This window comes from Vigna angularis, chromosome 1, assembly GCF_016808095.1.
Source record: "Vigna angularis cultivar LongXiaoDou No.4 chromosome 1, ASM1680809v1, whole genome shotgun sequence".
Lineage (NCBI taxonomy): Eukaryota > Viridiplantae > Streptophyta > Magnoliopsida > Fabales > Fabaceae > Vigna > Vigna angularis.
Window position 1 is genome coordinate 17,431,368 of NC_068970.1, and position 72,089 is coordinate 17,503,456.

Here is a 72,089-nt window from a genome sequence, read left to right on the forward strand (position 1 = left end):
CTCTTGCAGTAGATTTTAACAAAAACTATTAAATCACAAGTGGAGTTATTAAATAAGTAGAAACAATAAACTTTAGTAAATTTTAATCGACAATGTTTCTTTAATGTTAATTACTTTATCGTTGATTCAATGGAAATAGATTGCTTTCTTATTACAATATATGAGAAGAAGACCTATAATTTACTTTTTTTTATTTTTCTTTTTGTTAACATGTTATCTTGAGTAAAAGAGAATACTTCTAATGATTACTTTTTATTAGACTTACAAAAAATAACTCTTACAGATCATTTGAAGTAATTGAAATTTTTGTAATAATAAAATATTTTCTTGACAATTTTATTTTATTTTTCATTTAAGTCTCTAAAAAAGAAAAGAGAGACAAAAAGTTAAAAAGTCAGAGAAAAGCGATAAAAAAAATCTAAATATAGAGAAACCTCAGAAACAAAAAACGATCTCAAAAAATTTATTACATTAAATTTCCATTTTTTTATAACTTTCATTATTGTGTTACGGAATTGAATACTTACTTTAGAATTCAAAGTTTGTAGGATGTAGTAAAAAATGGTAGAATTCAAACTCCATAACATAATTTTTTTTTAGCATAACTCAAAAGTTACAATAAAGAAATGATAAAAAAAAAAAAACTTACCATTATACAAGCAACTTTAAATGATGATGTTTTCATCAAAATCGCTAATATGGAAACTATTAAGAAAGTTTGATATAAATTGAAAGAAAAGTTTCAAGGCAAAACTTAATCACAAAAAACAAATTGAATTATTTTTAAGGATACAATAAAAAAATTCAAGCAAATACACAACCTTTATATGCATAAGATCCTTATCGATAGATCTTAAATTTGAGGTGTTATCCAAGAAAATTTTGGATTAAATACAAATAAAAAACCACATGATAAATTATTAAATAATTTTAACAATATACTAAATGTTAAGGAACAAATGTTAAAGGTTTATATGATAGTATATTAGACAATGATTTTGAAGTTCATGTTAAAAATGTCAGTTCAATAAAAGATGCCCATGACATATGTAACAAAGCTTCAAAGCTTCAAAGTTTCATTAGAGTATTATCTTGACTATGCTAAAATCATCAAAGATTGTGATGTAGGAGAAGATACAAAAGATTCAAAAGATTAAAAAATGACAAGTTAGGGACAAACACACTTATAAAAAAGTGATTGGTGTGGGTTTAAAAAACCAAACTAAACTCTTATAATAGGTAGACAAAGTCAAAGCCATATTGGTATTTAAAGTGTATTTTCAATGACATGGAATATATTATTATGATATGTTTACTCTACTTGTCAAGCATGATACTATGAGGTGGATGACAACCTCTACAAGAATTTTTTTTCCATTTTAATGTCAAGTTAGTCTTTATATATGGACTAATTGAAAAATATTTTTTTTTGAACAACCAAAGAGATTTCAGATCAATCATGAAAATGTTTTCAAGCTTCACAAAGTTTTATATGATTTGAAGGACACTCCAAGAAAAGAATGTAACAAAATTGATGCTAACCTATTGTAGTAAGGCTTTACACAAAAATGAGAATTAAATCACTGTATATGTTAAACGGAAAAATCATAAGATAAAACTCATCATCTCTCTTTACGTTAATGATTGACTAGTTTTAGAGAGCAAGTTTGACACTTTAAACTAGTTTGAAATGAATATGGAGTAAGAATTTAAAATGACATATACCTTAGCTTAAGGTAATATTTTCTTAGGATAAAAATAATCAAATCATCCGAATAAATTTTCATTTCTCCAAATATGTAAGTGAATGAGATTTTGAAAAATTACGAATGTGTCGTCATTCCATTTAGGGTAACTCAAAGGTTGCGTCCAGATAAAAATGAAATTAGATGAGATGCATTTGTTATAGAAATATAATTGAAGGTTTGTTATATCTATTTATAACCACGCTAGATTTCATCTTTTTTGCAAGCTTGTTATCAAAATTCATTCTTCAAGCAAGTTCACATGGGTACACAAAAAGTGTCTTGAATTATATCAAATGTTCAATCCACCTTGACCTTTGGTTACTGAAGAAGAAGAATAAAAATCTTCAAGGTTACTCTGCTAGTAATTGGGCATGAAGCTCATGTGATATAGAAAGTACAACAATGTATGAATTTTTGTTTTAAAATTGATTCTTTTGTTGGTACTCAAAAAACAATATGTTATTGAAGTTAAATATTTTTCAGTAGTTGCTAGAACAAATCAAATTATTTGACTTTGAAAGAAAATTGTCGAACGTTGACCACAACCAAGATGAAAAAACTATTTTAAGATTTGATAACAAGTTTGTCATTACAATAGCAAAAAACCTTAGTTCAAATCAAAGTTAATATCATGTAATCACAACAACAATAAAGAAATCAAATGAATAATTACAATTTTGAAGATTAATTGATAAATATATTAAAGAAAAAACATATTTAACCTATTAAAATCAAGACTTGGAATATGAAGAAACATTTTGAGAAAAAAATTATAAAATTTCATAATATGAGATATAATATTTATTTTACCAAATTATTGCCTATTAAGTAAAAAAATAGCACTTGCAAAGAGAACATCGTGGGGATGGAGGCGTTTGAAAAACACATGTCCTTTGTCACCATGATCAGTGATGACAATATTAAAAAATGACACTTTGAACAAAGAGAAAATCATCGTCGTCTTCGTGGATGGAAATATTTCATGTCTTGACTGTCTTTCTCTTAATGAAATAGTATATGAATATGAAGATTATCATTGAAACAACAATGAGTAGAACAATCGAGGTAATTGTTCACTATTTTCTTTTTCTTTTTCCTTTAAGAAGTGGTGGAGAAGAATTACCCTGAGGTGAAGGTGTTACTCTTGAATGTTGGGTTGCTTCCAAGTAGCTTGGACCAAACTTTGAGTGCAATCAAAGAAGAGATCTACTAATAGAAAATTGTTCAATATTTAAGTCAATAATAGAGTAATATGTATCATAATAATAGTAAGTTATAAATATTAGTACAAGAGTTAACTGAGATTGAATCTTCACTCCATGTGTTAAAATGCTATATCGTAGACTTCCTAGACTATAACTAAATAGATATATCAAACAAATTATGTTACTTAAAAACAATCAAGTATTATATGTTGGAAGGTATATTAGATAAGTAATTATTATATCATGAAATATTATATTATAATATCTTAAAGATATTATAAAATTTGATAATAAATTATTATATCACAAAATATTATCTTTAAATATCTTGAAGATATTTATGACTATGTAAACTCCTAAAATAAATTCTTGAAATTCATTTGAACTATTAAAATTTATGTAACTATAAAAACATCCCATTTATGATAAAATATTTCTTCTCTGTTTTACTCTCATATTTGTGCCACTAAAAGTTCTGTATAAAGACACACCGTTCATAGATCAGGATGCTGTTAAGGGCCAATCTAATTATTAGAGTTAGAGTGCTTATAAAATAATAAAAGAAAGACATGAAAAGTTTTCCAACTATGTGGCTTTCCTTAAGGCAGCAGACAAATTGTAATAAGATATACATGGCATTAAGTCATCAATCAGATAACATAAAGTCATTCAGAAGGAATCTAATTTTGCACCCACTGCCTTTTGTTTGAATTAGGTAAGGGAATATCTGCTGCCTTTAGACAAAGTTAAGCAAGAAAAGGTGGGAGTAATGATGACCCTGGACGTGGAGAATCAGTAGCAATGACGTGATCAACAGGATCATTACGGTCAAAGGGATGGATATCAAAGGCCCAGTCATGCTTAATTGGGTCATGTACTTAGGACGACCACCAATGTTCAAACTAATGATGTCTGGTGTCTCCCCCCATATTGCCTTAATAATTTCACCTTCTCAATCATAACCTTTTTATACCCTTCTCCTCCATTTCTATCCATGTGTCCACAAAATCTCGCCACAACGATATCAAAATCAAAATTCAGGAGTTCTTTACTAGGACAATGTTAAAGTTTAAACTTGCGGATAATATTTAAACCCTCAATTTTACTTGCTACAAATCCTTCTATTGTATTGTCCAGGCATGCAAAATGACAATAAAAGGATTGAAATTTTACTTGAGAGAACAAAAATAAAAGGACTGTGAAACTATGAACTATGCATCTGTCCAAGCAGCAAAAACTGGCATCTGAGGCAAAGAAAGGGCAGGCCTCAAATGGGGTGAAGGATCCCAAGAATTCACGTTGTTTGGATTGGTAGACAACAATTTTGACGCAGTGGAAGGCATTCCAGAGAGCATTGGCAAGCTTGTCCTATCAGGGCTACCTTCTCTTGAGCTATTCAAACTTGTGGCCAGTGAAGAAGGATTTGACACATGCGTTCTCACCTTTCTTGATTCCTCTACTTCTTGATGAAACATGTTGTCCAAAGCCACTGAGAAGGATTGGTTAGTTCTGTCACTCTCAGTTCTAGGTGGATTCTGGTCAAGTTGTTGAGAGGATTGATAGGGAGCCATCTTCCACTGTTCATTTTGACTTTCACAGCTCTTCTGCATTAGAATAGCTTCTTGAGTATCATCATACGCAGAAGACTTATGATTATGATCAATATACTGAGTTCCACTGTCTGTCTCTCGGTTGCGCCTAGCTAGCTCACTGCTAAGAAGGTTGCTGCTTGCCATGATTTTCTCCACGTCATATCTTGTTATGTCAAAGTTGGTTACAGCATTCACTCCTCTGAATTTTATAGCAGCAATGTCATAGGCTTCAGCTGCTTCCTCTTGTGTACCTAGAGTTTGATTTCAATAAGACTAATTATTAGCTTTTTGTGCCAACATTGGAATTTTTTTTTTCTGTTCGGTCTAGTACAAACACTTTGGAAAGTGCTATTTGGTAAAAAGCTTGAGTTCAGTGTTCTCTATGCTACAGACATTGGATAAGATTTTACTTAAGTGAACAATTCAGATTAAAGTTGTTACTGTCTATCAGTAGCATTAATAAAAGCTGTCTCTCCGGGACTAACAGTCCTCTAAAATATTTATTAAAGTGACTCATGATCAGCTTTATCATGGCTGAAAAGATGGGTATCCTTAGAGAACATGAAAGAATAGGTTTTCAAGGTCATAAAGCGCCCTCTCTGTCGCATCCTACCATGGGAAACATGGTAATTGGTACATGAACACGTTTAGAGTTAAAAACGGACATTAATTCAGTGGAAGAAATGAGTTATTATGAAAGAACTTACTGAAGGTTCCAAGATATAGATCTTTGTTTCCAGCAACTCTACCAATTCGTGCTTGCCACCTTCCATGTTGGTGGTGTCTGCTACCAAGTGAACCAAGTTTGAAAAACTTCAGACATTTTAATTAAAGATATACAAAATTTATATTACTAATTAAATTGTAATTATATGTACTATAAGTAATTGTTAGCTAGGAGACCTTGTTACTCCTCTGTACATTGAAGCCCCCCTTGAGAATCCGCTGCTTTTTCTGAATTGATAAAGTTGATAGAAATTATGAACAAATAAAATAGATGTTTCCTGATGATAAATAGCCACAAGATATTACCTTCTTAAATGAGCAACATACTCCTGTCTCGTCATGTTCTTCATTTCCTCAAGTTCATTTTGATAATTTTCCAACTGTTAGAAGAGAATGCAAAAGAAAAAAGATGTTGTAAGACTATTATTTTATCCTCTGTTATGAACTAGACCACACAACTTGAGTGGAAACATGAAAGAGAAGGGAGAAATAAATTATTTTTTATTACAGGGAAGTTTATGTGAGTGGAGGGTCCCCAATACTTGAGTGCGGCCAGATCATAAGCTCTCGCAGCTTTTTCTTCCATATCATAACCCCCTAAAATCAAAAGTTTGGAATGACTTGAATAAACATAAATTTTCCTCTTTTGTTAAGGTCATAAGCAAAATATTAAATGATATCTATCTTTAACTGTCTCGCGAATCTAAGCTCTGGGAATTTCAAGAAGACTTACCTAGATAAACTGAGATTCATCGTATATTTGAGTGGCATTCCCCGGGAAGTAAAGATAGAAACCAAAAAGAATAGTGAGTGATATCTAAAAAATTGCAGATATTTGCTTCAAAGAACAGTGGAACTCAATAGATGGATATGTTGGACCCAACAAAATGCACAAGAAAAATACTAAAGATAAAGTGATGGGGGAATATAACCCCTTTCTTACCTTGTCTTCCTTTCCTGCTTTGGCCCTCTTTCTTGCAGCTGTTGTCCCATAGATGAGCTTCATACCTACCAGTCCACCTATGCCTGATACACATACACACTTTAGAAATAAAGAGAAACAATAAAACAAAAAACACAAAAAGGGACAGGAACTGTTAAATGTGTTGAGGATGCTCACGCATGATATTAAACAAACAATGAGAACAAACAACTGAAATATAGCTTTGTTCATTCAAAATACATAAACATATTAGTGCGATGTAGGCAGAAGAAAACAAACCTTGTCACACCTCTATATTGAGAGGTTCTTTGTCCAAAGGTGTCAATCGACTTCCTATGAATTATTTGCTTCTGGTCAACCTTTTCAGGTCCCCTTTTCTTTGTATCCATGGCAACAGAATCAATGACAGCAGGTGACGTGCGGTGCGAACTAGTCACACAACTGGATTGTGAGCTAGGACTCATGGACAAGCTTAAAGACTGCAAATCCCCATAAGCCATTGATCCAATGGACCCTGATTCACCTCCATTTTCCTCCACAGGAACAATCAACTTTGAGTCCTGTGCATGGCTAGTTTGGAAGTTCCTTACTCCCCAACTCTTAAGACCAGGAGCAGGAACTCCATCATCACCCATGTTTGGAAGCTGAAGATTGCTGTCTGAGGTTTGACTTTGCTTCGACCCTTCTAACATCATATCATGGTTTCTCAAGGTAGAGTAATATGATAAGTGTTGGGCTTGAAGGTCTTGCTGATGTTGTTGTTGAGTGGTAATGTGTTGGACATGGTTTTGGAAAGTTTGGTTATTTGGGTCACGGCGTGAGGATTGGTTGTAAAACACACTGTCTAGGCTCAGAGGAATTGTTTCTGTGACACTACATTCATAGTGAGGGGTCCCCATCGCTTCCCCACCAAAGAAATTCTCCAGTTTTGGAGTTGATGTGGTAGCCATTGCTTCAAAAAAATAGATAAAAACAGCGGTCAAGAGAGGCAACAATTAGTATAGTGCACACTAAAAAAAAGTCTCCGAAAACAAGAGAATGTAGAAAAAGTTTTGGACAAACCTTGTGTTTGTGACCTGCTCAGAGCTTCCATTCCATAGAGAGAGCCATCAGATTTGAGGGGCATGATAGGCAAAGCTGAATACAATCCAACATTTTCAGCTTCAAGTCCATAGTAGAAGCCGTAGTTATTAAGTGGTGCAGTGTGGTAAAAACTTGTAGGAACCACATCAGCAGCAGAGGAAGGTTGGGGGTGTGAAGCAACACCTACGTTCATTTGAGGAGAGAGTGAGAAACCCAACCAGTTATTTTGATTATTAAGGTCAACAGAGTCATCATTTTCCATGCTCTTCATTTTCTCTCAACCAACACTCACTTGCTCATTCACCAAACAGGAGAAATATATATCTGTCTAAATATTCAATGGGAAACAATATCCACTCTCTAGCCTCCCCACCCCACCTCTTGGACCAGTTTCTTTTCCTTCAGTTTTTTTTTGTAAATAAATAATTTTGTCACAAAACTGACTGGGCTAAATCTAACAAACAATGTAAACAAATCTATGCAGATCCTGCGAGCAACTGCATCCTCTATAAGCTCTTTCTCTCTCCTTTTCTATGCGAGTGTACTGGCGTGTATATAAGGGTGTCTCGGTGGACACATTTCTAAAGGGAACAAAGCAAGTTCCTTTAAACTAAACAAAAAGAATGTGTTCCAGCAAGCAATGCTAGGCATCCTTCCCGCATTCCATGGGGATCCGTGTATGAGAAAGACCTTTGCTTTTGCTTTATTCTACGCTCCCTCCTTTCCTTTTCTCTTTTATGTAACACTCCTTAGTCCATAGACCTTAGTCACTCTCGTATTAAAGTAATAATACCAATTAGTTATTGTTATCTAAAAAAGACCCTTGTGCTGCATCCAACAACACAAATGCAGAGGCCTCATTTTTGCACAATGGATGCAAATGCAACTTCAAACACTCAAACCAAGTCCATCTCAAATTTATTGGTCACGCTCACACAGTAACACACACACAGAGAAACTAACAGGGTGCACATTACTAATATATATTTTATGTTGTATACACACAAATAAAGGTTCATTTAATGTGATGGGGGTTGCTATTCGGCTTGGTTGGTTGGTTTTGGGGTGTGAATTGCTGAAGCTTGAATAGGGTTTCACGGGCCATGGACAACGTGTCCCTCCTTCCAGTCACTTCAAAACAGTTTGCAGATCCTGCTCTGCTATGGACCCCTACCACAACTTTGCAACTACAGGACAGGTATCTGCCACCCGAGAGTTATAGGGGTTGGCTCTTACGACGTCGTTTCTTTAAAGTCCAATTTTCTTGTCCTCCTCTGCAAATAACCTCTGCTGTGCTGTGGGCTACCTAGTCTCTCCTTTTTGCCCATGATTTTCAAACGCACATTTACCACTTGCCCTTGCTGCAATGCACCCAATTACATTCATATTTCAAATTTCAACCACGGCCACTGACTTTCTTCGCCCATTTGGCTCTTTCTTCATCTCGATTTCCTGAATTACATACTGTGAATTTTTTTTTTCAGTAAGATTTTAATGAACACTTTGTAATATCAAGATTTTTTAAATTTCTCTGACCTCATTAAAATGCTAATTAATCGTTACTTCATCAATTACATTTATCTACAATCGTTTCATAACATTTTGTGACTCTGACACCATGTCTATAATGGATCAAATTACATCAAACAACTAAAGGACCCGAAAGCTGCAACACGTTTACGCGTTCAGTTCAAGTGGATCCACGTTTAATTGGAGTTAAACCGAACCGGAATAGCACAACTGTTACAGATATCAGAATGAAACCTGATCCGTGATCTAACCGCAATTTAAAATCCTACTTTATTAGTTATTAATGGTTGTAGTTCTATAAACAGCGATTATGGGAAAAAAGTGGGAGTAATTAATAGAGGGTTATTGATAATACTTGGTCTGAGAAGTTTTAGGCCACCTATAATTGTTGGCAATGAAGAACACAAAAGGTTCACTATGATCATGCTAGAGTAAGTTTCAGGAATGTTCACACTACTAATTAGGGCGAACGGTGCTTTATAAAGTCAAAGCGTGGGGAGGAATACGGAACAAAACACTAGAAAGGAAAATTGTGATATATACACGATGTGATCTAATTTGGCCCAATGCTACTTGGTTTACCATGATTGTCTACGCCACTCATCAAGCATCTAGAATAGAGAGTACTTTTGGTATAAATAAATAGAATAATAATCTAAAATTATTGAGGTGTAAGTTTCTTGATTGTAGTCAATGAATACATGCATGAAGACAAAAATGAGAGAGCTGAAATCACTAACATTATATATATACAGCACATTAATCATGACAACCACAAAAAACTTCCATTTCATGATCTTTCATTGTTATTTTCTCAAACTCAGAGTACAGCATTCCACATATATTTTGCACATTCCTGTTGAAATATACAGAGGGTGAATTTTATAGAGAGAATGTGCCATTTTCCGTGGAGCAAATCGAATTGCAAAGCTGAAGCATTAACGTGAAAAGTGTGCGTTGATTGCAATATGCGTTTTGGTGAGGCAAATAATAGCAGCAGCAATTCTAGAAGAAAAGATAAAAATAGGGTAAAGAAACTTGTGATAAAGCATGCAGTCTTGAAGTACATATATTCCTCATATGATGGAGTGATGGCCCTTAATAAAGATAATAGGATTTAAATTTATTCTATGTAGTGGAAGTGTGGGACAATCAACTTCCCATCAATAAACTTACTTTCATGTGATGCATACATTAATTAAAGTCCTACCAGACATTTTTGGTACAATCCTCGGCAGACATTTAACCAATTGGTTAATTCCACTAATAAAGTCTGGCTTTGCCAAACTAGAGTAATTTCACATGAATCACAACAGCTCCTTAAAATAACAGGTAACGACTCATATGTGAGTGTTTCTTTTTTATCAATTAACATGAGAATGTAGAAGCATTTATTGGATTTGCGTTTATAAATTGTTGGTTTACATTTTACTTTGCTAATTAAAAATTGGATTTATCAGCAACAAGTATATCTGAAAGTGAAACCATATAATTATATTCGTTAAATAAACAAATACTATGAAAAAGCCGTAATAAAATATTTACAGACACTATACACCTAAGAAAGAAGACATTTTAATTTTAATTTTTAAAGTTAAAAGCGTAAGTTGCTTAGTTTGACTTTATGACATTTCTGTACTGGTTATTGATTTTTGAAAACACCACTTTAACATATTTATATAGAAGAATAAAAAGTAAAATATAAAAGAACAAGTGGAATAACTTTTTATAAAACTAAAAATTAAAATGAAGATTTTATAGGTAGACAGTAAAGTGATTCAGACTTACACCCCCAACAAAAGAAGAGTTTACTTCTTGTCTAATATTCCAAGATCCAAAACCATGAGAAAGGTATCAAGTTTGAACAAAATTAAACTCCTTTCTCAATCTTTTTTTACGTAAACCACGATCACGTTTCATTAAAAACCCACATGAGACGCAACTCTTGTCCTAGTTACTGGTGCAATATGCATACTTAGTTTCATTTTGGTCTCAGTTTTAAGTGTTTGTTTTAGTTTAGTGTTGGTCTTCGTCTGGCTCTTTTAAAGATAATGAATGATTTTGTGACATTTTTTTATATTATCTCTAATGGTTGTTTGGCGGTGCACCCTAGAAATGAGGTGTATGTACGTCATTTTTGATATAATATGTAGATAGAGAGAGGAGGGGGCCTGTTAAAAAGGTAGGTTTACATACAGATTCCATTTGATGGATGAGTATAATGATTAGTTTGCATGCAAATTTGCGTGACCAAATTCATGGAGACAGGAATTCTTTCAGGCATGATGGTGTTGTGAGAGAAAAGAGATGTGAAACGGAGTTAGGCAGAGACCAGGAGGAATGTTGAGAAATAGAAAGAGGGCCTCTTTTTGATTGTGCTAATCATGAGTCACTGTTATCCACCCCACCAACCACTACACATCTATTCACATTTTGCCCCTATTTCAACATACTGGGTGAATCGCAGATAAAGGGAATACCAATTTTGCTTTCTTTCCATTTCACCATCCTTCTCATGTTGCTGCATCTCCTTTTCTTTTTCTCCTGCTTTCTTTCCTTTCTGGCCATCCACATAATGCTACTTATTGGTATATCGGTTAATCGAATTATATGATGTCAATTCTATTAAAATCATTGCAATCACACTAATTGGTTTAGAATTTGGTGAACAACAATTATGGGGACAAGGTTGTACGGTGTAGAATGGTTCTTGATAGATTTTTTCTTTTCTTTTCTCTTTCTTCTTTGTTTTTTTTATATGGATCTATTATTCCTATTAATATATGTATTCTGGCGGATAAAAAAAGAAAGAAAAGAAACAATAATTGGTACGAAGGGATATAAAAATTTGATCTAATTTACTTTAAACTCAAAGAACATGAAACTTTGTATCAATTATTTTAAATCATACATAACTTAAAAGCCTAGGGTAGAAAGCAAATAGATTTCACCATTGATATTCAAATGAATATATTATTCCCGTCAATTATAATATCAGTTAATATAAAAAATAATAATTACAAATTAACCTTTCCGTTGTGAGACTTGTATTCAACATAGATAATAAACATATCTCATATACCATGTAAAAAGAATCATATAGATAATTTTTTTATTGCAATCAATGTAGTATGTGATTCCTTTTTAAAGAAAATGGTTTTGATTTAAACATTTCTACATATAACTGGCAAAATTATTTTACAAACACAAACTGCTATCACATACATAGGTATAGATACAAAACTGACACTTGTATATATAATTACGAAAACGTTTCTTTAACAACGTATATTTGTAACGATTTGACAACATCACGTGGCGGTTGTGGATTGGCCGAATTTTTTTAAAAAAAATAGAAATACAATTGATCAGACGAGGGTAAAATCGGAAGGGAAATTTATGAAATTTCTTTCGCGCTTTTCCTATTCTTCTTTCATTCGCAGTTACGCTCTCTCATCTCTCGCGTTCTGTCATCTCTCTCGTTCTCTCATCTCTCTGGTTCTGTCATCTTTCTCGTGTTCAAACCCTACTGCCGTCTTGTGCCTTATCGCTGTTTTGGACCTCCATCTTGTGCCTTCTCGTTGTCGTGGTGTTTTTTGATAAGTAGAACTACGCGAACCCTAACCATGATTTCCAACATTGGCATTTTCGTGTTTCGGTAACCCTAACCATCTTCTCATTGTGCATTGTTATTTTGTTTATCTTATAACTACAGGTCCAATGACAACCCAAAAAGGAAATGTAAGATGAAATTTAATTTTTTTTATAGATGATGTGTTATCCTCTGAATTTTAGTTAATAATAATGTTTTGTTAATTTTGTGTAGTGGCACCTTCGTACCTCGATGGATTCATCCACCATTGTTGAAATGAATCGCTTACTAGGAAAGGGTCATGTAGAGCGCATTAGGATGACTCCATTTAGGTGTTGTTTGCATATTCTAAGCCCTTTGGAGGTCAATTTGAAATTATTGAAGGTGATGGTCTGCCGTTGGGCTGAGCACAATGTTAGTTTTAGAGTTAGTCAACAATTGGTCCCATTTACTATTTTTGATGTGAGCATAGGTTTAGAAAAATGCGATTTAGACATACCTTTTGATAAATCAGTAGTTGGATTGGTTGGTCAAATATTTAATCCAAAAACCACTACTTTGAAAGAGCTGATTGACATGTTTAATGTGATTGTCCAAGATAAAAACATTGAGATTGATATAGTATGTAGGTTATATATATTAGTGTATTTGGTTGCATTTTATTTAAGAAAATTAATATATGTTTACAGTGAAAAATAAGTCTTCCATAATGCAATGTAAAGATGGATAAACAAAAATCGTAGTTTTAAAAGTACGATAATATACTGATAAATAAAATGGATTTAATAACAACGATTAAGAGGTTAAAGTTGTAAATAAAATGATGATGGTTAATAGGTGGAACCATAGTTAAAATGATGATGGTAAATAAAATTATTTTTATTAAATTTAATCTAATAAGGTATAAACCATGGTTATAATAAGGAGCAAGTACTTTAATCTAATAAGGAGGTTAAGGTATAAACTATGGTTATATTATTTTTATTAAATTCCTTTATCTTTCTTGAATTAACATTTGTTAACAGTTGTGAAAACCGTTGTTGTTTTGTGTACACATTTCACAACAGTTTCTATAAATTTCGTTATTTATGTCATACTTTTAACAATAACAGTTTCAACGATGATGTGAAAGTCTTAGTAAAAAAATCTATTTTAACCGTCGTCTAATGACTTATCTACAGTAATAATAATTATTACATTTGCAATAATTTTTAATACCTACAAGAGAACTATGGTTCATGTTCAATGCCATATATAATTGGTCACATTCAAAGTGTTGATGTAGATTTAAAAAAAATCCATTTAAATAGGTTAAAATTAATATATATATATATATATATATATATATATTTATATTTATATTTTTTTTGTATCATTACAAATTAGATTTTCTGACCTCTAATTTTCACATTTACATGTTCACTTTTAAAGAATGGATCTGATGCATGAAAAAGTATCACTTAACTAAAACAGTTTCAGCTCATTTTGTCTCGTTATAATTTATTACAAATTGGATTTATTTATTTTTATTTAAGCGAACATTTGGTCCATTTAAGCAAACGTATTTTTTCAAATTTTAAGCTCTTTATATTCTAACTTAAGTAAAATTACTGATTTCATTTAAGTGAAAAATATATTTTCACCTAATATGTAATAAAGTTAAATTATACATTTTCCCAAATAAATTATTAAAGACTTTTTTTACTTAATTTTTGTTAAATAATTAAGCTTAAAAAGTGTAAAATATGTATTCAACAAATCGTATTAATAATACCATTACAAATAGAGCCTTAAATTTTGTTTTATAAAATTTATGGTGGGTATCCTATATATAATTTGACATCTATGGCAACACTTCAACAGTAACGAATCTTCAGAAAAATATTTTGAGGATTAAGTTAAATGTATATAAATTTTTGAAAATGTCAAATATATAACATATACTAAAATAAAAAAGTATTATGAAAATTATTAAAAAAATTAAATAAAGAAAACATAGAAGACCAAGTCAAATGCTTGTTAAAAATACAAAGTAAACTTCTAAAAAATTTATACAATTCTGAACATAAGAAGTTGAAAACTATTGTGAAAAGAAAAATCTAAATTTATTAAAGAGGTAAAAACACAGTACCATTTAAAATCTTCTCTATTTTTCAAATCCAAAGCCATCAATTTATCTGCATAAACTTTTTTCTTCTGAAAAATATGAAAAATTCTAAATTTCATGTCTTTAAATAACTCCAAACATTTTCTTCATCTCCCATCGAAGGAACAATAAAAGAAAAAGCTAAACAAACTAGTGAAGAGTTGCAATGAATCCAAAGTATTTTAAAATTTGCATTCAAAACATATTCCAACACATGTATAAGACATGTGAGCTCAATACGTAAATAGAAATTATGAACTCCAAATAAAAAGAAAAAGCTATCAACATACTTTCTTACATTTGTTTATATAATAAAATACAAGTAATAACAGTGCCTCGAGATTATTAGTTCCATTAGTGTTAACTTTAATCTAATTAATCATCAAATGTTTCCAGAATAGTAGAAGAAACTTTACCCCGAGTGTCAATATCAAAGAATTTTAACACAGCAAAATTAGCCATGATATCATGCATAGATTTAATAATATGAATATATGCTGCTGAAATCTAGCTTAATCCCTTGTTTGCCAATCCAAACAGAAAAGCTAATCGCAGCTAATATAAGAATTTCACTACAATTACATATATTTGAATTATTTTAAATATTATTCTGAACTTTTGATTAATGGTACATGTGCATACCTTTGAATTGAGAAAATAAGATGTAAGATATGCTTACAACATCAAATCGTCCATTTAACGAAACTTTATTAACACAGGGAGAGGAGATAAATATGATACAATCAATACATGATAAAAAAAAAATAGTAAAAGACAATAGATGTTGATGAAGTGTTTAATATCTAAAGATGTGTAACATGATCACTATTACTTGAACCAAAACCTTAAACTTTTTTGGTTAGGCCAAAACGGGTTGCGAAAAATTGATCTCTGACCCAAAGGGGAGACCATGAGAGGAAGGCAAATAAAGCAGTCATGTGACCAAAAACAATTTGTTTTGGTGGTTTAGGGCGTAAAACCCTTTTAGCCACATGTCTAGCAAAAACTCTACCATCCGTTGCTTTGTTACCCTGAGAAGCTCTAGCTCGCTCTTCAATCACCTCTTTAAAGTCCTTATAAAGCTTCCACTCATAATTACCCAATCTCTCCGTATTGGCCCTCCCAAAGTTTGATCTCACAGAGGCTGGCAAAACTAGAACTACGTTGATCCCAAAAGGCCTAAGTTCTAGGCGCAAACTGTTTGACATGGCATGCACTGCAGCCTTGCTAGCACAATAAGACCCTGCCCAAGGGGTTGAAACTTGGCCTACCACACTTCCAACATTTACTATACTCCCACTTCTTCTCATAGCCATGTGAGGCACCACATGCTGCACCATTCTTAGTTGCCCTAGTGTGTTGATTTCCCAAGCCTTTCTAATTGTATCTAGTGGCAACTCAGCCAATGGTCCAGTGCTACCTATTCCAGCATTATTAATCAATATATCTATGCGACCATGTTTTGATATAACATTCGCCACAGCTGAAGACACGCTTTCATCACAAGACACATCAAGCTCCAATGTCTCTATGTTATCTGACTGCAACTCTGACATGTCTTGCATCCGTTCTGAGATGTCAGAGGCAAAAACGTGGCATTTTTTCTCAGCAAATGCCTTACAGTATTCGTAGCCGATGCCACCTTTCGCACAGCCAGTCACTAGAACTACTTTGCGGTCACTCATTTTGGCTGTACTTTCTTGTTCAATATTTGGCTTCCAATCCCCTTATATAGATGGAATCAGATCTAATAATAATAAGGACACTAATTTTAATATCAAATTATCCTATCTTGTTAGCTTATTTTTTGTCACATCATCTCAGGATAAAGAATATTCTTTGCAACATATGCTGTTATGCTTTGTTGTATCTGGTTGGATTGGCCGTCTGCCGGCTACGTACACGTTGGACTTGTTTTCTTTACGTCTGCAGTATGTGTTGGAGGGGTTACATAAACATCAGATTAATAAGTTTTTTACCTTTATATACAACTTTACTTTTTCATTTTTATTCAATAGGAGACTTAGACACGGATTCTAAGCGGGACAATGCAGATTTGTAATTTTTTCTTTATGGCTGCAGTGGTGGGCATGCATCCTGTCACTTTCTGATGCACATTTCGCCACAAACATACTTCCATATGCGCAAGACTTTTTCAGCTTTTAATGAGAGCCACGATGAATTAAAAAATGCAAGAAGCTCTAGTACGGAGTACAAATATGGTACGAAATAAACACATTTTAAGGTTTTCTTCCTTGCCCCTCTTCTGTGATTTATATTCCTTTCCAACTGTGTTTAAAAATGCTTGGAGGAGGTTGTATTCCGAAAATTTTATATACGAATTATTAATGTGCAGATTTGATTTCAAATACCAAATGAGGTTACAATTGTAAATACAATATTTTTATTCTCCATTGCCATGCTTTTTCTCTTGGAAAAGGCAGCAGTTACAAAGCTACACAATTTTTTAGCACAAGTTCATAAGAAATCCTGATTATTATTGATTTGGGCAATGACTAGCTATATGTTTGTGTTTCAGGAGCCACTTAAAGTACATGCACCATTTTTAGACTCCCTTTGGATGACATGCCAACGTAGACCTAGCACTTAGTAAGTTGTTATCAGTGACGGTGTCTGTCACAACGTAGATCTTGATTCTTGAAACCTACCACCATGGTATGCACCATTTTGGCATTCATGTTATCTGAGCATGTAATTTGCCAGTCTAAATATGGGTATATCGAGGAAAGAGATTCACCAACCATCGGTACTAGAGATGGATCTATTGAGGGAGGAGGCTCACTTAGAAAAACACAAAATCACTGAGATTTAAGGCCAATACTTAAGGATTGACACCACTCTAAATTTAAAACCTTAAAGCAATGGATTCTTCTTATATGATGTTTCACTCTTTATTTTTATCCAACGTGGATTCCTAACATAAATAAAAATGAACCTACACATTTGAAATGCTACAGCTTACGTTACGTCTTCTCTAATTGGCAAAGAAAACATGATTACATTATCAGCAATTCTAATTTCAACCCAGTGTTTTCTCATCTTCAACGGCCAAGATGCATGACCTAGAATCGAAGTACATAATTTCGATGTTTGGAGGATATCTTATCCTCCCTAGTTTCACGTTCCTTATTTCTGCAATATTTTTCTCTACTTAGATCCAAATAAGGCATTTCTGTGGTGCTTCTTCAATGCCATCACTTGGTCTTTCGGGATTACTTAGAGATACACTTTTTTGTGCATTATATCGTGCCTCACTCATTTTTATATTATATAATGTCTTTTTAGATATTAAATAAAAACAACAAGGTACCATAGTTATTAAGTGTGTCTAAAGGTAAGATGCCCATTAAAAAAAAAATAATCCATGGTATTGTGGACTTTACCATGAATTTTGTTGGTTTTTCTAATTGCTTTATTTGTCTAGGTCGGGAGGATATAGTTTTGGATATGACGAGGAATGATAAGTATTTTCTCCTTACATTTTAAACTGCAAGTTGCAAATTTTGGCAATGATGAAGATGGTTGTTGTTGAGTTTGTGAGAAGTAACGTGCATGTAATGTTTGTTTTAGTTGTGCTTAAAATTAATTTTGTTTTATTTGCCTTATCTTTGTCTTTTTGGAAGTGTTGAAGATAGAATTTGAATTTAAATTATTGTTACGCTTAGTTAGGAATCAATTTTAATTTTATAAGTTGTTTTTTGTTTTATAAAGTTGTTTTCTAATTTTATGTATAAGCGGTTAATAATGCTTATATATTTTGTATCTCATTTGAGAAGAAAAAATGAATGAAGAGAGTAACAATTATTCTCGAAATTGTTTTAACATGGTATAAGGTATAAGATGTTGTTTAATTTTGGGACCCCTGACTTCATTTCTGTATTGTTTTTCAATCCCTAAAATTCTTAATTTAAGCCATGGACAATGTTTCCACCTCTTCATCGTTTACCACCTCTACTCCGTCCTCCAATATTATCATTCAGCAAGACAATTCTTCCTTTCCCATCATTGTTATCCTTGATGACTCTAACTATCCTCTTTGGTCCCAGCTAATGGACATGCGTATTGGTGCTCAAAACAAATCGGGGTACCTTACTGGTGTAACGACGAAACCCTCCATTGATGACCCCACCTATGATAATTGGGTAACTTAGAATAAAAGGGTGAAAAGCTGGCTTATTGACTCCATGAGCCCCTCGTTGATGCAACGGTTTATCCGCCTTGAATTTGCCCACCAAATTTGGGACGCCACTCTCCGCACATTCTACGATGGATCCGATGAAACTTTCCTTTTCGAACTAAACCAGCGATTTTTCTCCACCAAACAACATGGTCGTCCCCTTTCTACTTATTATAAAGAACTACTCTCCATATTTCAAGAGATTGATCATCGTATGTCTTCTTCTGAAACCACCGTGAATGGCGTGGTCCAGATGCATTCTTTCATGGCTCGTCTACGCGTTCACATCTTTCTTAGCGGCTTAGACGCTGATTTTGACCAAGTTCGTGGAGAGATTCTTTGTAAAGACCCAAAATTGGACCTTGAGAGCACATATGCATATGTCCGTCGTGAACATCAGCAACGTATCACTATGGGTCGTCCTACCCCTACCTCGGATTCATCAGCAACGTATCTCAAGTTCCTTATTCTTCCACGGTCAATTATCCTCCTAAACACCGTAAGGATAATTCCTCTGGAAAACCCTTATTATGTTCTCATTGTGGTGATTCTGGTCACTCCAAGAATCGTTGCCATGAAATCATCGAGTATCCAACATGGTGGGACTTCACCAAACGTCCTCGCCGCAAAGTCTCCTCCAAAGTCCTCCTTTCCTCTTCTGATGGTGACTCCTCTCCCTCTCCTCAAGCTAATGTTGTGTATGAAGGTATCCTACTTGGATAATTGATACTGGCGCATCAGATCATATGATTCATGATGCCTCTATGTTAAACCATTGTTTCCCATGTAGTAAGTCCACTATAACCACTGCTAATGGTGGTTCTGTCTCAATTACTGGTCAGGGTACCATTACTCTATCAAAAACTCTCACTCTACATTCTGTTCTTGTTGTTCCTTCTCTTGATTTCAATTTGTTATCTGTCAGTCAGCTTACTTCACAACTTAACTGTAGTGTGCTTTTTTGACCCACATTTTGTGTCTTTCAAGACGTCCAGACCAAGGTGATTCTTGGCTATGGTGTTAGACGTGGAAATCTTTACTTTTTAGACATCTCTGATGGTGGTACTAACTTGCATTGCAGAGCATTTGCTACTAACACTCCAGATTCTTCCCATTCTGGTGCTTGGCTTTGGCATAAGAGACTCGGGCACCTTTCCTTTGGTTATCTTCAAAAATTATTTTCCCATTTATTTTCAAAGTATTATTCCTCTGAATTTCAATGTTCTACTTGTGAAGTGGCTAAAAGCTATCGTGTTCCTTTTTATCCCAGTTTGAATAAAAGTTGTATTCCCTTTAAAGTCATTCATTCTGATATTTGGGACCCTGCTAAAGTCCCTTCATTTTCTCATTCTTATTATTATGTACCTTTTATTGATGAGTGTACTCGAATGGTGTGGATCTCTTTGCTTAAACATAAAAGTGATGTCTTCCCTGTTTTTTAGAAATTTCACAGTATGGTTCAAACACAATTTAATACTTCCATCCAAATTTTTTAATCAGATAATGGCCTCGAGTATAAGAATGGATCCTTTTTTGAATTCTAACTTCTAAAGGGATAAAACATGAAACCTCTTGTATGTATATACCTCAACAAAATGGACTAGCTGAGAGAAAAAACAGACAATTGTTAGAGGTAGTACGGGCTTCATTATTTGACATGAATATCCCTTCCCATTATTGGGGTGAGGCAGTACTCTTTGCTCCCTATCTTATAAATCGCACCCCTTCGAGTGTTTTAGGTTTTCTCACCCCTTAACAGAAGCTTGAAATTTTTTTTTCTATTCCTCATGTTATGAATCTTGAACCTCGAGTTTTTGGCTGCACTGCCTATGTTCATGTTCCAAAAACACTACGCGGCAAGCTTGATCCTTGTGCTAAAAAATGCATCTTTGTTGGCTACTCCGACATCCAAAAAGGATATAGTTGCTTTGACCCTCAAACCCACAAAATGCTTCTTCTCCAGGGGAGATTCATCACATTGGAGAAGAAGAATTATGCTTACCTCTACCTATGACTCCTACTCCAACATCTCTTCTTGTTATGGACAGTCCACCAAATCAAAATCCTTCTCCTGAAGTTTCTATCGATCTTCCAGGTACAAATCTTATCAATGCAAGTCATCCTCCACAAAGTGAGACACCAAATCTACCTTACGTACCAGAATCACCTATTGTGGACAGTTCTGAAATACATCCCGAACCTACTACCGAGATAACTTCTGTCCCTATTGTAAACTCTTCCACCCCAACTTCTTCTAACAATCACAATATACAAATCAGAAGATCAGAACGACAAAATAAAGGTATACTAAAACCATTTTATGAACCACATCCGAGAGTGAAAGTAAAGTACCCTATTAGCAGTTATGTATCATCTCATAGATTATCTGAATCATATGCTCTAACAGTTGATCAATTATCCACTATATCTATTCCTAACAATGTGGATGAAGCATTAAAAGATCCTAGATGGAAGCAAGCAATGAACATAGAGATGGAAGCACTTCAGAAAAACGGAACTTGGAAAATAACTTCTTTACCAAGTGGAAAAAACACAATTGGATGCAAATTGGTATACACTGTGAAGTTAAAAGCAGATGGAAGTGTTGATAGATACAAGGCAAGACTCGTGGCAAAGGGATACACACAAAAATATGGGGTAGACTATCAAGATACATTTACTCTAGTGGCTAAACTTAACACAATCTGAATCCTAATTTCCATAGCAGTTAATAGAGATTGGCCCCTGAAGCAATTTGATGTAAAGAATGCTTTCCTGAATGGTGATTTAAAAGAGGAGGTCTACATGGAGGTTCCACCAGGAGTACAACTAGCACCTTCAAAAGAGAGTGTAGTTTGCAAATTAAAAAAGGCTTTATATGGCCTTAAACAATCACCTAGGGCATGGTTTTGAAGAGTCATGTTAGCAATGAAGAAGTTTGGGTATAAACAATGTAATTCAGACCATACCTTGTTTATGAAGCATAACAAAGGAAAAGTGGCCATACTTATTGTCTATGTAGATGATATGGTGTTAACAGGAGATGATGTGGAAGAAATGAAATTACTTGAGAAGAGACTGGCTGCTGAATTTGAAATGAAGGATTTAGGACAACTAAAATACTTTCTTGGCATATAAATTGCAAGATCTGAACAAGGAATTTTTTTATCTCAAAGAAAATATATTCTAAACCTTCTATCTGAGACTGAAATGTTGGCTTGCAAGCCAGCTGATACTCCAATTGAAATGAATCATTCTCTTGTTGTATATCCAAACCAGATTGAGACGGACAAACACAGATACTAGAGGTTAGAAGGAAAGTTAATTTATTTGTCTCACACTAGACCTGACATTGCCTATTTTGTGAGCATTGTAAGTAGGTTCATGCATTCTCCTAGTGAAGAACATATGATAGTAGTATACCGTATCCTCAGATACCTCAAAGGTTCACCAGGGAAAGGTCTATTATTTTTAAAAAATGATAAAGCTTGCATAGAAGGATACACAGATTCAGACTGGGCTGGTGATAAAACTACAAGGCAATCAACTTCAGGGTATTTTACATTTGTAGAAGGTAACTTAGTCACATGGAGAAGCAAGAAGCAAAAGGTAGTTGAAAGATCTAGTGTTCAAGTTGAATTTAGAGGTATGACATATGGCATTTGTGAGTTACTATGGATTAGGAACATCCTAGCTGATTTGGAAATCAAATATGAACAACCAATGGATCTTTTATGTGACAACAAGATTGCAGTAGAAATTGCACATAACCCGGTTCAACATGATAGAACCAAACATGTTGAAGTGGATAAACATTTTATTAAGAAAAAGTTAGATAATCAAGAAATTTAAATTCCATATGTTCCGTCTGAAGATCAACTTACTTATGTATTAAGAAAGGCGGAATTGTTTTAACATGAAGTTTTTGTTACTCGATCTATAAAGCTATTAAAAGCTACGTGGAGGTTGGTGCATCGGAAATAATTAAAAAGAAAATAGAAGGAACCTGAATGAGTTCACAAACCCCGAAAAGGAGAGTATTGTGCTCCTGTAGTACAAATACTTTTATACTTTGTTTGTTGATTTTCTATTTAATAATAGGGAGTCACAAGGAGCAAGTTGCTATTGTCCAGAATGAAATTGGATTATGATATTATATTAAGAATTCATTCTTCATACAAAATACACCATAATAAATAAAAGGAAAAAAAAAAGAGAAAAAAGGAACAATTCTTGTTCTCTTATTAATTTTCATTAAGTCAAGAATATATTTATATACAAATACTAATAGTAAAAAAACTTAAATCGGACTATTAAGATTTTGCGACTGAAAGATCTTAGAGTGTTCTTACAAGTGACTGTTAAGAATTTTAAGATTTCTTCCTAGTTCTTTTTGTTAGATAGAATTAATTTTTGTACTTCTATGTTGTCCTAAGGAGATCTTTTCACTTCTTGTATTTATATTTTTTCTGAGATTTTATACTGTTTGTACTCTGAAAATGGGTTAGGTTTAATAAGTCAATTAACTTGATTTATGATTCAAATCAGACTTCAAAAATTGTAACATAATAAAAATAAGTTTTTCTTAGCCTCGTTTGGTTCGTTGTTCATATGTATTAATACCAAACTACCTCACTGGTTAATGACGTAATCCATTTATTCTTTTATATTAAATATTTTTGTTTATTTTTGTATTATGTCATGAAAGTAAGAAATTTTAACTTCTCTCTGCTCTTTACTCTCTGATGATTTTTTTTTCGCCGATGATAATGGACTATCTAATAACTTCCTTATACTGAAATAAGCATTTCTTTTTTCATCTCATATCTGCCAATTACAATCCATCATCAGGCAAAAGTAGAGTTTAAAGACTTTACATTTTATTCACAAAGTCGATAGGGTGAAATTTTGTTTGGGGATAAAAGCCAATAAAGCATATTCAAAGTTTTGTATATGTCGACAAAGTGCTAGCAAATTTTGATTATCAAGGTCTAAGATCAGCTACAAATCCCGATTTTAAAGTCATAAGCAAGTTTGAGAATTAATATAAGTAAAATCACAAACAACAAATAATAATATTGCACTGTACACAATTTAAATTTTTACTTACGGACACTTGCATTTTGGGAAGGAAAGAGAAAAAAAGACAAGAGTACCAAACATCCTTGTCCATCTCACCGTTGATTTCCAAAAATAGGCAATACGCAGAAGCTGGCATGATAAAGGCGAGTTTGAAAATAGGTTAATTCAGTTTACTTTTATATAATTTTGTTAGATTTTGGATTTTTAAAAACCAGAGGTTTCTTAAATAGCACGAGACCCACAAAAACATTATAATATAATAATAATTTTGTATATTTTTTTTATAACAAAAAATGTAAAAGCGCGTGAGCATAAACATGTATTTTTTCTGGTTTTTATAAAATAAATTACTCAATTTTAATTAATAATTAAAAATTGATGTATATTAATCTAAATTATAATATTATTATATGTATGAATATTTTTTAAGTAATATGATAAAAAAAGATTAATTCTTTAAATTAATTTTTTAATTTTAATTTTGCTTAAAGAAAAGCTGAGGGCACAGGATAAGTAAACTGACGAGCTTAAAATGCTAATTTTCTATTCATATTGGTTGTGGAACTGGTAACTTTGAAAGGAGGATTTATCAGGCCAATTTTACTTTTGCACACCACAAAATATGTCTGGAACTGTAACTAGTGAAAGATGGAGGATAAATTAGACTTTCAATGAGAGTGTAGAACTGCTCCAAAAATCATACCCAAAAAAAAAACCATCACAGGAACTTTTCATGGTGAATAAGGAAGGAAACATAAAACACAATTTTTTCTTATAACAGTGCATGAAATCCCATAATATCTACTACTGTTAGAACGTATTTGTGCCTCGTATCCGAAATAAATGGTAAAAGATAGAACGTGTATTTGTCTAAGAACAAGACCACTTAGTTAAATAGGTTGATATGGGAAGGTTGGAAATTCGAGTACGAGTATAAGTCCATGTTAAATAAAAATAAAGAAGTAGAATATTATATAAAAATGAAAAACTTGTTATTTAAAGTTTTAAATAAAAAATAATAAAAGATAGTTCGTGTTTTTGTCTAACAACAAGACCACTTAGTTAAATAGGTTGATATATGAAAGTTGATAATTCGAGTAGTTAAATAGGTTGATATGCGAAGATTGATAATTTAAGTATAAGTACAAGTCTAACATTAAATAAAAACGAAAACATTATATAAAAATTAAAGACTTGTTGTTTTAAAGTTTTAAATAAAAAATGGTGTTAATTTTTTATATAATTTGAGTTCAATTCTTATTAATATGGTATCTTTTTTGTGAACACTCTCTGGACTCGACAATGATCACCTAAACCAGAATCTAGTATTGGTTAGTTAGAACATGGTCGAGTTTAATAATGTGAACACAGGGAATTTACATTTTTGAATGACAGCTTTTTGAAAGATTGTAGATAAAGCAAAGGAATTGGGTTGTGTTGATTTGAACAGGAATCTAAAGAAAATTGCCTAAACGAGCGTAAGGATTGAACAGAAAAAAAGTGGAAATGGATAGCAACTAATCTGATTGGCAACACAGAACCCTGTGAATGATATAGTATGGCATGAGAAGAAAAGGTCTTTGTGCACTTTCTCTTTCTGAGGACATGTATTTAAGTAACCCTTTCATTGAACCCAATACCATTTTTCTCTGCATTTCTCTTCCTTGGTTAACTTTACCCTACGCCCAGTCCATTTCCTCTCTCTTTCTTCTCTCGGCATTAATGTTGCATGTCGTACTCTTTTATGAGAATCTCTTTTATGACTACTTTGCTGACCGCAACATTCAACATTTCCCTTTCCCTTTTACCCTCCTTATCCTTCAAATATCCAAAGAATTTGTACCTTCTATCATCTATAACTTACGGTATAAACCCACCACCACCCTTTTATCCTAGTTTTCACACAACACCACCACTACCTATTCTACATTACTTCTAGCCCTGCACACACCTACACCCTTTTTTCACACCAACAGTAAAAAACCAAACTCTCATTATATAGATCCCACGTATACTAACAACACATCCACCCTTAATTGAGATAATGTGATTTTAAGTCCAAGGAGAATAATCTAGCTATCATATCATACTTCTTTTAAGTCATTTTAACAAATATCAATCTTTCATCCTTTTAATTTTACCATGAAACATTAATTTAAAAAGTGGAAGGTTAAAATATTTCTTTTACGTTGCTTTTAGAATAACTTAATCCCTTTTCATATATATATATATATATATATATATATATCAGTTAGGTTTTATGGCTATACATAGATAAACAGTGGTGGAATAATATAATATTTTTTGAAGTGATGATGTGATGGGAAAGTAAGTTTTAATGTATGGTTGTATTGTGTGGTTGTTTAGAAACAGGAAAAGCCAAAGCTTTCGCCCAAGATTGGGGTGACTAACAGGTGCCTATCATATATATGAGCTGCAACAGGAAGGCACTGTTCAGTGGATACATTCTTTTATTTGTTATGTACTTTTACTTTATAATCAGAACCCCACAATACATGTCGACATTTCTGGCTTATGAGTGGATTGGACCAAAACAATGTAAAATGTCTCGAAAAGAATGGCCATCCCATCCCAATCAGGTTAGACCGGGTTACCTGCACCCCTGCCCTCGTTTTATCCTCAGATGCATTATTTAGGTTGTGTTTCTTTCAGCTTAAATACAGTAGCAACGGACGGAATTCTGTGTTTGTTTCTCCTTATTTACGGGAATGTAAGAGCCACAATTTGGGCAGTTAATCCACATCCATCTGTTGAGTAAAAAGATTACAAAGGATTAGAAAAGATGGTCAGATCACATTTTCATTTTACAATGTTTTTTTATATTTTTATTGTGTCGGTTCATTTTGTTCATTTTGTTAACGAAGAGCAATATATTGAATGCACTAAGAGATGTAGAAGGAGATCTCTTGGATACACCTATTAATAACTAATAATATTATTAATTTTTTAATTCAACAAACCATTAAAATAATTTTTCAATCAATCATATTTTATTTTAAATTTATTATATCTACTAAAATTTTATTCCAACTAAATAGATTATATTTTCTATTAATTCTAAATTATTTTTATGTAAATAAAATTGATTTTCTATTAATTTTAATTATAGGATAAAAGAGTAATATTATATTTTAATTTATTAAAATATTTTTTTATCTATCACATTCTTCAAATCATTCACAAAATTTAACAAACTTTACCTTCAAATCTTTCTATCTATTTCTTAAAGCAAACAATACTACTATCACTTATCTATTTTCTCAAATTCATTCACACATTTTCTCTCAAATCCTCCCCTTAATTCAAAAACACTTTTAGGAATGACGAATTTCCTCCGTAATATATAACTTAACAAAGTTGTAAGGGAATATACCTAATATTTTCTTACACCAACAAATGGAGCTATCTTCAACTCGCTAGCGCGAAAAGAATTGATAAGAGTCAAATCAAACATACGTTCCCTCACTATTCTATCAATTAACAGGATCTAAAAGTGAAAATATATGAATTCAATCATTGATCATGTATTTTCCTTAAAGATTTTACAACCACAAGAACTTACACGGACAAATACCCTCAAAGATTAATTACAATAAAAAGAATTTGGCCTAAAAATAATAAGCTCGTCTTGAGAAAATGTAGATGATGTAGGCCTAGAACCACACAACAAAGCCCGACATATTCGTCAACAAAGAAGAGTTTGAACTTTCCTAAACTCAATGAAAGGTTTTATCTTGAGTAGAGTTGTCAATTTGGTCAACTCCAAATCCTTGCCCAACGATCAAGATCCAAAAGTCTTCAATTGGAAAAGTTCACAAAGTCAAAATGATCACAAAACCATATAGACCAGGCCAACTCATGTTTAAACATGAAAAAAATATTATTATTTTAAATATATTATTAGACATAAAAAAATTAGTATGAGAGCCAAAACTTAAGCTCTAATTGACATTCGTTTTAGGTCACGTGTCCCAACCTTCATCGTGGGTCAACATATCTTGACTTTTTGGGTTAGTTTATCTCGACCTTTTGCTTGGATCCACTCGTCATGACCTTCATTCCAAGAAGGCCTATCTCGATATTCGATCAAGAACGACCTACCTCGACCATATACCCAAATCTACCCCTCACGACCAGTCTCAAATTTCAGCCCTCTAGACCTTTAGTCTAAGGTAACCTATCTAAACCTTCAACCTGGGATGCCTTATTCTAACCATCAACATGAGTCGGCTTGGCTCAACCATTAACACGAGTCGAACTTGTCTCGGCCTTTGGCCCGGGTCAGCGCGTCTCAACATTTAGTTTTGGCCAACGTGTCTTGACCTTTAACCCGGGTCGACCTGACTTGACTTTCGACCTAAGCCAACTTGTATCGACCTCCGGCCAAGGCTGACTTGTCTCGACATCCGTCCAGGTCTAGGCCAATTTGTCTTAACCTTCGGTCTGGGTCGATCAGTTTCGACCTTCGGCCCAAGCCAAGTTAGTTTGACCTTTGACCTAAATCGATCCATTTCGACCTTCGATTCGAGTCGACGAATCTCAACTTTCAACCCGAACCGACCCATCCTAACCTTCAGCCTGAATCGGCTAGTCTCAACATTTGGCCCAGATAGGCATGTCTCGACCTTCAGCTTGGACCGACCTGTCTCAACCTTTGACCTGGACCAACACGTTTTGACCTTATGCTCGAATCGGGTCGTCTCGACCTTCTATCCAATACGACTCAACCTTAACCTCTGACCTAGGCTAAATGTGTTGTTTTTAAGAGTTAATAAAAGTCTTTATAGTGAAGTCAAACTCATCTTACCCCTCACCTATCACCTAACTCACTTGAGATGGATTTTTGGAGATTGAAACTTTTTGTTGACTCCTTCGTTTGAGAGAAAAATAAAGCTTATTCAAAGGTGAACTATAGAACTGACTCATGGACCAAGACTGCTCTAGTAATTTGTATACACATACATTAAAAAATGCGAAAGAAAAGAAGAAAAATAAAACAGACACCAAAAGCACTAAATGACAGTTGAGAGGCAAAGAAAACATGTTTACAATCATATTATTCTTACCGCTATTTTGAATCTCTCGGTAGATAACACTTGGCACATACCTTTCGCTGTACATCTTTAGCCATATACCGATTGGCAACTAAATATAACCATTCATAATGATTCAAACATGAACGGAAAACGTAATTATAATCATCATTTCCAAATCAAGTTTGCACTATAAAATTGAATTCAGTGAACTATATATAGACAGCATATTTCTAGATTAGACTACAATATTTGTATATGATTTTTTAATCAAATCCACAACTTCCAATATGTTGTTGCCGATATGATTCAAGGAAATCTAATTTACTGAAACAAATCTTCTTAAATTGAACATTATTACAGTTATGAGAATTTAAAATTCTATAAAATACAGCATTAGGCAACAGGAACTTTGCAGCAGACCTCTAAAACATCATCTAATGGGGCATGATCACCTGTCCCTTCGTCTTTCCTTGCATATAATAGCTCCTTTCCTCTGAACACAAACATTCCTCCCTGAAAAAACAAAAACGAATCAATACTATAGGGAAACATGGTAGAACTATTTTTATCACTTTTGCTTCCAGATTAATGTATCAACCTGTTGCAATACACTGCTTATATCATTTGGAGTAGCTCCAATTGTATAGTTCTCCGCAGCTTTCTGCAGAGAATCATATCTTGAAAACACCTTTGCCTGTGTTATAAATTTTAAGGTTAAAAAGGTATATTAATCAGCATGCATAATTGTTAATCTCTCTCTCACTCACTCACACACATATATATTCTATTTGTCTATGTTTTTTTTTTATTTATTTATGGAGAAGTGGGAGGTCTAAGCTTACACTGGAAGGGTTGAGGAAAGTTCGGCCCAAACCATGGTATAGTTTCAAAACATTATATGCCTGAAAGAAGGGGATATTAGACCATATTGAACTAAAAGATATGTCAAGTAGGTGAATGTTGAGGTAGCTAACCACATCTTACCTTGCGCTCAGGATCAGCATAAAGGCAATCCATTGGGAATGGTAACTGTCAGTGCAAATATCAAGATAGAGAGAAAATATCAGTTTTGATATGAAGAACATGTTCATACCACTATTAATACATACAGGTAAGTTTGCATTAAAAGTCTTCCAATTTCAGATAGAGAAGCAAAACTAGGCCAGATCAAGGTAAAGATGACCATTATACTGCTATCGTCGCGCGAATTTAGGACACAAATGATGAACCTTCAATGAAATGGATTTAAAATTGAATCACAAACAGCTAAGCCAAAATATACCCAGGACTAATAACTAAAAGTAAACTTCACAAGTATGATACTTGATGGAACCAATGAATAGAATTTAGGCAGATTATAAACTGGAGTGTGTGCGTATGCGCATTTAAAAACATTACCTGTATTCAATTTCATACAAGAAAATAAATGTGAGAGATAAAGTAGAAATATATTACATATATGCTTGATTAAAAAAACAGAAAAATGTAAAATAGTTATTTGAATACTTTTATTTAGTGAACTATCAGTTATGTTGGTACCTAATTGATTAGGTTTATCTGTCATAGTTGATTATGATTCTCTGGTACCATATATGTTGCATTATAAACTGTAGACAATTATGTTTTCATCGTAATTGATTATTTACTTTGCATTTATTAGTTATTTTTGTTACTTTATAGAGAAATAAAAAATTATGGGATTTGTTAAGACGTGGACTTTAAGCCTAACTCAACTCTCACAAAATCAGTTTGTAAGGTGAGATTTGCACTCACTTATATACTCTAAATTGACCTTATTTCTAGTTGATGTAGGACTTCCAACATACCCCCTCACGCCGAGGTAATTGATTATTTACTTTGCATTTATTAGTTATTTTTGTTACTTTATAGAGAAATAAAAAATTATGAGATTTGTTAAGAAATGGATTTTAAGCCTAACTCAACTACATAAAACCGGTTTGTATGGTGTGGTTTGCACCCACTAATATTCTCTAAATTGGTCTTATCTTTAGTCAATGTGAGACTTCCAACACACCCTCTCACGTCGAGGTATATACATCTCGAGCGTGAGACTAGACATTAATGGGTGGTCCAATACCGGTCTGATAACGGGTGGAACAATATGTCCAACAAACAACAAATATCGTTAAGATAAACTCTAACCATAGCTCTGATACCATGTTAAGAAGTGGATTTTAAACATAACTCAACCCCACAAAACGGCTTTTAAGGTGAGGTTTAAACCCACTTATACACTTTAAATTGGTCTTATCTCTAGTTGATGTAGGACTTCCAATAGAATTCACACTTTTATCCTCCATCATTTTCCTATAACACAATTTATCTTCTTTTTTTATCATACATTTCTTCTGTCTTCATCTTATTTCTACAATGTTTGAGAGATATTAAACACTCTATTTTCACACTACTTAATAATAGGTATGAGAAATATTAATAGAAATACATTCTTTGAACTTAGCACTTAATTAAAAATTACAAATGTTTTGTGAGTCTCGTGCTATTTAATAAACCTCTCATGATATTGTAATTTTTAATAAATTTTAATCAAGTGAGCATATTGAAAATGAGTTGCTAGCACTCGCTCCATAGATATACAACATATATTAAACCCATTCTCTCAGTTTTATTGTAATGCAATATACTGTTTTTTTAATGTACTTTTTTTTGTTTATTTTTTTTGTACAAAGTGATAAAACAATAATAGTGTTTTAATATTAAAATTAATTGCACTTACATATTCGAAGTAATGCTAAATGACACTAACATCTTCTTTTATTTTTAAAATATATACACATCCCTTATATTTTTAATAAAATGAGACACACATCTACCTCCTCGTGTTTTTTTTTTTAAAAAGGCATTTACATTTTTAAGCTTTTAAGAAAGGAACAATCACATCCCTTATTTTTTATTTAAAATAGTATACTCACTAAAACTTAAATAAAAAAATATAAAAATTAAATATTAAAATTTTAAAATATGATAAATAAACACTATTTCAAAAAATAGATTAATTCAATTTAAGAAACATTGTTCTCATTTTTAAAGTCTCCTTAGATAAGTTTACATATTAATCTCTAACCCAATAGACCGAAGAAATTCCATTGCAAGACATAATAGTGATATCACACTCAAATTTAAAAACAAATCTTCTAATTCAACTTTTAATAAAGAGGTATGAATGTCATTTAATATTTATGAAAATAGTTTCCCAAAAATAAACTACAAAAGGCACTAATTTAAACTTCTTACAATCTAACTTATTTACAAAACAGTGAAAGATCTTTCATTCTAAGTGATTTTTATGATTATCAATGATTTGTCATCCAATCTAAAAACCTTCACCTAAATTAGCATTAGTCGATTCCAAGATTTTATAGGATTCTATCTCTCCATATCTAATGTCTCGCCTAAACTAATACGAACCTCGGATTACTTGTATGGCCTATGTCTAGCTTTGTTTTTATATTATATTTTAGAGCATACAACAAAATGACAAAGGTGGACAGAGAAATTACTCTTTCAGCAAGAACGCGGGCTTTATTGGGAGTACCAACACCCACGGCAATTAGCTTCACACCAGCTGAATCAAATCTTGCTTTCGATTCTCTCAAGGTCAATGCCAATTCCCAACTTTTAACAAGAACAGACAAGGCATAAATTAGAAATACTATCTCTCAAACAAATCTTGATTAGCTGAAGATCAGTTACCAGCAAATGCATCCAAAGTGCCTCAATAGTGCCACTACAGCCACTCCCTGCATGAATTAAGACTAATCTAATGCAACATACGAAATTAATCTAACATTAGCATAACAAGTTTATATCACAGAAGAGAAGTCATATTTTAAAATGGAGAAGAAATCATTATAGACATGATAAATTTCAAAAGATATCTAATTCTCACAGTATTATAATCGACATGTGAAACATCGAAGCAGTGCGTAAATGAATACCTATCCGAATATCCAATATACATTAAGCCTAGCATTAGAAGCATATTAATCACTCTTGCTCAAAAAGCCAACGGATAATTTCCGTTAGTTCACTTTCATGTTCACTTCACCAAATTAAAACACGCAATACAGACACACAATGCAAGAACCAATCAAACCAAATTAAACTAGTTATTTAGTTAAAAACCCCCGCATAAAGAACAAAACAAACAAGGATGGAGTAATAAAGGGGTATGATACGGGTAAAGATGAAAGCTTTTACACATAAATAGAAGGCATACTGACCTGGTACTGGTCCCAGAGATCACTGAACCTTACTGGCTCGCCGGAAGCGGTAAAAATGCTAACATCACCGAGAGTTTCCGTTATTTGGGGACTATACTGGGAATTGGAAACCCTTGGAGAAATTATAGAATGTCTGAGGCTGACACGGAGACCATTTGAGAATATGAATTTGGGGGAAGAATTAAAGAGAGTGGCTGCCGGAAAAGCGTGAGAATTTGGGGCTGGAATTGATGGACGGAAAGTAAGTGACAGAGATTGCAGAGTTGCCATAGTTTGCTAGGCGGAGTCTTGGAATTCAATAGCAACTCTAATTCCCAAGGTGGTGCAAACCGTGGACGAAGACGGATGATGTCAACGAACAGAGCCACAGAAATTTCCGTGGCGGGAGCGGCTCTCCACGCACATAACCTAACATCAGTTTTGTTAAGATTAATTATAATTTTAGGATTGAAATTTAATGTAAACTAGTTTAATATTTTTAAAATAATATTAATTTAAAATTATCAAATTATAATAAATTGTAAAAGTTTTTAATTTTTAAACGTAATATTATGCGTGGTATTAATGTTATTATTTTAGTTAATTTAATTTGTTGAAGCAAGAGCGGTGTCCAAATACTATTAGTGTCCAAATACTATTAGTATTATTATTTAATTATAATACTATTATTACTATTAGTAGTATTAGTATTGGTATTATACAAATTTATAAAATACACCAATTTAATTTTTGTTATAAATTTAACTATTCATAAGGTATTATTAAATATTTAAATATATGTTGTAATAATATTGATTAATCATTTTATTTCAATCAATATAATCAAACTCTTTATTTAAATATTATATTTATAACACTTAAACATAATTATGTGAATAAATTACCTTTTAAATATAATAATAATTAATTAACTTTCCTAACACAAGTTGAAAAAAAAAACACCCGAAAAATTCATACACAAAATCAGTTACTGACAAAGTATCTTACATTATTATAATATGGTCCGTTTAATACAAAATCAACTTAAAGCAATCAAACATTACATTAATAATTAATTATAAAACTTAAATATACTTACATAAATAAATTATTTAAATATATTAATAATTATGTTAATTTTCTGAACACAAATTACAAAAAACAAAAAAAGGACCCGTGCATATGCCCGGGTTTCGGACTAGTATATTACAATCACTACTTCTATATCTACTTTTGCTACTGAAATTGAGTTTATGTGTAAATGACTTTTAATCATACCTTACATGCAATATGTTGTCACCGATAAGATTCAGGGAAATCTCGTCTACTATTTCCTAAACTATGCAAATTTTTACTTCTTTAGGCAACAGGAGCTTTGCAGCAGACATTAAAAACATCATCTAAGGGGGCATGGTCACCTGTCCCTTCGTCTTTCCTCGCATACAGCAGCTCTTTTCCTCTGAACACAAACATCCCTCCCTGAAAAATAGAAAAGATCAGTATTTCAGGGGATACAATATGCATAATATTGCTTTCATCTTTTTGCTGTCAGATTAATGTATCAACCTGCTGCAACACACCACTTCTATCATCTGGAGTGGCTTCAATTGTATAGTTCTTGACAGCTTTCTGCAGAGCATGAAATCTAGAAAACACCTTTGCCTGTGATATCAAATGTATGGTAAAAAAGTATAATCAGCAGTGCTGCATGCATAAATTACAAATGCTTCCAAAAAATAAATGTAACTTCAAAGATGTTAGAGGCTGAGCTTACACTGGCTGGATTGAAGAAAGTTCGACCAAAACCATAGTAAAGGTTCAAAACATCATATGCCTGAAGGAATGTCAAATTGGTTAATATTCAACTAAAAGATGAGTTATGTGGGTGAATGTTCCACTAGCCATCCCAAGCATATTTTACCTTGCGATCCGGATCAGCATAAAGACAATCCATTGGAAATGGTAACTAAAGAAAAAAACATCAAGACAAAAATATCAGTTCTGATATCACGAACATGTTCATATCAATATAATACAAATTGTTCATTTACATGAAGTCTTCAAAATTCAAACAGAGATTGAAACTCTGTGCCTGGTTAAGATAAAAATGACCATTCCACTGCTAAACTTGAGTCAATAAGCAACAGAAAGGGTGAACTTCAATAAAATGGATTTAAATTTGAATCGCAGACCACTCAACTGAAATACACTCAAGTTTTGAGACTGTCAACTGAAACTAAATCTCATTAGAATGATAGATACTTTAAGGGACGACGATCGATACTGTGGGTTTATATAGGGTATCTATTTTAGTGTCCATAGTTGATAGGTAATACAAACACGGGCATATGATATAAATCCATCATCTCCATTTTAGTTATATAGAATATACTTTCTTTTAAAATGTCCTTTTTCTACAAACTGGTGAAACAACAATATTATTTTAAATTAGCCATGAAAAACCAATAAAACAAAAAACATTAACTCAAAAGTTCAACATCCAACTCAACTACGAAAGATTGAAAGATCTTTCAAATCTTAATTATAAAATATAACAAATATAAACTCATGAGAGTGTGGGTAAAACGGGAGGTTGCCTACTGTGATGTCCAAACCCAGACCTTCAAAGTATCATTTAACTAGACCTAACTCTGGGCCGTTTAATAAACAAAACCTCATTCATTGGAAGTACTTTTTATAAGTATCAGTTGGGTTTAGGTTAAATTGTCATCCCAAATCCAAAACCTTAACTAAAAATTAGTCTTCGTTGACTTCAAAGTTTACCAGAATCATCCTTTCCTGATTTAATCACACCTAAACTAACAAGGGATGTCCTTTACTAATATAACGAACAATGATTGTCAAAAAATAACTCAAACAAATAACCCTAAAACAATGACTTATTTTTGTGTTACTTTCTAAAGCATGGACCTCGGCAGGAAAAGCCATAATGACAAAGGAAGCCTCACAACTTACTCGATTAGCAAGCATGCGAGCTTTATTGGGAGAACCAATACCCACTGCAATTAGTTTGACACCAGCTGAATCAAACCTTTCTTTGGATTCTTTCAAGGCTGAAGCCAATTCCCAGCTAATAACAAGATTCCACAAGGCATAAATTAGAAGAACTATCACATAAATATGTCTTAATTGATGACTAAGCGTGAGATCAGTTTACCAACACGGGCATCCAAAGTGCCTCAACAGTGCCACAACAGCCACTCCCTGAAAGAATTAAGACTAATTTAAGACTAATATAATACAACATACGGAATTAATCTAAAATCAATATAAAAAAGTTTATATCACAGATTCTCACAGTATTATAATCGACATTGGTATGAATATTTTAATAAAATAAAAGTAAGAAAATTATAAAAATGCAACCAAAACCATGGAAATATCGATGCAGTGCGTGATATGAAAACCTGTCGGAATATCCAATACACAGTAAGGCTAGCATTAGAAGCATATCAATCACCCTTGCTCATAAAACGAACGGATAATTTCCATTAGTTCACTACCATGTTGGATTCATCAAATTAAAACACGCAATAGAAAAGATCAAACATACGATGTAAGAACCAACCAGACCAAATTATACTAGTTATTTAGTTCAAACCCCCAGAGAAAGAACAAAACAAACAAGGATGGAGTAATGAACGGGTGTGAAAAGGTGATAAAGATGAAAGCCTTTACACACAAATAGAAGGTATACTGACCTGGTTCTGGTCCCAGAGATCACTGAACCTTACTGGCTCGCCGGAAGCGGTAAAAATGCTAACATCACCGAGAGTTTCCGCGATTTGGGGACTATACTCGGAATTAGAAAACCTTGTAGAAATTATGGAGTGTCTGCGGCTGATACTTAGGCCCTTTGAGCTAGTGAATTTGGGGGAAGAATTAAAGGGAGTGGCTGCCGGAAAAGCGTGAGAATTTGGGGCTGGAATTGATGGACGGAAAGTAGGTGACAGAGATTGCAAAGTTGCCATAGTTTGGTTGGCCAAGTTGTGGAATTCAATAGCAACCCTAATTCCCACGGTGGTGCAAACCGTGAAGAAGTTGGATGATGTCAACGAGCAGAGCCACAGAAATTTCCGTGGCGGGAGCGGCTCTCCACGCACATAACCTAACATCAGTTTTGTTAAGATTAATTATAATTTTAGGATTGAAATTTAATGTAAATTAGTTTAATATTTTTAAAATAATATTAACTTAAAATTATCAAATTAATATAATTTTTAAATGTAATATTATTCATCGTATTATGGTAATTATTTTCGTTAATTTAAACTCTATTATTGAGAAAAAAAAACTCATAAGATCCAAATTTAATATTTCTAGTTTACTCTTAATTATAGTGTAAAATTAAAAAATAAAAATAAATTATTGAAATATTACTGCAAAATTATTCATTATATTTTATGTAATCATTATTATTAATATTATTTTTTAAAATAAATAAAGATAAGAAATACATATTTTTCGCCAGTAAAGTTTATTGAAATTGTAAAATAAATTAAATTGTATTCAAAAATAAAATTTTGAAACAAGGAAACTAATCGTATAATTAGTATTGTAACAGTTTTTGATAAAATAATTAAATTAATTATATGAATAGTTATTATTATTTATCACGTTGGGTTTACATATAATTATTTGATAAAATAATCAAGCTAATTATAGTATCTTAAAATATTTACTTAATTATAACATTATGCATTAATACAATTGATTATATGAATGATATGAAAAAATATAAAACATGATACAATTAAGGAAAAGAATAACATGAATTTTTTATGAATTCAGTTGTTTGTTTCATATTATTAACATAATATCTGGTTTTTGGCTTAAAAACACATACACACACTTGGTAGAATTAATATTTTTTTATAGCAGTTATTTTAAAATTATATTTATGCGAATGTTTTAATCATTTAAAAGTATAACAATCTATTTTAATAGTTTTAACATTATTACGAAAGTATATATTCAATAAACAATAATAGGTACTAATTTGAATCAATTAGTCGTTAAATTGACTTAACGGAGTTTAAAAAACTTGACACGTCAACTTCCCACCTCATTTAACCTTGTTAAGACAATTTAACGACAAGGGCCTAATTGATTCAAATTAGCACTATTTAGGACTCAATTAGGAATTTTAAAAAAACGAGAATCAAATCGGGAAAAACCTACATAAATAGGGACAACTAAAGGAGTTTAACAAAAAAAAAACTATAAAGTGTTATTAGAGTTATCTAAACTTAATCATAATAACAAACTTTATATACAATAAGTTTCTAAAACTAAGAGTATTTATATATAAACAAACGGTTTAAAATAGTTTTTCAAAACTCCAAATATACATAAAAACTAATCATCCTGTTTATACATCATTTTTTTCACTACTCAGCACCTGCTCCACTAAAACATCATTTTTTACTCACATTAATCAAGTGATCATTACAAAAGAGAAACAGAAGCAAACATATAAGCAAAACAAAAGGGTAAGCTAACTTTTACAAAGAAACAATCACAATTTAGTTTAAATGTTCAACCATATATAATAATTACATCATCAATTTAAACCAAAACATAAACAGATTCATAACACTTAAACTTGACCATTCAAATATATATAGTAATATCAGATTACGACAAGTTTTGTATTCGTAGTGGTGAAACAACTTGCTCACCCAAGCTACCACACAATGTTAGTCCGTCTACCACCTATGGCCAAAGAATCAAATCATAGACTATGACCTAGTACTACTCTCTACCATATAACTTCCCTTCTCTACTTGAGATGAAATAATTATTGGAGTGTTACGATAACTTCCAAGACCGAATCTCTACATCAACACATTATACTACTAAACTCCATCATGTGATTACTTAGATACTTTCGGATTTTCAAAGAGATAACCTAGTAGTTAGAACTCCAAGAAAAAAAATAGAAAATACTCAGAGAATGAGTTTTAGAGAAATTATATGTGTTTTATGTAATTCGACTCTTAATAGAGTTTTTATTTATACCTTTTGTTTTAATAATAAACAAATATAGTTTCATTATTTAAAACACGTTCTCAACTATTCTAATTTTTAGATTCTTACAATAAACAAAAATTAATAAGAATATAGTTCAACATCATGAGAAAATTTAAATTAAAAATGAATTATAAATTAGTTAAAGAAAAAATATAATCCAAATATTTCGAACTTATACATCTCCTATTATATACTGATATTTCAATTATATATATATATATATATATATATATATATTTATTTATTTATTTATTTGTGTTCTGTACCTATTCATATCTAATTAAAATATTTTACTGATACTTCTCAGTATATTTTACAAAATAATAATATTTTTATAATGACAATATATTTATAATTTTTTATTTTAATAGCATTTAATATATGTAATTTTTTTTTTATTCACTAGTGCAATTAAGGAAACGACATTGGTTATTTTCGTTTATATGCAGCGGTTCCTGAACCGAGATATATACAGGCGAGGTAAAAAGGAGTAGTCTTTGTGTCTCGGTTCTGAACTGAGGCAGTATGTGAGAGTCTTTTGCCTCGGTTGGTTTCGAAGCGAGGTGGTAAATGTTTTTTTTTTCCAGAAAATTCGAACTTTTGCCTTTCAAAATCATTTTTCTTTCTTTTTTATCTGCAACAGTAGAGACGACGACAAAACAGCGTGACAAACGGTCAAAGGCAACAACGAACGATCGAAGACGACGACGAATGATCGAAGGTGGCGACAAACGGCCGAAGACGGTGACGAATAGCTGGTGGCGATGGCGAACGGTCATTGGCAACAACAAACAACGCAGGTTGCACAAGAGAAGTAGAGGCAACAACTTGGAACAATAGGTTAAAAAAATTTATCATGGCGGTCAATGGTGGAGGTAGCGACAGGGTGGAGGCAATGGCGACGACTAGTGGTGAAGGCAAGGGCGACGACCAGTGGTGGAGGCGGCGGCGGCAGATCTGCAAGCTATTCGCGCGAGATGAGAAACAACAATTTGTAGGTGAGTCTAAGGTTGAGTTTGACTAGTGCGAGTTGAGGATGGTGGTGGTGAGAAGCTTGTGGAAGAGGAGAATGAAAGGGAAGAATGAAAGGGGAGAATGAAAGGTTTGAAATTTAAAATTCGAAGAAGCTATTACCTCGGTTAAGTAGATAACCGAGGCAATAAGACTCTACTGCCTCGATTTTAAAGATAACCGAGACGTAAACCTTTCAGAAAAAATTCAAAATAAAATTATAAATAGAAAAATTTAAAGATATTTCTAACTATAGGCATCAGTCCGCGGTTAAACCGAGGCATAAAAGCCTTATGACATCAGTTCAAATGGAACCGAGGTAGTAGAGGTTGTCAAAATGGATTTGAAACGTTCAAATACAGAGGTTGTCAGCTTTTGGCAGGACATATTGTCTCGGTTCTGCACAGAACCGAGGCAGTAGACTAATTTTGAAAAAACTGACAGGTGAAAAGTCTGATTTGTAGAGGAAAAACAGGATATTTTGCCTCGATTGGTCAGAGAATCGCGACAGTATACCCTTTAGGCATCGATTCCAATTGAACCGAGGCATATAGTTTCGCAAAAATTACGAAATTGCCACCACGTTTTGATACGCTTAGGTTTTTATAAAACCGAAACATAACGTGCGAATTAAAAACCTCTTTTTTTACTAGTGATTTAGATATATGTTTATCACATTATATATATATATATATATATATATATATATATATATATATATATATATATATATATATATCACGTATATATTATTTTATTATATTTTTAAAATAAATGTATCGTGTTATCTCGTAAAGTATCTGATAACCAAAACTTTTCAAGCATCATAGTGTGGTTATCACATCACTTAGGGTGTGTTCACTTGAGGGTGATTGGGGGAGATGATTTGGGAGAGAGTGATTGAGTGGATTTGAGGGTATTTTTTGTGTGTGTTTATTTGAGTGGATTTGGAGGTAATTGAGAGTGGATTTAGAGGTAAAGTTTGTGAAAATTAGTGTAGGATTTGATTAATGTGACAATTTTAAAAAATTTGTTTAATTGGTAGAAATTAAATATTACCAAAATGCCTCTAGGTATTAAAGTGATATAAAATGATATTTGTTAATGTTATATTTAATTGTAAAAATGTTTATTAAGAGTAAAAAATTAAAAACATCCTGCTTAACACAATTCCACCACCTTCACAATACCTACAAACAAATATCATAAAATCCTTTCCCTGTAAAGAAACAAAACTCCAAATCCAGCGAAAAATACCAACTCAAATCAAAGTGTATGAACTTCCACCACGGACCACCTTCGCCTTCCACCACACACCACCTTCCCACCTTCACGGGTTGATGTTCACCAGCTTCACAATGCACGTCCAACAGCTCCACTCAAAACCTGCATCACAAACAAACGGTTAAGGGTGCTCATATTTCAACCACCACCTCCACATGTTGTGTTCTTCTCTAGATCTGGTTGTCTGGGCATCCTCCACCTTTGTCTAGCTCTTCAATGGCCTTCGTGCAGTGGTTCACTGGCCGTCGCATCGTGTTGCCATCCTCCACAATGACGGACACCTTCATCGCTGCTTCAACGAGCATCAAATGGTTGCTCCATCATCCATCATCACCGACAACTTCGTCTAGTGATTCAACCACCATTGCATGCGTGGTGCTTCCTCTAACATGACAGATCACGACGCTTGCAGTACCAACGTTCCAACCACACGCTGCAACCAGCACCTTCGTCACATGCCTACACCACCATCGTTGCAACCTCCACCTTCCTCAAACATCAACTCGCCATAACCACCAAGCCACCAAGCACGAACCAAAAATGAGAATGGGAACCGAATACAAGCTGCAACATGACCCTTCGTAACCGAATACGTAGCTGGGAATGGAATACATGCAATGGCGTAACCGAATACGCAACAAATGAACCGAATACGCTTTCCCGTTTTCTTGTTCAGATGCGAGTAATCGAATAAGGCGTGTTGGAACCGAATACGATTTCAGTTCTTTGTCTTCTCCACCGTCTTCTCCACCTTCGCAACTCCTGTTCTTCATGAAACACTTCGTTCTTCATCATTTGCTGCCCTTCAATGTCATCTTCTTCATCTACCACGACCCTGCAACCTAAAAAATAACAAAGACTTTCCAAAACACCTACAATCATACCTTTGCTTTCTCTCTTCCTCCGCACTGAACGCACCTTTGTTCACACTTGCAGACACAACAGCTTCCTTCACTTCCACAACACAACACTCAACTCAAACTTCTGCCTCATTTAGCACACCAACAACAACAACAAACCAACCACATATTAATGCTTCTTCGCTGGTCAAAAGTGATTCAAAATGTCACTGTGTGTGTACTGTGAGGAATGGGACTCTTTGCTGTGCAATCTGTGTGTGAAATAACTCATCACAGGCCTCACAAATCTTTGTTGTGCAACGTTCACTTTTCCATTCTTCAATGTTCACTTCCACCCTCTCGTGAGTGCATAGTGCGTTTGCTGTTTTTAAAATGCTTAGAATCAATTCATATTTGTAATAGAATCGAATATATTAAGCTACAAACAATGCACTGTAAATATATATTTGTCGAAGGGCACATGAGACTTTTCCATTTGGATCCTTTCAAATCTCGTCTCCTCAGCGGGTGATTAAAAAGGTGTCAATCCCGCAAATCAGGTGCAATCCGTCTAAGCAAATCGATGCAAGTGAACACGTGATTACCTTTGATTCATTGCTTCCCAATCTGCGTGAACAATAATTTAGCCTCAAGTGAACACAACATTAGGCTGTAAGGAATTTTTCTAATGGGTATATTTAGGAAAAATGGAAACATAAGATAAAATTGAGAAAAATAATAATATTTGATTAGTGAAATTTAAGAAAGAGGGCGATAAAATTTGAATAGATCCACTAAAAAAGTAATTCCCCCGTCAAATTCATGAAATGGGAAATTGGTGTTTCACTCTTTAGTTTTGAATATTAAAAAAATGATAATGCCTTTAAGATAAAAAAAATGACAGGTAATTTGCATTTAGAAAAATCAAAATAATAATAAAATATTTATAAGTTAAATTCCATTTTATGATTAGTACTACTTTCATAATATTATTTATTATTTTTATAATCTTTTCTACCATCCAAATTGGAAAAAATATATTTCTTTATCAGACATTTTACTATTTCATTATGAATTTTGATATGTTAACGACATTTCAAAGTTGATAAATAATTTGCCAATCATATCAAAATTTATTCCTTTTTATTCACTCATGCATTTGCTGTCCCAATGATATTATGAGTACAATATTTGATAAAAGCACTAGAAAATTTTCGGTTATGTTTCTAATGAAATTAATGCAGCCTATAAAAAATATGTTGCCATCATATTATATAACACTTATTTTTTATTGATTAAATTTATTAAAAATGACATTTTTTTTCATTCAAGGAGTTTTACTCGTAACTTTATAGCTTCTGATAATGTTCATTCAATAATAAAAATGGATAATAAAATATATTACTAAAAATTCTCAAATAATATTTTTTTTTGGCGTGGCGAAAAATGAACTTAAAATAATAATGATTCACTAGATAAAATGAAGTTTGGGATAATTTGAAATGCAAGTAATTTTCAATTATTAGCCACTCAAGTTATCAATCTTCGCATTTTATAAGTTTATACAAAATTAATATGACATGAGGTTTGCAAAATTAAAACTAAAATCTTTACGTTGCAAAGTAACGGTTAACTAGAAATTAAAAAAAAAGTTTAAATATGTTTTTTTTTTGTTTTTTATATTTTATGTAAAACATGCTTTTCAACAACAGTTTATGGAATATTTTTTACATGACAAACGAATTATAATATAACTGTCAAAACCAATTTTATAAAAATAATTTAACGACAAAAAATATATTTAACTTAAAAAAAACATGCTAGCTGTAAAGGAATTATATTAATTGAAAAAGTAATTCAATTATTATAATAAATAACTTAATGGTATAAAATCCATAAACTAAATTAGTCACTTCATATCATAAATATATAGCATTTGATAGAATGTGTAAAGTGCTGAAATTTATTTGGCATAGTAAGTGTAGTTAAAATTAGGTAAACCATTTACTTTAAGCAATCATTCATTATGGCTATGTTTGTAGTCTCCATCTGAAGGACTATAAATGGCTAGCCTAAGTAAAAGTTTTAGTATATTAAGTTAATTTTCCCACTCTTTTAAGCTTTACTTTCATATCTCACACTGTCAGTGTTGTGTAGCGTCCCAACTTCTTCATCCAATAAAAACAGGGTGAGCCAGGTTTTGCTTTTAATTATTGTGTTTCCAAATTTAACAGCAAAACTTCCCAACAATACCATAAAAGAGTATAGCAGGTTTTTGACCACTTTATAAATCTTTTCTATTAACTTCCTTTCTTACAATTGACTCTAAAATATTGTCTGCCATTCAATTATTTATCACTTTCATTAGGTAAAAGGTTATTTTCATTCCCCCACCAATAAAGATTCCTAACTCGCACTTTTGATTTGGACGATGCTTCGAAAATACAGAACAATCCCTTTCAATATGTGTTATTTGAAAAACAAAACCTGGAAATCAACTTTGGGGTTGAATGATTGTCCATTTTGTTCACAATGATCATAATTTTGATTCCAAAGCTGCACAATAGTGCAGTTGCCTACCAATAACGACAGTGACTTAAAAATACCTTAAAGTAATTGTTTGAACTCACATTAACATTTTTGAGAAAATAACTCACACACTTTCACCACAAAATACTTTTACAAAAGATATATATACTTTCTGGTAATGATTACTTTTGAATGGTTAACATTATAGAAGCTTTTGTACTCATATAATGCAGTGTTATATACTGAATCTTTATATATCAGTAACTGCAGATGGCTAAAACTGAAACTGACATAAATCCAACCTGCATTACCTATGGCATGTAATTGTTTATTGCTAATCTTTGCATGAGTAAGTATTACGTACAACTTCAAATTCATTTTGAAATATAGGAAAAAAGCTGAAGAAACACTGTGTATTATGTATAATATTATTGCCGAAGACAGCTAAATTCTAAGAAAATGACCTAAGAGAGGGAGAGATCGATAAGGTTTCCTTTATCTTCAAATTGAATGGGATGGCACCTTTGACCTTTCAGACGACACCTAAGGACAACAAGATGCATACACTTCAAATGCCACTCATTGAATTGAATCCATCTCATCACATTCCACCTACCCATAATAAATCGACAATTGAATTGTCGTTGCAACTTGCAAGTGGTAACAAACAAATTTGACATAAATATCTCTCTTTAACTCCTGATTTGCCACAATTATGGAGAATTAAACCCTAAGACCGAAATTAATTTGACGCACGTTGGCTTCCATCATCTGTTTCCTTTAATTATTTTAAAAGCAATAATTCGCTTTCTCTTCACGCTCTATCTAGTTGCCCTTTAGATATCATTAACCGTTAGAGAATAGAAACCACACGAGAATAGCTTTAAAGCTCCATTTCATTTGAACAATTTCTCATATTGGTGATGGTACTATGAGCCATAGGAAGTCTCATTCACATGGAAGCATACCCTTTTCATGGGAAGACAAACCTGGGGTTTGTAAGACCCCAAACAATGATTTCTCTGAAAAGAATCAAAAACTAGCTTCCCCATTTCCACCACCTTTAGGTCCTAACCATTTGAGGAGCAACTCAAGGAGAATGCTGGAAATAGAGGAGAAGAAGATTCCTCTTCCTCCTTGCCCACTTCAAGCTCCTCGCAGAAGCACTTCTGAGAAGGAGAAGGGGTTTAGATGGCAGGAAGACCCTTTTCTTGTAGCCTACAAGGAGTGTACCAAGAGTGAGAAGAATTGCAAGGTGCCAAGGAAGAACAAAAAGGGTGTTGGATCTAACTTTAGGTTAAGCAAATCTATTTTCTCGTGTAGAAGTGCCAATGATGTAAAGGATGATATTTATGTGAAGCTGGCTCCCTTTCCTCGTCTTCCTGCTGGTAGAGGTCGTTCCTTAACATTAGAAGATCAACAGAAACGAGGCTTCAACTATGAAACATGGCTATAATTTTCTCTTCTCTCTCAATTCTCTTTTCTGCTTCCCAATTATTAATTGTAACTTACATTTGATTGTATAGTTATCTCAGTTTTTACTAAGTATGAAAGATGTCTGATTTGATCCAGAATATTTTTTCCATGAATAGAATATTTCCTAATCTTTACTACTTTAACGTTGAGTGTGTCATCAATTTATTTATTTTTTCAAAAAGAGTGACTCATATGTACAGACCAAAAAACAACAAAAAAATTTCGGAATATATATTATTTTTGTTTCTTCAAGATCACTGCTCTGGTTATATATTAGAGGTAGTGAAAAGTTTTTCTTAAGCGCCTGGACAAATAATAATTTATTTAGTTGGGTGAATATTTTTTGGGTTAACAAATATGTTTTTTTTTAAATTAGATTCAAAATTTTTGTTTTCTGGTTAAACTAATTATTTGTATGAAAGTCATGCAGAACAGTGTGTCTCAAACATGAAAAATCAAATGTTATATTACTCGCACCATCACCAAATGATTTGTCTTGCTTTTTTTTCATCGTTTAAATACTATAATGTTTATAAAAATCTAGAAAATCATATCTTACAGTATGTTTTAAATAATTGGTTATTTTAATATTAAATATTTAATGTATGAATAAAATTTTAATAACGAGTTTTATTATATAATAATCAGTTTATCTAAAAATATATTATTTCTCTAAATATTTTTTTAAGAATTTTATATACTTTTTCTAAATATTCTAATATTCTGTTTATTTTGCGAAAGAATAAGTTAATTTCTCTTTTTTTCTTTAGATTGTTATATTCATGAAATATCTCTTGCACGTGGAGTCTGAGTCTTTAGTAAGATTTTGTGCTTATCAAATTTCATGTTTTCAACTCATTCTTTATGAACTTATCTTTTAATTCAAATACTACCTCTAAATGTAGTTGCCTATCTTAAAACTATTAAATTTCATGTCTTTGTCTAATCACTACTGCGAGTTGCTCAAACATTACGCAACACAAAGAAGATCCATTGCAACAAAATCAAGGCATTCCGAAACCTTTCCACTAAATAACTTAGTAAATGCCTACGCTAACCGCCAGATGTTCGACCAAATGCCTCAATGGAATCTCTACTCTTCGAACACATTCCTCGTGTTGGAAGTCTCAAAAGTCCAATTTACAATAGTGGGTGCAGTTCTCATTTGTATTAAATAGTATTAAAACTAAAGTCCACTTAAATAATAAAGTTTGAATTCAAAACTGGGTTTCCCTTTTTACGGCTATGCTGGTTGTGGTTTCCTTATTCAATCGGTGAAGTCTTATAATGTACTGTTGAATGATGGTTCAAATTTGATTTCATTGCATTATCCACTATGCTTATACTTGCATCCAATGAAATGCTCGAGAAGAATGTGGTTGTCTACAATACACTCATTGTAGGACTTATGCGATGCGGCAGAATTTAGGACTCGAGACAGTTGATTTATTAAATTGGGGGAAAGGATTCTATTTCCTGGACAGCAATGATTTATTCAGAGATGAGATTACAAACTTTAGAGATGGATGAGTACACTTTTGGAAGCGTGTTAACTGCTTATGGTGGTGTTACGACTTTTCAAGAAGGCAAGCAAGTTCATGCTTATATAATTAGGACGGATTACCAGAATAATATATTTGTTGGAAGTGCTCTTGTTGACATGTATTGTAAGTGTAAGAATATAAAATGTTGTATATTGGACTGCTATGGACAAAATGGTTATAGTGTTGAAGCTGCTAAAGTATTTTGTGATATGGAAATATTTGGGATTGAGTCAGATGATTTCGTCCTTAGGGGTGTAATTAGCTCACGCGCAAACCTTACTACTTAGAAGAGGGCGCTCAGTTTCATGGCAGAGCTCTGATTTTTGGCTTAATTTCTTTTATTACTGTTTCCAATGCTCCAGTTACATTATATGTAAATGTCGAAATCAGATACTTGAGTCAATGATTAAGGAACACAGGATCATTACAAGTGCATTTCGAACTGGAGGTTAGAAGAGCGAAAGAATTTTATAAATAAGATGCCTTTCAGACCTGATGCAATTGGTTCGACACCCTCCTCATCATTATTAAATTTAAAAATAATAAGTTGGTTAAGAAGGGTTTTAGTTGGAAAAGTGAATTGATTTTGAAAAGATATTTTCTCCCGTAATTAAATATCAGAACTGTATTTCGCTTATGAGCTATTTCAATTTAGACGTTGTCTTGACGTGAAATCGGTCTTCACAACCTCAAGGTTTTGCAAAGTAAAGAGAATTTTTTTTGCCAATTCAGAAAGAGTTTATATAGGTTCAAACAATTTTCAATACGAGGACTAGTCTAAAAAGCATGACAAATATTTGATTTTAATGTTATGGATCTTTTAAAGAAAGAATTATTGAAGAGATATAACACTAATGAAACATTAGCTCAACTTACAAGAGATTGGTATCATTTTCAATCAAAAATCTTCAAATAATAAATTTATGTGATTTTATCCTTATATGATGTTCAAGTTTCTCACTTTTACTCAATATATAACTTAAATTCATTCTTGAATTCTCGTCTCTCGTTAAGGGCGTGTAAATTCTATAGAAATTGTTGGATAAACTTAAATGTGGATAGTTGCATTTAATAGTGTTGGTAAAACTAAGTGTCAAAGGTTATGAGTGCTTCTACTAGTAATGATTAAGGCATCCAATGGAGTTTATTAATTATGTTATTTGTAATAGTTATATTTAATGCATGTAGATGAAGATCCATACAAAATGTTTATAAATAGTTCATATACTACTCAAAGTAAAATATAACTAGTAATACAATAGAGTATTTATCCCGAAAAACTTGTTTGTCAACAAATTGACATAAGAGTTAGGGAACATGAGTGTCTGAGTGCTTAAAAAAGAGTCAAAGAGTAAGAGAGTTTGAGTGAGATGCTCCACCTTGGTTAACAAAAGGCGTCAATTTTGACAACGGGAGTATGCAAATGAAGGCTCTCTTTAGTTTCCAATAAGTATGAGAAGTAGATGAAAATGATAACTAAGAACCAAGAGATATGGAAGAACATATGTTATCCCAACTTACTACATTAAGAGCGTCGTGAGTGAAGGACAAAGTAGCCATGTGCGAGTTGTACAGAGTTGTGGATGAGTTTGACTTTAAGAGGATAACAAATGTTAAATCATAAAAAAAAAATATAAGATATATTGGAGAAGGTTTATAATAAGATAATTGTATAAAGCAGATCGAACTTCAAACTTGAAAGCATAAAGGTGAATGAGGGAAAAAAAATATAAGACTATGAAGTTTCATACATTAAAAGGTTTACAAAAAATTATCTCTTTATGAAAGAGAGGGGAATAATATCACAGTTTTTGTTTAACATTTGCCAACAATAACTTGAGAATTCTTTTCTCTACTACTATTAACATTAAAAATAAAATTATAATGTATCATGGACGTTAAAAAAATAGAAGAGTTAAACCTCAACCTTCTTGCACTTTTCACGAAAGATCCAAATTATGTAGAAGACTGATTGAATATTTAAATTCCCAGAGTTTTTATTAGTAAGTAGTCAGGGGACGATTTTTATCAAGGAGCCAACTCTACTTCACCACTGTAATATTTAATGGATTAAACATTTTATTTTAAACAAATATTAATTGAATGAGCTATATAAGAAACTAAGAATGCAAAATCAAAGGCTTACTTTTTTTGGTGATTCAGACTGTTAATGCAAGAATCATGGAAACGGAGCACGTTAGTAATGTTACAAAGTTGCTGAATCTGGTTTTTATACGCTTAATGCTCACACTGCACTGCACTTTGAAAATGGTATAAGATATTACCTGAGTGTGGAACTTGTGATCTCATATATTCACTTGATGAAACATAGATCTCAAGATTTTGAATACAGCTACCTGGCCTAGACTGATTTTCTCAAAGGCTGTAACAATATCTCTGCTACAACAAGGACAGTGGCAATTAACCATTCTTGGGTGGCTCCTAATTTGACTACTGCATGTTTCACAATAAAATACATGCCTTTGAGAATTGTCTCTAAATAGATCTATTTCCATAGTTTTTTCTCAGAGCATTGATTCTTTCTTGATTAATGATTTGTCAGAACTTCATATGTTTACGAACAAACTTTTTTAGCTTTTATGCTCTGTTTCAACACACAGATAGTAGAAAGGAAAGAAATAGAATAGAAAAATGATACAATGAGTAAAAACCAAATATATTTGTTGGATGTTTCTTTCGAAAGAATGTGAGAAATAAAACAGAAAATTTGAGTTGCGTTTCATTGATTTTGATTTTGTAGAAAAATAGAGAAAAAGATCCTTAGTCGGGTGAGCTGCAAGAATTGGCACGGATGAGAATGATGAGGAAGTGTGATTAGACTATCTACAAAGAAAATCCTTAGTTGTTTGTTTTTGTTTTCTTTAAGGAAGATATTCCTTTGGGGTGATGGATTTTTGTCTAGTGTTATATATACGTAGAAGAGTAAAAGTGTTTGTCATAAATGATAAGTCTTAATTCCGCTAGCATTACAAACTTTTTTATTTGTGATTTTACAATTTTTTTTGACAATATTTATAACAATTATAAAGATTGTATCTAAGTTTATATACAATATAATGTTTTAAATATTACTCGGACAATTTTATGTATGAAATGTTTTGTATAAATTGTTTGTTTGGTTGAATTAGTTAGAATTTTTAGATAAATTGAATGTATTGGATGGAAAAAAAACTTTATATGACATAACTCATACTCTTTGTCATGATAGGTTGAATATTCACAACATCTATTATGAGAGATCAACACAAGTCTATCATAGAACTCTAAATATATTATAACATATGAATAAAGTACATCATAGAAGAGAATGTTATAATATGTAATGTGAAGTACGTCATAGTAACTTGATGTATTATGATAAATAATCAAAAGCTCATCATAATAAGTTAGGTTTACTATGACAGATCTTTCCATAACGTCATAGAAAATGTAGACCTTTATGACACCCATAATTATGACCCAGTTGTCATAGAAAGTTTATTTTACCTATCAAAAAATGTCATTTATGCACTAGTGACATTTAAAATGATTACAATATCTTACAATTTAATAAAATATTTTTTCCTTGACTCAATGATATCTAATGAAAAAATTTACTATGTAAAACATTGCTATTTGACATAATTTATGGGACAATTTTGTTAGTTTAAAGGAGTCCATATGTTTTAGTGGGTTTTTTATGTTGTCATATGAGTATTAACAATATAATTATGTTGGTACTTTTGAAAATCATTTTAATATATTTTAAAACATCAAAATTAGTATCCATTAATATATTTTAAAGACACGAAAGAAAAACAATACAGGAAAAAAAATCAAATTTAGTTTAAACAAGGTATCTTTTTCAAGATCTGAGACAAGTTTATTTTTTTATTTGGAAATAATGGTGGTAACAAGGTTAGAAGCTCTTACCTTGTGTATACTATCCAAGTCTTTCAACTAGTCGAGTCCTAGTAATCTACAATTTAAACAACTATCATGTGATATTTTTCAATCCTTTTTCATTGAGTTTTTTTGTGGAATTCTTTGCTTCTTAGATGAGTAGATACTCTTTAGCTTCTAGAGTGTATAATGTACCAATCGATCAAAAAATCAAGAGCATCCAATCCATAAGTCAACCTGTCATGTCGATCTTTGACATTAACATCGATCAATCGATTCATGTTAAATCAATAAACCAATCAAAAAGCACAATAACACAAATTAGTCAAGTAATCACTGTAAGACATCATTGGATTACATTAATTAATACATTTAATACCCTTGCGTTTAAATATCTATTGACTTAAGCATCAAACTATTTTTTATAAGTACCACCCAAATTGTTCAAGACAATCGAAATATATAAACAAATTGAAGATAAAAACAATTCGAAGACCAAATCATCAATAAATAAAGTGTTCGATCGATTATGTAGAAACATATAATATTTGAAATTTTAGATTGTAAACAAGTTTATGTAAATAATGTGAAATCTAACATCTCTTGATCACATTTACTTTGCCAGAAGAAGGTAAAATGAAAAGGATGAGACTTTGATAGAATCAAGTTTTTAATTTAAAAGTACTTTTACTATTTACATTATAAATGTTAAAATTATAAAATTAAGATATAGATATTTTATAATCACATTAGTATAAAAATAGAAAATAATAACTTATTATGATGAATTCATCTATTATGTAAAAAGAAATGGTGCAATGCCATTTTTACAATAAACATTATGTTACGTAATATTATAACTAACATTTCAAGTATATATAAGTATAGATAATGTATGTTCAATATAGAACGATCATAGTAAATTATTTATTATTATGTCTACTTTAATTTCAAATGACATAGTAAATCCAATTCAAAATTCGGAACCTTATACTTGATTTTATCTTCTCTTCTCTCTTCTCCTACAGCAAAAATATTTGTATCATAAACTTTTCTCTCTTATCCAACAACAAAAATAATTGTAATTCATGTTTTGCTTCATCCTTCATCTTATGTCTTCTTCTTACAGGTTGATCAATTCATTCGTTATGGGTGTGGTTAGGATTTATGCTTTCATGTAAGAATAATCTTTTGTAATTTACTTAGAATTAAGAATATGCAAATTATATATTCTTAAAAATGTTTGTTTCTATATCTTGTATTTCTTATTTCTTATTCGAAAGTGTCATATTTTTTCCATTTATTGTATTGATATTGTTATCTAAATTTAAATAAAGCACTTGTTTGACTTTAGAAGTTCAAACTTTTAGCTCAATGTTTGTTTATTTCTTCTAGTTTAATACAATATTTAAAATCTCTTGAAGATACATACTTCACAATCAATACAAATAAATCCTAAAAACAACACTTAATCATCAACATTATTATTAGTAGCATTTATCACAAGAGTATTACAAACTCCCCTTAAGAATAAACACAATGTAATAATAAATAAATAAAAAATAGTGCATACGGATAAAGAACTTGTTATCAATTGGAAAAGAAAATATTAATGGTCATTGATATGACCTAAAACCAATTGCAAGAGAAAACATGAAAAAGTTACATGAAGTTGGAAAAAAATGATGAATTAGGTGACAATATAATTAGTTAAAATGTAGAGAAACACAAGTCAAACTAATAAAGATATAAGAGAATGAGTTAATGAATGCAGGAATCATCAAGTATCCAATTAATATTACACAACATATCAAATAATGATTTATCTCCACTATTATCTGAAGACTTTTTTTTTTTGTTTTATAAAGGTGAATGGTACTAAAAAAGTTGTGTTCACTATATGTCTTGGCAACTACTATAAAGATAACACACAAACTTCTTGGCTACAAGACATATCTACAAAACAAATTAAAAAGAATTTTTTGGTATCCAAACTATATTAGGTCTTTTAGGGATAATACTTTGTGGTTTTCCTTTATAAATCTAGATATACTTCCACTAAGAACATCATGACTTCTAATATAACATACGTATGATGCATGCCTTTTTTTTTCAAACAACACAAAAGGTGATAATGGATTTTGAAATTGAAAAAGTTTCTAACAACTTTTAGTTTCTTTTGATGTGGGAAACTAATTCCAACTTTATCTATAACACACTTTTATGGATTTAAGAGTACATATAATTTGATATATATAGAAAATTTTCATAAAAAAACATTTAAATTAATTAGAATATAACTATTTAAATTCTTATAGTCCAAACGTTTTCTATATGAGAAATATCAAAGATTTCATGTATTAAAAATACTATACTATAAAATGAATATTTTATTTTCAAATGGGTAAATAATATTTTTATTTTCATAAATGAAACATAACCTTAACCTTGTAAGCAATTTCTATAATTTCAATTGAATGAAAAAATAAAAGATTTTGAGTTTCATGATTTTCACTAGTTTCACATGTATAGTAGAAAAAAACCTACTGGATTCATTGTATAGTTTTCTCCTATCAATTGTTCTTCCTTCTCTTATTTCTCTTATATGTTTTCTTGATGATATAGAAATGATCAAAGATGTTACCTTCTGTTAAAAAAATAACATTGTTTCTCTATCTTTCTAAGAGTATAACATTTTTCTTTCACTTTCAGAAACTTAACGTGAGCAGAAGTAAAACATGTTTCTTTTTATAATATTTTACCAATTCTAATAAAATATCAAAATGTTCTTTATTGAAGTGAGAAGGAAGAGATTAATTTTAATAACTCTAAAATAATCATTGTAACTTTTATACATTTATATTATAATAATCATTACATTATAATTTTTACAAATTTATTTTTTAAATTACATTAATCAATTATTAAATTAATATAATTTAACAAACATATGAAAAATAAATATAATAAAATTTTGTTATTTTTTCTTCAGAAATAAGACGGAACAAATGAAAATTTCTTAAGAAAAACTAAATAAGCGAAGAGAGAGAAGTAATATAAAATTATTTTAATTTTCTTCTATCTTAAATTTTATCAATTTTTAATTTTTTACTATGTTCAACTTTATATGTTAACATTTATTAAATTAAAATTATACATGTTATAAAGTAAATTGAAACTTTTTAATTTAGTTCTACTATTATTCGCGTGCAATTTTAAATAATTTGAGAACACGACATCCTCAGCCTGTCATCCTGTCACTGGTAGTACTAATAACAATTTCTTACGCTAGTAGTACTGTTAGCATTTTCTTTTCAATATTGGACAATTACTGTCATGGCATATTCTCTCATCCAATATATATGTGTTTATTTCCAATTTGTGTGACGCCAGTTGTAATTTGTGCCCTATTGTATCATTGTGTAGTTGCTAGATCGTAACTTGTTTGTGGTTATAATTAAGGCTAAGAGTACTTAATATATCACAATATGAATCGTGAAAGAGATTTACATAAATTGGATAATTTTATGTAACTCTGATAGTGTCTTTCTCGCTTTTCTAAGATAAATTTTGAGTTACATTTATTTAATTCCTTACACTTCCCAAGAATATACCTTGTTTCACGATAAGATCTCTGAGAATCACTAAAACAACTTCCTCAAATTAGGGAGAAGATCTCAAAATTATGAGGTAAGATGTAATATAAATAAATTTATTTTTTTTATCGCAAGAGAAGGCAAATTTAAAGTTAACTTTTTATGTATTTTTTGGGATATAAATAAATTTTTTATTTTTATTTTTTATTTTCATTTAAAATAACTCTAATAAATTACAGAATTAATTTATTTTCCTTCGGCTTACGTGGACAATATCTGTCGAGTTGTTCCTGTTCTTACCCTTGGGGTTGCAATCAGATGATTTCATGTTTACACTGTGCTACTTTAAGCTTGTTTGGTATGATGTTATTTTATTTTATTTCATTCGAACTAATTCATGCCTCTAATAAAGCACTCTTCATGCCACAATCAATGTGGAAAACGATGTTTTGGGTTTGTTAATTAACACTGTGATTGCTATAATCCTATGATGACAAAATTAAGTACCAACTTTGGGTTTATTTAAAGAAAAAAATCCATAGTAGTGAGCCATACAAAACCCACTTGATTGGCAGAAAGGGACATGCCCAGTATTGGGCTTCAAAGGTAGCCTCCAACATGTGATGTAGTGCCTTATAATGTATGGGCCACTGTGTTTATTTACAAATATTTTATGCATTAATTACTCCCATTTTTTTTCTTTCAAAAAAGAACTAATATTTGAAATCTGTGTTATCAAATAGTTTACACTGTTTGACCATCACTAATCAAACTCATTTCTATCACTCATTTTTTTAACATATACAACAAACAGATAGCTATTCATATTAAATTCTTAAATATGATTTATTAATTACCTTCTCACTCTATACAACATACATATATAATTCATATAACTTATTAAAACAAAACTTATGTGACATTTTTGTTCTGATTACACTTTATAAAAATAATAATCTTCGCTGTATAATTACGCTACCCAAATTATATATATATATATATATATATATATATATATATATATATATATATATATATTTTGTTTCTGTATGATTGTTTGGGACCGAGATACGAACCTTGTTGATGATGCTTATTACTCCTGTACGTTTGGGATCGTTGTCTCTCCTTCAATGATATTAGTTGCTCACCTTCTTGTAACTCTTTCACACTCCTTTCACCCGTGTGATGTTTCTTCTTTTCTGGAAGTGGGGGGAGTACCTGCGAAGATACTCCGATGCTAATGTGAGATATGAGTAATTGAACTTTAGTTCTCTAATAAGTGATTTTCTCACAGAAGTAATCTCTTCAGTCTTAGAGCCAAAACGTTTCTTTTTCTCCTTAGGTTCTCCTGTATTTAACCTAAAAAGTAAAATAAACGGATTACCTTAAAATCTGGTTAGTTGATAAATCCGGTTACTTGCCCGTAATCTACGTTAGTCTTGAGATTCGGTTAGTTGGCTCTGTAGTCTACGTTATTACAGTTAGATACTTTTGACTATTTCTTCTTTAACTGGATTATTGGTCCAATTATTTAAGTGTTGGGCTAATTGGCCCAACCTCGTTTAACGTAATTGAACGTCCGCCAACCTCGTTTAACGTAATTGAGCGTCCGCTTATCCTGGCCTGATTTGGTTGACTGAGTGTCATAATGTCGTTTAACTTTTGACGAGCGCTTTGACCTACTTGGGGAGGTTTGACGAGCGCTTTCAACTATAGGATAGTTGACGAGCGTTTGGTATAGTTGGTAAATGGCGAGTCGTCTCTATAGTGGATAGAGCGATCGATTATGGTTGAAAACTGCTCGGTTTAGATATCATACTATATATATATATTATGGTTTAAAATATGGTGTAACTTATATCTATTGATGGTTCAATGGAAAATTTTGAAATCGAGTTGAGTTTGTTTATACAATTTGACGAGTTTTTATTTTGTTGCTGAGTTTGACAAATTAAAATCAAGTCTATTAAGTTAAAGTTGAGTTTATATATATATATATATATATATATATATATATATATATTCTTTTTTTTTAACGAGTCTCTTTATAATTTTTTTCATATTTCTAAAATCAAAATATTATTTTTCTTTTCTTTTTTTTTTGTCTCTTTCACATATTTTCCAATTCACTTTCTAGACTTTCTTTATACTATGGATTAAAATTATTTTAATATGGTATTATATTCTGAGTTTACCTTTTATTTATTGATCTATTATCTCATTTCTATATGTCATCGAGTTTAACAAGCTGAAATTGACTTTGTTGAATTAAAACTAAGTTTATATATATATATATATATATATATATATATATATATATATATATATATATTTGTTATTTATTCTTTCGATAAATCTCTTCTTATCATTTTTTCATATATTTATAATCAATAAATAATTATTGTTTCTCTTTTTCTTTCTTTGTGATAAGAAGTGATCTTTAAGCCTAACTCAACCTCCACAAAATCAGCTTGTAAAATAAGATTTGCACCCACTTATATATTATAAATTGGTAATATATCTAGTGAATGTGGGACTTCCAACACACCATCCTCACCCTGAGATATAGACATCATCTCGAGCTTGAGACTAAACATTAATGGGTGGTTCGATAATGGGTGGAACAACATGCCCAACAAATAACAAATATCGCTAGGATATGTTCTAACTATAGTTCTGATACCATGTTAAGAAGTGGACTTTAAGCCTAACTCAACTCCACAAAATTGACTTATAAGGTAATGTTTGCATCTACTTATATATTATAAATTGATTTTATCTCTAGTCGATGTAGGATTTCCAATAGTTTATCTCTTCTACATTCTTTGTTTCATCCTCTACATTTTATTTACCCATGGATCAAAACTAGTTTAGTATTCGTTGGTTTATTTTAATGAAGAACCATACATATTCGTTAGATGCATGATATAATTTTAAATCATGTCTTACAAAAAACATATAGAAACTTTAATCAATTACGAGATTTAATTTTATTAACATTGTTTACCATTAATAAGTATAGACAAATTTAGAGAAAAATCATTTAAATGGTGACACATGACAGAATATTAATACATTGTAAGTGTAAAATTAGCACGATTAAGAAGTCATATTTTGGGAAAATTCCTTAAAACACTTTTCCATTATTTCTTCTACAATTAAGAAGGAATATAATAAGATAAAGGAAGTCATTGACATTATTATTTCGATTCTTAGCATATTGGGAAAGTTAAATCTCATATTTTTAAAAGCATGAAGATTAAATTACATTAATGTAGAAATCATATATCAATACTATCAGCAATAAAAACTAACGAAAATTTTGAGGAATTAGATTGAACTTTATACATATACTTATATTTTATAATAAAGATTAGAATGTGTTAACATTGACATAATAAAATCCTAGGTTAAGGGGATGATCACGGATAGATGAGTGGAATCGTACAATGTTTTAAGCTATTTTAATAGAATAATTTATATTTAAGATATTTTATCTCCTTCTTCTATATATTTTTAATTTATTTTGTTTGAATCGTTTACTTTCTTTCACTTTCGTGAATCATTTAATTTACACTCTCTTTTTCTTTCCAAAATTTGAATAAAATTTGGTTTGAGTAATATCTTTATTTTTAAAAATATTTGTAAACGTTTAATTTATAAAAATATCAGAGCAAAAAATGTATCATAAGAAATATTAACTGTCTTTAAGAAAATAAATACTTCATTTTTTAAAATATTTATAAAGTTAAGTTTATTTTGCTTTTCTAAAATGTTATAAAATTAACTCTGCTGTCCTTTAAAGCATAAACAGTATTTCTGATGTTATAAATACCAATAATGAATAAAGTACTTTTTTATTCAAATCAATAAACATAATACGGACAGTATAAACTGAAGGATCAAACCAAAGGAAGTTAAAATACATTAAAGATTCATATCTGACATCAGTTACAGTGATGGTGAAAGGAACAAGTATTCGACATTTTTTATTTATTTAGCGCATAACATCAGTATATAAAAAGATTCACATATAACATCAGTTACAGTGATGGTAAAATGAATAAATATGAGGAGGTAAAAGTTTGCATGTAGAATTTTTTATTTGGTGACGCCATGATTAATCCTAAAATATAAAGGATTGGTGATGTATTATAAAGACTAACTCATCCATAACAACGGATATCTGTTACTGGAATACACATTCATACAATTATAAGAATTATAAAATACAAAAAAGGTGAGGATGAGGTGAGTCTCTGTTTTTACAAAATTATAGAGCTCAATAATTATTATAACAATCAAACATAATCAAATTGAGAGTGACCAATAACCTGTGGCCCCTCTCTTCAGCAAAATCTTGTGCACAAAGTTATAAATAACTTTATATTACTATATAGGCTAAAGTTTTCGTCTTAATTGCACTCAATCCAAAACCAATCAACTTGATTCTCTTAAAAAGAAAAAGAGGGATTAAGTTTGTACTTTGATTAAAGAAACTGACGTATCCGTTGCTACAGACACATTTTCATTATATACTTTCTTCCAAGACAAGCTTCATTTTCTTTTTGAATTCCGCTGTTAAAAGGCCATTATTTAAAAAATTCTTTAATCTAAGAAGACTTGTCAGTGAAAAGAATTATTAATCTATGGGAAAATGTATCTAATAAATAACATGAAAACGCGTTTTCTAATTTGATTTTTTTTTCCGAACCCTGCAAGGAGAGATAATTTGGAATTGACGGCTTTCATAAAATATTTTCGCTTCTCTCGTTGGTCAATATTTAGTTTTATTGTATTTTAATGTATAAAAAAGTATCATTCGCCCAAAAATGAAAGAAAAAGCATCTCATTGCCCAGTCAGTCAGTTATAAGCTGGAGAGCACGAAACCAATTTTGAGTGTAACAGGTTTCACACTGAGTGTAAAACTTTTTACCATGTTAATTAGTAAGGAATCATTTTTTATATAACTTTAGTATAATCGGCTAGTAAAATTATCATTAATAGGGATTTATGAATTATGATAAAATAATGGTAATTTTTTAACAACACAATTATTTATACATTCGTCGAAATTATGTTATATTCCTCTCTCGTCCCTTCTTCCTAGGGCAAGTCCTCGTTAACTCGAAGTTGTATAAATACGAGATTAAAATGTTTGGCAGTTTGATTCATACAAATACGTGACATTAGTTTTGACCTTTGAGTTTGGACTATGCAGCACCACTATGATATGTGCATCATGATTATACATAATAGGAGCTAACAACAGCCAAAAAAAATAAAAATACTCATTCTAAGAGTAGAATAACAAAAAAAAAAAGGCTAATACTTTACACAAAATATACTGATTATGATCGGTAATATATATATATATATAAGGCATACGGTTTTGAAAATAATAAAGAAATATTTTCAAAAACCGAGTCTAAATATATATATATATATATATATATATATATATATATATATATATATATATATATATATATATATATATATATATGTTATCCCAATCCCAAAAATCCCACCCTTTTAACATCTTCTTATCTTGATCTAACTTTTAACAATTACATAGAGCGTATTATATATGATTTAATTAACTTGATTAATTGGGATGAGCGAAGTGTTGCATGTCCATGCAGGGGAGATGGGTTGTTGGAATTGTTGGAAAATCAAAATTTGGGTTAAGTTGGCGACTTTTTGGAGGAGGAGGGTTCGCTGGGACCGGAGCCATTCGTTTTCGGTTCGGAGGCGGTTACAGTGGTGCAGGACGAACTGCAACCGGTTATTCAGTTCCCGGTTTTCGACCCTGCACTTGTTCAACTGGTTCCGAAGGTTCTCCAGGTGTCTCTGTTTTCGCATGCGAGACCTGCGGGCAGATTCGCGGTTCGATATCATGCGCCGAAGTTTCCGCTCGTCCACCACCGAGACCACGGGTTGGTCCGGTTCAGCTGGCTCCGGCTCCGGTTTGTCGGAGCCGGAGCTGGAAGTGACGGGTTTCGGGGAGAGGAGGTGGTGGGAGTCGTCCTCCCAGGCGGTGAAGTCTACAGAAAAGGCGGAGAATGGGTTGCCCACGAAGGGTTCGGAGGGAGGGAGGGTGGTGAGCATGGTTACGGCGACAGAGTGACGGGGTTGTTTTGAAACTAGAGGCGGAGGAGGAGAGGAGGGAGAAAGGGAAGAAAAGCGTTGCAGGGCTCCGTTATTTATTGACCACCTTAGGGGGCAAACGCTGTAATATTGGAGGGGTTTTCGGGGGAGTTATGTTTGGTCCGAAACAGTGTTTTGTACATTGCATGGCTTTTGAGTCATTTGCCACTATGGCTGTGGAGTCTCTTTAGGTTAGGGTAGGGTATCCATGCTCACCTTTAAACTTTCGACTTTTAACTTCATCCTCAAGGTAAAAATTTAATGCTGTGCTTGGCACCAACCAAATTAATATTTGAAAACTCCAACTCATACTTTATATATAAAAAGTAACTTCATATGACAAGAGGAACAACAACTTTGCTGTTAAATAGAAATTTCAAATATTTTAATTCATAATTATAATTTTAAACACCGTATTTCATCTGATGTAAATGGAGTTTAAAGTATTAGAATAGTTAAGATATCATAAATTTGTAATAATTACTAACCTGAACTTATTCAAAATAATTTTAAATACTTATAATATAAGAAAAAAATTGTGTTCTGTAATTCCCATAGTACTTTTGAAAAACAATAGAATTTATTAGACTTTGTGTTTATTTCTTTATTTTGGGCACTTTCGCTCCATTTTCTTTTGTTTAGAAAACAGATGGCCAAACAGAATTATATCGAAATGGTCGTGATGCCTTTTTTTCTACCCTGTAAAATATATGTTCTGTATGGGTCGTAATCTTGTTCAACACAATGTTAGATATTTAAATTTGAACGTCTCTCTCTACCAAATTTTAAAATCGTAATTCATCACTTTCAAAATAAAAAATATATTACTTTTAATACTTTGGAGAACACATGTATGATGAATAAAGGTACATGTATATTATCCTATTTATTCAGCTCACTTAGTTAAATTCTAAGATACATACCATGGATATACATACACCACTTTAATCCATTGGCGTGTTTTAAATTCTTTTCTATACTTTTATTTCCTTTTTTGATAAAAAATTATTTTATTTACATAACTGATGATTTTGGAAATTTCATTTAGATTTTATAAAAACTTTTAATTTAGGTGTTTTTTATGAAAAACGAAAGAAGAAAGAAATAGTATGACTGTAGCTTGTATTGAAAAAGTTGTGTCTAATAATAAAGCAGTAGTAGGAATGGAATTAGACACGTGCGAAGGTGTAATTAGGTGTGAGTGGCCATATGTGTCCAATGATTAGGAAGGTTGTTGACATGAGCCAACTTTTGCTACTGTCTTAGCATAGGTAAAGGGAAAAGGATGGATAAAAGAAAGATACGAATAAAAATAAGGAAAAATAAGAACCGCTCTACATCATATAATTTAACAAGGAAAATAAAATATAGATAAGAATGAAGTAAGAAAGAGGTGTTCACCAGAAAAAAAAAACTGCAAGAAGTTAATTATTCAAGGATATGAAATATTGCTATGACATATATGCACTAACCACGTAACTTTAAGACAAATATTTTTTTTCCCAAAATAAAATACTTAATTACAAACTACTCATTAATATCTTTATTTCAATATTTTTTATATTTTAATTAAATATTTTTTCAAAAATTTATTTTTAGATTATAAGTTCTATTCACACACAATAAATATATATATATATATATGTATATGTATATGTATATGTGTATATATTATAAGAGTGTGTGTGTTTATAATTTATTATTATTTTGAAATTATTTAATATTACATTATATAAATCAAAATTGATGTAATGCGTACTTTTTAGAATATATTAAAATTTAAATAATTTCAAATTATACCGTTATATTTTGATGCTTTCATTTATATACATACCAAAAGGTATAATTCTCTTCTCATCATGTCGACCCATTTTGGGAGTTGAGTGATACCTCAAATTAGGTGGTCTTTATGTTTAAAGGGACATTTAACATATGTATATATATAAAATATTGGGTTGAAGGTCATATATTTTAAAACTTAACTAAGAGAAGGATTAACTAAAGATAACTAGTAATTTACTAATAATAAATATTTCACACAACAGTGTAGTGTAGTTAAAAGATAAATTTAATATAATGTCATTTTCAGATTATTTGAAAAAACGTAATACTAATTTACAAAAAATCATGAAAATACATATGATAGTTAAATTTTTTACTTAAAATACTTAGTTATTCGGGTTTAAATAAAACTATTAAGTTAATAAATTTCAACATAATTAATAATTAAAAAATAGAAGTGTCGATTAATATTTTGGAAAGTTTGAGAGTAATACTCCATGAATGACAATGTAAACCTTATAGTATGTATCCTGCTAGTTCAGCATACGATCATATTTATAAAATGAAAACAGGTGTGCTGTAACCTATCTTTAGATAATTGTTCCCCTAGTAACTAAATGTTTTATTTTGACGTTGTATTATATGAATTTGATATCCTTAATTATTGTAGATGAAAGAAAAGGGGTGAGGGAAGAACTTAACTAATAAGTTTGGGAAATGCGATATTGAAGATGATATAGAAGGATGGAGAAGTTCTATTATAATTAAGCGATGTAGACATTGGTGTGATATGATAGATGGGTACAAGCCCTCCTGCTTAATAAAAACCTCCCAAAAATTAAACTTAAATTATGCACAAAGAAACTTTGAAAAGTTTGTCTCGCATTTCAAACTCACGTTTCCCATGAGGTAGTATTTCAATATGACATTCGTTTATTAAACCTTTTAAATTTGGAACAGAAAAACCTACCTAACTATGTCAACTCATACTTCACAAAAAGAGAGTTTTTCAAAATGAAATTTTATTATGGAAAATGATACTTCAACAACAATTTTTGACAACATTTTGACACGGGACACGTGTCAAAATGTGAGTGGTCCACGTAGAAAAAAAATTTTAAAATGAAAATGACGTGGAAAGAGAATTGGGGGAAGGGTTTGAAAGTGAAGAGGTTCATTTTCTCTCTACAGAATTTGAATCTAAGGCAAGGTGAGAGAGAACCCAAGCTTAGAGAGAGAAAGCGAACCCTAGAGTGAGTCCCACTGCCTTCCACCTAGCCAACTCGCCTCTTCCTAGAAACGTGTCGGTGCAAGCGTGGTCCGTGGAATTCCGCGTGATGAAGTGGTGTCTGTTCCGGTGATCGATAGCGTTGGAAGCTTTGATTGGAACAGCCACCGACAAAGACGCGTTTTGAGCTACCGCCGTTTACGTCTACTCACCCACCCAGTCATTGTGGTTCGTCTTCCTTAGAGCGTCGCGGTCCTTTGTCCGTCGGAGTGTCGCCGTCGACGTTTACCCACCCACCCATCTTGCTTTGTGCCACCCACCGAGAGGCGTTGGTGTTCATTAAAGCGTGGTCGGACTGTCTTTGTACATTAAATGTTGGTTTAGTTTGTTTAAATTTGTTAGGGCATTTATGTGTTGTTGTGTTTTTTGGGTATTTTTCAAGGTATGGTTTAGTGTGGGTTGAAGTTGTGTAGAAGATTTAGTGGTTGATGGCGTTTTTAGGTGGAAAGTATGAAGTTTTTGTCTAATTTTTTTGACCATTTATTGGTTTAGTTCTTTCGACACAATTATTATGTCATTTATATACAATTCCATGTCCAAGGAACCATTTTTTGTAAAACTCATGGTGTAGAAACTGTAATGGTAGCAAAGACAAAATAAGTGGGGACTTCAGGCAAATGTTTTGCATAACCAGGTCAACTACGTTACAGGTACAACACTTGCACACTCCAAGCCAATCAAACTTGTAAGTTTTTAATGTTTATTTCTGCAAATAAAAAAATTTATTATTTCATTGATATGTTAAATAACATTATTTGTATTTTTGACTTTGTTTGATGTAGATATGATTGTGGAGTTATTGTTTTGAAATTTATGGAGTTGTGGATTGACGTTGAAAAATACGAAGACAACACAATGCCCACCTACAAAACTGTCAGTTATAAAAATTTTCATTTTTGGAAGCTTTGATAGAGGATGTTGCATTTTATTGATATGTTGTGCATTTATCTCTTTGTAGGAGGAACTGCAACAGGTTAGGGAGAAATATGTTTGTGATTGGATCTTGGATGTGGACAATGTGCGGAGGGATGAAGTGTTACAAGATTTAGGCCTTATGTAGATGTCGTTGAATAAGAATTTTTGCAATGTGATTGATGTTTTGTTTACAACTTTTTGAATATGTATTGATGAGGTCTGAATATACATATTTTTTGTTAGAAATGTTCAAAGAAATGTATTGGTTACATTTATTGATAATCAAATTTAAAAATGAGAATGATCATGGTTTACGATGTATCTACTGTAGCACCTACGAAATTTGGATGTCATTATTTAGGAAATCTTGTATGTATAGGGTTCTATGTAGAATAAATGATGAAAGGTGCAAAATATTTGACTTAAGTCTCAATGAATGAATGCGTCAACATGACTTGTATGTCCATTATACTTGTCTTTAGTACCAAATAAGTAAAGAGAGTCTTGAAAGAAAAAATTTATTTCTTTGTCCAAGTAAAGTTGGAATTGTACATTATAGAAGTTACTAGAGTATTTCAAAGCTTATTTTAATTATGTTTGTTGAATTATTGATATTGAATATCTCACATCGATTAGAGATAAAACAAATTTATAGTATATAAGTGAGATAAGACAAATTTATAGTATATAAGTGAATGCAAATCTCACATTACAAGTCAATTTTGTAGGGTTGAGTTAGATTTAAAGTCTACTTATTAACATGGTATCAAAACATGAACATATTTTAACGAAATTTGATATTTGTTGTGTCTATTGTTTTACTCGATTTCAGACAACTTATTAATGTCTAGTTTCACACTCAATATATATATATATATATATATATATATATGAGTTTGCTAACTTGCGTATGCTCTTTTTTCAATTGGTACATTTTAACAATGTGTACCAGGTTTTAGTAAAATACCCTCATATATTATGGATTCTAAGTTTTAAGCTCAAGGGTATTTGAATAATTTTCATTCTCAAAACTAAAAAAAAAAACAAGAAACCCCAAAACTCTTACTCACCTCCCTCATTCCTCTCAACACTTTCTCTTCATCTCTCTCACTCCAACATTTTCTTTGTCATCCCTACTCTTTCATCTCTCTCACTCTAACCTTTTCTCTGTCATCTCTACTGTAGCCCCAACTGAAAAAATCAGAAACACTCGCCTAACCCTAATCCACCTTTCTCACTTATCCAATTTGTTTCTCTCATCTCCATACTCTCTCTCACCCATACAATTCCAATTGAAGTTAAATATTTTGGATAAATCAATGCAATTAGGAGGATTCAATGGAAGGACATCAATTCAAATCCTGAATTTTCGAATTGAGAGAGATATTAAGAGAAATCAATAATTCTTGTTATTTCTTAGATTCATGGATAGGTTGGGGGCAACAATATCATAAAAAATACTTAAAAAAAACTAAAATACTGGCAATTTGAAACGAAATATAGTTCCAGATCCATGTATTCTTTTGGTACTATCTTTTTTGTACTAGATTCAATTAAATTGGAACGAAATCTTTCATCATTTTTTGAATTCTTCTCTTTTATCTTAGTTGTTTTCATCTTTTTCTTACATTCGAATATGAAAAGAGTTATAAGTTAATTAAAAGCAACCCGCGACACCCCAATTGTTTACCCTTGCTCTGTTCGTTTATTTGTTTTCCACTTAAATAAAAAAATAATTTTGATTACTTTGTTATTAAAATGGAAAAAAAAAATGAACGAACAGAGCAAGAACAACCAATTACGGTGTCGCGGGTTACTTTGTGTGGGTGAGAGAGAGTATGGAGATGAGAGAGAGTATGGAGATGAGAGAGAAACAAATTGGATAAATGATGAAGGTGGATTAGGGTCAGGCGGGTGTTTCTGATTTTTTCAGTTGAGACTACAGTAGGGATGATAGAGAAAAGGTTGGAGTGAGAGAGATGAAAGAGAAAGGGTTGAGAGGAATGAGAGAGGTAAGTAAGGGTTTGAGGGTTTCTTGTTTTTTGTTTTAGTTTTGAGAATGAAAATTATTCAAATACCCTTGACCTTAAAGCTTAAAATCCATAATATATGAGGGTATTCTTGTATACTAAAATTCGATACACATTGCTAAAATGTACCAACTGAAAAAAGAGCATATGCAAGTTTAGCAAACCCCGTGTGTGTATGTGTATGTGTGTGTGTGTGTGTGTGTGTGTCTATGTGTGTGTGTGTCTGTGTGTGTGTGTGTTGGAACTTAAGATAAGACAAATTTATAGTATAAAACATTATAAGCTGATTTTTAGAGTTGAGTTAGGTTTAAAATATATTTATTAACCATTGTATCACTCATTATCATGTTCCCTTAGTCTTTATGCTTGAGATGTTCAACTTTTTGTGTAAGAGAATATCTTCAAGATCTTACATTAATTAATGATATAATTAAATTATAGTATATAATTAAGTGAAAATCTTACAAATATTAAGTCAATTTTAAAATAAATATATTTAAAATATAAAAACAAAATTTAAATAAAATTCATTGTAAAATACTAATTTAAATAAACTTAATCTTATTAAAGATATTAATAAAAATATTAATTTTAATAAAAATATCATTATAAAAATCATAACATTTAGATGTGGCAAAATGGGCCAATCCGACCCATTTAACGCTGACTCGATATTGTCTTGCCAAAATGGGTTGAGTCGGGATGAAAAATTAAATTTTAATGAAAATATCATCATATACCTATATAAGAGTTCAATTTTAATGAAAATATCAATTTTAATGAAAATATTATTATACATCTATATAAAAGTTAAATTAGGTCTTAATTTGGAGGGGATAAAATTGTTTCAACTTTCAAAACAATTTGGATTAAATTGAACAAAATAAAGAAAGAAGATTAAATTGAGATTTTTCACATGATACTTTTTCTAACCGTTACACGTGACACTGTCACCTTGCTACATCACACTATCTCCGCCACGTAACAGGATTCTCGTTTGACACATGACAAATTTCTTCTATTGAATTTTAAAAAAAAAAGTTAAAAAAAACACGGCTTGGCACATGGCTCTGAGTTAACATCATCAGTAATAAACTAATGAAAATGACCAAATTACATTATATTTTCAAAAATAAAAATTAAATTGAGACAATTTAAAATGAATGGATCAAATCGAGATTTCAATACAAATATAATAATTATCCTAGAATTTTAACCTATAATATAATATGCAAACATAGTGAACTAAACTACAAAATAAATTAATTGTACCATTTTAATCATCCATTTTTTTTCATTATTAAGACATAATTATTAAAAGAGTAATAACGATAATCTTACAAAACTCATCAAATTAAGAACGACTTGAAACATAACCCCAACTCATTAAATTTTAGTTTTGAATTTGTCTAAATCAATTTGGACCAAGCTATAGCAAAGTAGATTGTACATTCCTATCCTACTCTACGCTGCCCATCCACCCTCTACACATGCACCCTACCGCACGCAACACGTGATTGAAAGAACAAGATTGAAACTATGTATCACTTATACCTATCACAATGTAGTATCGCATTTCTAAAACATATTTATCATTTCTCATCACATATAAGTTTATTAAAAATAAAGTAAACACATTGAAGTTATTTTGAAAGATCAAATTCCTCCACCATCGCTTATAAATTTTGTGTCACGCAACATGGCAGTTTTTTTTTCAAAGTAGGAAAGATTCCTTTCTTTATTCTCCAACTAATTTATTATGTTAGAAAATTACAGAGATAATACAGTTTCTTGCAGCATTTCAGAACACAATCATAGACGAATTCTAAACTTCGTTTAATTTTTATTTTTTTTATTTTTTCAAGGAGAGAGAAATTTAGAAATAAAAAAAATATGATTACTTCAAAAGATTAATACTTAGAAAAAAAATATTTAGAATTTTTATAATATATATATATATATATATATATTTCTCTAAAAAAAATTCTTAAAATAATTAGTTTTATAATTTTTTAAATATTTATTTTCTAAATAATTGTTTATCAAAATAATTCGTTTTCTAAATTATTACTTTTCAAAACATTTTTTTAAAATAATTAGTTTTCTAAATTATTACTTTTCTAAACAATATTTTTCTAAGTAATTATTTTCTTAAAATTATATTATATTATCTTCATTGTTCTATAAAAGATAAAAAAAAAACAGCTCAGAAATCTATCGAATTCTAATGTTATTCCAACAAAAATGGCAAAGAAAGTATTTAGAATTTTGTCCCATTTTTTTTCATGTATTTATTTACCAGGTTGTGTTAATGGGATAAAAAGTTACAACTGTGCTACTTGAGAAAAAAATTTCCAACATCGCACTCACAATTACTTTTTTTCCTCTCTTATTAAATGCTTCTTCTTTATCCACTTCCTCCCACTAGGTTAAACAAATCAATATTGCTAACAGCAATATCTGAAATATTTTATAAAACAGCAAAGTGGCGTTGACAAGAAATATACGCCATCTTCAACATCAGATTATTTTTCAGTGTTATAAGATTTTCTTTTACGGCATGGATTATATTTGTTATATTTATGCATATATTCATATATATACTACGTAACCATCACAAAGTTATTAAAAATTTTAATTTTACTTTCTCTTGTATTATATCTATTCTACTTTTTGAGACTTTTTTCCTATTTTTTATTATTTTCTTTTTATATATTAGATATTAATGATAATTTTATAATGATCAAACAATAGATAATACAATAAATTTTTTTTAAAAAATAACTTTGATATTAATTTAAAAAGTGAATTTTAAATCAAACTCAATTTTAGATAATAACTTGTATAATAAGTTTTGCACTTATTTATATATTATAAATATATTATATTTCTAATTGATTACTGATGTTCAACATTATATTACTATTTCAACTTATCAATAGGAATATAATAAGATTAATATTCAAGTATAACATTTTTACATTCATTCTACGTATTTTTTGGTCACTATTTATATTTAAAAGTTTCTTCTAAACAATTGCTTTATTAATGACTTAAAAAGGTTAATTGAAGTGTGTTAAATGAAAACGACTATTAATTTGATTTTTTCTAAAATTAGAAGTTGTGCTTCTCAAGTAGGATTTTAGCAGAGACTTTATTGGGCTGAAATTGTGAGGGATATTAATGACTTTCAATTTTTACATGAAATTAAAAATCGTGCCATAACAACAAGTTAAGTTCGAAGATGAAAATGAAAAAATGCATAATTTTTTTTTATCGACAATAAGGATTTAATAAACAAAGAAGTACTTGAGATACTTCAAATATTTTAGAAAAAAACATATATACATGTCACAATAGCATAAATCACTAAAACCTAACTCTAGATCTCATAAAACCCTTGTAACTCTTACAAAAAAATATTATCTTGTTTGATACACCTTTTATCACTACCATAGGCGATGCACTTGTAATTGATTTTAGAGTTTGTCTTCTTTAGTATTGCTCATGTAATCCTTTTGTGGTTGTTATTAGATTTTTGAGAACAAATTCTTATGTGTTATTCCTTCATATCTGCACACAACTAGCAAAATCAAACTACAACAGAGCGATAAGGGGCCTCTATCTCACAGTGAAACTAAACTTGAGATATAGAGTAAAAGTAGAACTTGGATGAGGAAAATGAGCAATTTTTAATATCTTTCATGGTTGGAACATCACTTGGATATGCTTGAGAGTATATGAATGGAGGTTGAAGATTGCCACCAAACTAATCAAGTGTTACGTGAGCATGAGCCTCAATGAACATGACATTCTCTTTTGTGAAGTCCATCATAAATTTGTAGCAAAACCTACCTAAGATTACATGTAAATGAGAAAACAAATGTGTATGTGTGTCAATGCTTGCTAAATCACTTGGATCTTTAGCAAATTGGAAGTCTTTACCCTCCAAATTGACTTCTTTATTTTTATATTGGAACATAACTTCTAATTTGATGTATGAAATTGAAAGTTGTTATCACCTATAATGACTTCTCTATTGTTGGATCTTTTGACGAAGGATTATTGAAGAGTTAACATCAATGAGATATGAGCACAACACAAAAAATTGACACCACTTTCAACTCAAAGCCTTAAGATGATGAGTTTATGAGTCTTTATCCTTATATAATGTTCAACTTTATCATTTTTCCTCAATGTGTGACTTAGATTCATACTTGGATTTCTAACATTTATTTTCATCTTCAAACTAAAGTTTGTAACACCTCTCTCGGGATATCATGTGTAATTAATTAATTTAAAAAAAAAGTGACTTCTAATATAGTCATGAAATATGAAAATTCAAAAAACTTTATTTCATTATTATCATGAAAATAATTATACTAATATAGAAATAATAATTAATCCAATCACAACTTATAATATTGTTTGAAAATTTCTAAAAATAAATTCCTTTAATGTCTCAAAAATATTTTGAAAATTCTCATAATATTTTTCCACGCGTCTCCTCGCTCTACTCGCCAACATCATATGTAATATTATCT

The 72,089-nt window shown here is 31.3% G+C and overlaps 5 protein-coding genes across 5 annotated transcripts; all 5 read right to left on the minus strand.

Annotated features, from left to right (window-relative positions):
* Nucleotides 1-3,977: 3,977 nt before the first annotated feature.
* On the minus strand, nucleotides 3,978-8,207 carry LOC108323908 (AP2-like ethylene-responsive transcription factor ANT). Its single transcript, XM_017556730.2, has 9 exons — nucleotides 7,277-8,207; nucleotides 6,494-7,166; nucleotides 6,215-6,297; nucleotides 6,005-6,013; nucleotides 5,780-5,868; nucleotides 5,578-5,651; nucleotides 5,449-5,499; nucleotides 5,253-5,329; nucleotides 3,978-4,796 (listed from the first exon to the last, which is right to left on the minus strand). Exons 1-9 carry the CDS (start codon nucleotides 7,566-7,568, stop codon nucleotides 4,165-4,167), a joined length of 1,980 nt encoding a protein of 659 aa, XP_017412219.1. The 5' UTR covers nucleotides 7,569-8,207; the 3' UTR covers nucleotides 3,978-4,164.
* Nucleotides 8,208-15,410: 7,203 nt separating this feature from the next.
* Nucleotides 15,411-16,250, minus strand: LOC108328997 (short-chain dehydrogenase ptmH). Its single transcript, XM_017562952.1, has one exon. The coding sequence runs from the start codon at nucleotides 16,248-16,250 to the stop codon at nucleotides 15,411-15,413; it is 840 nt and encodes a 279-aa protein (XP_017418441.1).
* Nucleotides 16,251-29,122: 12,872 nt separating this feature from the next.
* On the minus strand, nucleotides 29,123-33,582 carry LOC108333365 (thioredoxin-like protein AAED1, chloroplastic). Its single transcript, XM_017568790.2, has 7 exons — nucleotides 33,165-33,582; nucleotides 32,635-32,681; nucleotides 32,442-32,556; nucleotides 29,887-29,931; nucleotides 29,745-29,804; nucleotides 29,501-29,596; nucleotides 29,123-29,415 (listed from the first exon to the last, which is right to left on the minus strand). Exons 1-7 carry the CDS (start codon nucleotides 33,432-33,434, stop codon nucleotides 29,296-29,298), a joined length of 753 nt encoding a protein of 250 aa, XP_017424279.1. The 5' UTR covers nucleotides 33,435-33,582; the 3' UTR covers nucleotides 29,123-29,295.
* A 656-nt stretch (nucleotides 33,583-34,238) lies between these two features.
* On the minus strand, nucleotides 34,239-37,279 carry LOC108332820 (thioredoxin-like protein AAED1, chloroplastic). The gene is made up of 7 exons (XM_017568124.2): nucleotides 36,866-37,279; nucleotides 36,322-36,368; nucleotides 36,120-36,234; nucleotides 35,065-35,109; nucleotides 34,918-34,977; nucleotides 34,710-34,805; nucleotides 34,239-34,622 (listed from the first exon to the last, which is right to left on the minus strand). The coding sequence occupies exons 1-7, from the start codon at nucleotides 37,277-37,279 to the stop codon at nucleotides 34,503-34,505; spliced, it is 897 nt and encodes a 298-aa protein (XP_017423613.2). The 3' UTR covers nucleotides 34,239-34,502.
* A 23,616-nt stretch (nucleotides 37,280-60,895) lies between these two features.
* Nucleotides 60,896-61,596, minus strand: LOC108340115 (basic leucine zipper 4). Its single transcript, XM_017577344.2, has one exon. It carries the CDS (start codon nucleotides 61,489-61,491, stop codon nucleotides 60,976-60,978), a length of 516 nt encoding a protein of 171 aa, XP_017432833.1. The 5' UTR covers nucleotides 61,492-61,596; the 3' UTR covers nucleotides 60,896-60,975.
* Nucleotides 61,597-72,089: the final 10,493 nt, after the last annotated feature.

Bases quoted from the DNA above. Each gene is read 5' to 3' on its own strand.
- LOC108333365 (XM_017568790.2), bottom strand. From the start codon at position 33,434: ATGGCAACTCTGCAATCTCTGTCACTTACTTTCCGTCCATCAATTCCA. The intron at 32,682-33,164 runs GTCAGTATGCCT...TAATTCATGCAG, and splicing joins ATCTCTGGGACCAGTACCAG to GGAGTGGCTGTAGTGGCACT. The intron at 29,805-29,886 runs GTAAGATGTGGT...CCCTTCTTTCAG, and splicing joins ATGCTGATCCTGAGCGCAAG to GCATATAATGTTTTGAAACT.
- LOC108328997 (XM_017562952.1), bottom strand. From the start codon at position 16,250: ATGAGTGACCGCAAAGTAGTTCTAGTGACTGGCTGTGCGAAAGGTGGC.
- LOC108332820 (XM_017568124.2), bottom strand. From the start codon at position 37,279: ATGTTAGGTTATGTGCGTGGAGAGCCGCTCCCGCCACGGAAATTTCTG. The intron at 36,369-36,865 runs GTCAGTATACCT...TAATTCTTTCAG, and splicing joins ATCTCTGGGACCAGAACCAG to GGAGTGGCTGTTGTGGCACT. The intron at 34,623-34,709 runs GTTGATACATTA...TCTATTTTTCAG, and splicing joins GAAGTGGTGTGTTGCAGCAG to GGAGGGATGTTTGTGTTCAG.
- LOC108340115 (XM_017577344.2), bottom strand. From the start codon at position 61,491: ATGCTCACCACCCTCCCTCCCTCCGAACCCTTCGTGGGCAACCCATTC.
- LOC108323908 (XM_017556730.2), bottom strand. From the start codon at position 7,568: ATGAAGAGCATGGAAAATGATGACTCTGTTGACCTTAATAATCAAAAT. The intron at 6,298-6,493 runs GTTTGTTTTCTT...TATGTGTATCAG, and splicing joins CAATATAGAGGTGTGACAAG to GCATAGGTGGACTGGTAGGT. The intron at 5,330-5,448 runs GTCTCCTAGCTA...ACTTGGTAGCAG, and splicing joins ATGTACAGAGGAGTAACAAG to ACACCACCAACATGGAAGGT.